General features: G+C 46.8%; 2 protein-coding genes across 2 annotated transcripts; both read right to left on the bottom strand.

The window, feature by feature from the left end:
- Positions 1-2,582: 2,582 nt before the first annotated feature.
- Positions 2,583-4,879, bottom strand: LOC123166312 (tyrosine-sulfated glycopeptide receptor 1-like). Its single transcript, XM_044584094.1, has one exon. The coding sequence runs from the start codon at positions 4,790-4,792 to the stop codon at positions 2,651-2,653; it is 2,142 nt and encodes a 713-aa protein (XP_044440029.1). The 5' UTR covers positions 4,793-4,879; the 3' UTR covers positions 2,583-2,650.
- Positions 4,880-42,020: 37,141 nt separating this feature from the next.
- Positions 42,021-46,642, bottom strand: LOC123166397 (uncharacterized). Its single transcript, XM_044584195.1, has 12 exons — positions 46,231-46,642; positions 45,961-46,120; positions 45,433-45,516; positions 45,011-45,127; positions 44,741-44,917; positions 44,447-44,650; positions 43,873-44,357; positions 43,457-43,556; positions 43,105-43,164; positions 42,926-43,018; positions 42,724-42,843; positions 42,021-42,614 (listed from the first exon to the last, which is right to left on the bottom strand). The coding sequence occupies exons 1-12, from the start codon at positions 46,314-46,316 to the stop codon at positions 42,300-42,302; spliced, it is 2,001 nt and encodes a 666-aa protein (XP_044440130.1). The 5' UTR covers positions 46,317-46,642; the 3' UTR covers positions 42,021-42,299.
- Positions 46,643-72,089: the final 25,447 nt, after the last annotated feature.

The raw sequence follows: 72,089 nt of genomic DNA, 5'->3' as shown, positions 1-72,089 counted from the left end.
TTCTGGCTCATTGGTACGACCCTGACGCTCAGGAAAACCAAACTGTAAACTATCAACAACTTACTGTCAGTATTTGCATGTCACCGGCGAAAATCGACAGCCATTGGTGAAGAGCAGCAGCACGACAGCGAGGCCAAGAAAAGGCATGGCTTTCTCACGAATCTTGCCTGAAAACCACATGGCCAAGAGGCATGAGCATACAGGAGATAGGAAAAAGTTTGGCGGCGCCGTGGCGCAAGAGCAGGTTGCGGGATTACCTACTCCGGCGAGGAGCTTGTGAATGAAGGTTGGGTATAATTTCTTTTTGTCTTATCAGGAAGCTATACATTTTTAGTTACATGTCTCCTTTAATAGTAGTAGTCCGTCCTTGGAAGAAGAAAAATCAGCAGTTGCCAGTAGTCACTGCTGAAAAATAAACAGCCCTGACCATGGATTAGTCAGGTCACCCGGAAGACTAGCTGGGGAAAAACATGATACTTTCTTCACTTGAGTTGCTGGGTCCAAGTACACGGCTGTACAGACGAAGGCAGTTTTGTCTGCAGATGGTGCCTCCATGTCATCGTAAGGATGTCCATAGGATGCTGAACATCTGGGACGAGTTGTGGTCAGGTGAACGCCGCGACCACCGTCCACAAGGGTGGGAAGGAGGATAATTGACAACACAAATAGAAGATGTATAATTTAGAAGTGTATCTTTCATTGCAACACACATGCAACCTTTCTACTAGTTCAACATAAAGTCACATTTCTCCCCCTGAAAGTTGTCTTTTGCTCTCAAAACAGTACTGTCCGTTCTGGCCTCCAACATGTCCAGATCTAAGAGAACGCCTTCAACCCAGGAAAATTGTATCTGCCACATTTTGCACTAGAATGGACAAGCCAATCTGAGCGTGCGAGAACACAAGTTTTGTGACCCTTCTGGAAGGTTCCTGACCATTTCTAGGAACCTTCTAGAGGTTCCTAAACCATTTTCTTTCCTTTTCTGGTATTTCCGTTTTGGTTTGGTTTCTTTTTTAGTTTTTCTGTTTATTTTCTTTTCTCTTTTTCAAGTTTATTTTTTTAAGATTTCAAAAACCTCAAAATTTGTTCAGATTTTCAAAAATGTTCCTGTTTTATTTATTTTTCGAAATTTAAAAAATGTTTGAGTTTCAAAACAATACAGGAATTTCAAAAAATTCATGTTTTTAAAATTTGTTACAAATTCAAAAAATGACACGTTTTAAAAAATGTTCAGGAATTTCAAAAATGTTTGTGGTTTCAAAATTTGCTCACAAATTTAAAAAACGTTCCTGATTCAAAAAATGTTTGTGGTTTCAATTTTTTGTTTGGAATTTCATGAAATGTTCCTTTTTCAAATATTTAAAGCTAGCTATGGACAGGGGTGCGTGGAAGCTTGCTATCCATGTGCCAGAGTCATGAGTTGGTTGCGAGATCTTATAGGTTTCACCTCTAGCCTATCCCAACTTGTTTGGGACTATTTGTTGTTGTTGTTCCTTTTTCAAATATTTGGTCACAAGTTCGAAAAATGTTCACAGTTTTCTAATTTATTTAGAAATGCATAATTTGTTGAAATCTTCACAAAATGTTTCACATTTCCAAATAATTTGATTTTTTCAGAAAAACCACATATTCATAAAATGTTCCTGATTTAGAAATTGTCTTCAGAAATTTTAAAAAAATGTCTGCATTTTTTGAAAATATACACTTTCATAAAAATGTAAACTTTCTAAAGAATTGTTCTCAATTTGTTTTAAAAAAAAATGTTCGCTGCAATAACTGATCCGGTTTGCTACAGTAGAGTTGTCAGGTTCTACGGCTACGGTCAGTTCTATAAGTTACGCGCTGCTCTAAAATCAACAATGCTAGTTAGCTGGAGTGGCAGCGAGCACGGAATCACCAGCGGCTGGTCGCCAGTTCCGAACCTCTCATCCCGCCGGCTCGCTTTTTGCTATCTTTTTCGCCTGGGGTACAGGTCGATGGGCCGGCCCAGTCAGGCTCCCTTCAATCGACCCCACACGGCCCGATCCCCTTGTCCCTCCCACATGAGATGTCCTCCATAGCCCATAGCCCGTTTCCCCTCTCGCCGCCACACGTCCGCGCCGGCCGACGGGGACGCCACCGCTCGGGCCGCCCTTGCGGCGCCGCCTCGGTACGGCGTCGGAATCAAGTTCTCGAGCTCAAGCTTCTGAGTCGGAGCACTCTATCCTCATTTGTTACATTAGGCTCCTAGTGTAGGCGTGTAGCCAAACCCCCCACTATAAAGTTTTTGGTCAGACTCATTTCTGTGGAAAAACGTTGAGGGCACTAGAGGATTTATACATTTATCTTCTTTAGAATATTTGATGACATGCGTGGAGAAACTACATTACACCCTAGATCTTTTTTTTTTGCGGGAGAAACTACATTACACCCTAGATCGAGGCCCATGAAATCTAATATCTTCTATATTTGCATAGCAGAGGCAAACTCGGAATGATGTGCGTAAAGTCCTGGCAAACAATGTAGACTTAAGCCATGTCTTAGTACAGGAGGGAAGAAAAGCACAATGTTCAAAGCATCAGATCTTCAGCACCACGTCTGCTGAGAACTTAAGATCTCCATCACCGCCTGCTGCGAAGGGGAACCACATTTTCAGTGTGGTCATCATATGCTAACCTTGCAATAAGGAAGCATGCAAGCAAAATAAGAGCAATGAATCCCCCACGGTGATTCCAATAACTAATGCATGACGCAAGTTGTTCCGTCGCTTCCCAGAGGCTGAAAATGTTCTTGAGTTGCAGTCATTGCTGATCATAGGTCCGCATAGCTTTGGATTCCCACTGTAGCTACAATTTGAAAAAGAATCAAACTGTCCTCCACTTGGAACTTCCCCTTCTAGTTTGTTGTTAGAAACATTAAATCTAGAAAGGAAGTGCAGTCCATTCAGTGCAGATGGTATTGCACCTGTGAGCTGGTTGTTCGACAGATCAAGCATTTGCAGGTTTGTGAGGTTGCAGATTTCTTGTGGTATTTCACCAGTTAAGCTGTTGGAGCTTAAATTCAGGATGTCAAGCATTTTTAGCTCACCAATCTCAGGGGGAATTACACCAGTGAAATTATTGTTGTCCAGACACAATTTGCCGGGAAAAGCACCGACCGTCCAGTATTGACGTGATGGCGTAAAAAATACAGGCAACTCAAGGAACCTTGTGTCCAACTTGGCAGCATTTCTCTCTGATAGTAACATCGGCATCTTTGTCAATGCAGCTGGTATATCCCCTGTAAGTTTGTTGCTTGATATATCTAGAAAGAACAGGAAGCCTAGTCCATCAATCCAGGATGGTATTTGTCCAGTGAGTTGATTTAATGATAAATCTAGCACCTCCAATTTTGCAAGCTTTGATATCCAAAGAGGGATTTGCCCGGTCAATGGGCAATCATCTATGGTCAATACCTGAAGATCCTCAAAACCATCAAATGTTTCATCATGTGGTATGGTTTCACCCTTGAAATTGGTTCCCATCATCAGGGAGGTGAGATTCTTGCAGCTATTGAGCATCTTAAGTGCATTTGTGATATTTGTAAAAGAGTTGCCGGTAATTGAAAAGAAGGAGAGGGACCTGAGATTTCCAATGCTTGGTGAGAACTGGCCATGAAATTTATTGAAAGCCAAGCGCAACACAACTAGGTTGCTGTATGAGTAGATACTTTCAGGAATTGTACCAGTGAAGTTGTTCATTGAAAAATCAGCTGTCCTCAGATCCAACATGGTGAAATTCACTTTGCTAGGATCCCCGGTAAAACTGTTGTTTCTGAGGGTAATGTATCCGAGATTTGAACAGTTACCAAGGGCCAATGGCAGTTCACCAGACATACTGTTATTATCCAAGTAGAGTTTCTTTAATCTTCTTTGCTGGCCGACAGAATCTGAAATCTTGCCACTGAGACCAGTCGATCCAAGATCAAGGACAGTCAGACTGCTTAATTTGACTATGTTGGAACCATCAAGAACTCCTGGCAAACCATTGTTGGCTAAAGAGAGGTGGTCCAGTGAGGTAGCATTGAAGAGTCCGTCAGGGAGAGCTCCAGTAAGGTTGTTGTGGCCAGCTTTGAGCACTCTCGGCATAGAGCAACTTCCAAGCCCCAGAGAAATATTGCCGCTGAATTGGTTATATGACAGGTCGAGCATGGCAAATGATGGGGCATTGATGCAGAGAAAGGATGGTATTTGTCCTGTAAAGCTGTTATTGCTTGCATTAAGAGCAACCAGGTTCTTCATTACCTCCCATGCTGTTTTTGGGAACTGTCCCATGAAGAAATTGCTTGAGATGTTCAGTACCTGGAGAGGAAAGCTGGGATTTGAGGATTGCATCTCTTGTAGATGACCTTCGAGGCGGTTGAAGCTGATGTCGAGGCCAATAATGCTTCTGGAGAAAACTAATTCTGTTGGTAGACTGCCTTCGAGCGAATTCTGGGACAGGTTGAGGTGCAACAGGCCTGTAAGATTGACGAGGGATGGCGAGATGCCCCCTTTGAGACCTCTGGTGGCCAGCAAGACATCTGTGACTGTCCCATCGCTGCTGCAGATTATGCCTTCCCATTTGCAGCAGTCTGTGCCATTCACCCATGAATCGTTGAGACCACCGTTGCCATCTGGCATGAGCCCATCTAGGAAGTTGATGAGAGAGCTACTCTCCTGCTCCGTGCAGGAGCTGGTATGAGAGGCAAAGAAGAGCAGGAGGACAGCAGCAAGCCCAAGGAAAGGCATGGATAAACTTTTGCTGTTTCTGGGCGAGGAAGGGAGTTCTTGCATGGTGTTCTCAAGAATCTCGCCTGAAAACCATCTGGCTAGTTGTACTGCTCTGAACACTACTAAAAGCCGCCTGAGATTTTTAGTACTGAAGCCATGAGGAAAACAGGAATTGGATGGTGGTGCGGTACTCGATGGCTCGTCGCCTTATGTAAACTGGATGAACATGTGCAAATAGGTAGCTAAGATTTCCTCTTATTATGAGGAAAGCTATATTTTTGGAAGCTGAAGACTGAAGAGGAGCAGTGACTTAGTCAGAAGGCATGCAAATGGGTGCAATCAGCTAATTTGAAGTTTCTGCAATTAGTTGAAACTGGATGTGTACTGCAAATGATAAAATTATAAGTCAACTCTTGAGAGAAGGATACCTACAAGAATACGCGGGTTGCTGGGTAAGTATGGTTGGTCATGTTGAACTTATTTTATCCTACTACCAATATGTATTCAAGTACAAGTCTCTCTGCTGTTATAGCAGTCACTGTCAGAAAATAAACAACTTTAGCTATTTTGATTGGAACCACATGTGGAGAGAGCCCTGGTAATACAGACACACTGAAGGAAAGTACTAGCAGTTAACAGTTCATCATACAGGTAATGTAAAAGATGTAAAAACTTTATAAGGAGATACCCGCACATATTGTATTAATGGTACTTGTATGTAACTTACTGCTGCTTCAGCCTAGGTGCTCCTTGTCAGCAGGCGAACAAGGAGTCGAATACTTGTCAGTGATGCCCTTGCTAGGGTACTGCCGACCAGGGTTTGGGCTATCAAAAGAAGGACTAACCATCCTTTGCCATACTGAGTGCCTGCTGTCTGTTGACTGCTTGAGCATGGTGAAATGATATTATGGTCCAAAACTCCAAGTGGAGCTCCTCCAGTCTCCCGAGCTGGCCTACAAAACCGGCGATCTTGCCGCAAGCTGAAATTCTCCTATAAAGTTGCTGTGCCAGGCTCTGACCGTGACCGGATTGTTCATCACCTCCCACGTTGTACAGGGAAGGTACTCCATTAGCCTCTAAAAAAGGTACTCCAGGTTTGGCGTGCAGTGTGTAGGCTGTCGTAGGGTAGGTACTCTTGTCAGTAGCGTCACACCGACTGCGATGGCTAGTATTCTGAATGTCTTGCTGGAAGTTTTGAAGTATTGATAATGGCATGGATAAAAACCATGGGTAAGCCCTTTCTCTTTTGTTTCAATTATTGATTCTTCTCCTCCTTGCTACTTTGAAGTATTGATTATTCTCCTCCTTGGTCATGTCATTTCCCAGCGTGGCAAAATGGGCACTCCTGATTTCTCTGCAGGAGGAAGGGAGCCGAGAAGCTGCGATGACGCTTGAAGGTGCAGAGGAAGAGGAAGAACTGCAATTCCCCGTTGTAATTGATTGAAGTTGTTACTATGAATTCAGATTATATGTCAGGCATTGTAAATTCCCTTGTAATCCAGTGAGTTTATGTCAGTGAATATGTGAATTCAGATATTCAATGAAGTAAACACCATTGTCGTCAAGTATGTATTTTCTCTGCGACGTGACATGTGGTTGATTTGATACTGGCACCATTTGAATGGAACGAAATTTGCAACAGTTGCCAAATTTGGCAAGTACGCATGAGTTGCGGCAATTGTACTGAATATGTTAACTCAGCGGATCCATGTTAATTAAATGAAAGTGGTCTGCATATACAACAATTGTACTGAACAAAATTTGCAGCAGTTGCAAAATTCAGACAGCAGCTGTTGGTAACAATGATGCATGTATCAGGATTCAGGAAACGTGCTTTTTGGCAACTTCTTGATGCGGCAAATAAATTCTGCATTGTTGAGGTGTAAATTTTTCTCAAGGGAGTAGAGCACAACATATCTGTTCCTCTCCTGAAATTCAGTCACTTGGAATAGTTCGCAAAAGAAATATTCTTGGTGCCTGTTATTATTCATGGTAATGTTAATTGGAGGAATATACTACATCAGATGAAAACATAGAAAGAGATCCAACGGCAGATGCTTGCATACATCAGACTGATCAGATCCAATGTTTTTACATGAAACAAAACCCTTGCATTAATTGATCAATTGTGATCATAGTGCACACTAGTTAATGGCCAAATTAATAAGAATCTCACTGGCACTACTGGAAAACATGCCAGTGAAATACTCCTACACACTTGCAACCAAGACTACTACTACCACCAACAAGGCTCCACTGCTGATGATTTCCTCCTCTGCTTCGATCACTTGATCGGCACGAGGGTAGGATCTATTGTCAGTAGCGTCAATGGCTAGTATTCTGAATGTTTGCTGGAAGTTTTGCCTTGAGAATTGGAGATAAATGACTGGTGAGGGCCAAATGGAGGCAAAGATGGATGATGGTGTCGTTGGCCAAGTTTTGACCGTTGAAGTTGATCTCCAAATATTAACTGGTAGTGCGTTTATTGATGACAAGTTATATTTAGGGAAGGAAACATCAATATTAACCCTGAAGTTCAGAGCTGCTACAAGGCAGACAACCAGAAACAGGACTGTTTTGTGTCTACAAATCATCTTGACGTTGCAAGCTATGATAAAAGTAGAGGAAAAGGAATCGTTCACCCCAGGGTCTACAAAACATATAGAGAGCAGTGCTAATCTTTCCATTTCCCAGGAGAAAGCCGAGAAACTGCGGATGACGCTGAAGGTACAGGAGAGAAGGAAAAACTGCAATACCTGTGGGCCTTGCCAACGTTTCTCATTGTAGTTGAGTTGATTTTGAATGAAGCTGTGTACTAGCTTGAATTCAGATGATGTACCATGCACTGTAATTCCCTTAACTCAGTGGATCCATGTCAATGAATATGTTAATTAAATGAAGTAAACACCATTGCCGACAACTTCAAGTATTGCTTTTCTCTGCGGTGTGACATGAAACTGGTCTGTCATATACACAAATTGTACTGAACGAAATTTGCAGCAGTCGCAAAATTCAGACAAGTACACTTGAGCTATTTGGCAACAATGATGCATGTATGCATCAGGATTCAGGAGTTCAGTAAACATGCTTTTTGGCGCCTTCTTGATGCGACAAATAAATTCTGCATTGTTGTGGTGTAAACTTTTCTTGACCAAGCACACATATCTGTTCTTCTCCAGGAAAATAGAAGTCATATGGAACAGTAGTTCAAGCACAGAAGTGATCTTCTTGGTGGGATCATCACATCCAATGCTTTCACATAAAACATACTACTACAGCAGATTGAAAACATAGAAAGAGACCTGGTGCTACTTGCATACATCAGATCCAATGCTTTTACATAGAACAATCCCTTGCATTAATTGATCAATTGTGATCATAATGCACACTAATTGATGGCCAAATTATGAATCTCTGCTTGCAACCAAGACTACCACTGACGACTCTGCTTTGCTCTGCTATGTTAGACCACCACCAACAAGGCTGCACTGTTCATGATTTCTTCCTCTGCTTCGATCACTTGAGCACACATCCGTGGACCTGCATCATGTCCCGTCGACGAGCCATCTCGATGCGGTGAGCTTGATAACGCCAAGCTTGCTGTCTTGCTTGGAGCAGCTCCTCAGGGGACTTGGTCACGTCGGAGTGATGGATCCAGGGGTCGTTGAACTGCACGGTATCCGCCATCTGCTCCACCTTTCGCCGGGCCTCCGCTCGGCTGCGCTCGATGTCGCGCCGACGGCTTGCCTCTTCTTCGGAGGCAGAGCGAGCCTTGTCGAGGAGAGCCATGGTGAGGCGAGCTTTCTCGATCAGTTCGCGCATGCTCATCTGCGGCTTCGATTGCGTCGCGCTCGCCGGAGATTCGGCGAGCTGGTTCTTGATGACGGCGAGCTTGGTTCTTGGATCCTTGCCGCTGCTGGGACACGGAAGGCTCTTGCTGTTGATCTTGGCGGCGACCGCGACATGGAGCTCGCCCCCGGAGCAGGCACCGCGTACGCGCTTCGGCGCCGGCGGTTGGACGTCGCGCACGGATCCGGGACGCTTGGGCCTCTTGGCAGCTGCGGGGTTCGCCATCAAGGCGGGGTTTACGCGCACCCGGGAGGAGCAGGAGTGCAGGTCGGCGGCGGCGGCGGCGCTACGGCGCGGGAGCAGAGACGACGGGAGCACCGTGGTGCCGCCCATGATCGCGGCCGTGGAATCGCGAGAGCAACGATCCGGCGTTGGGAGAGAGAGGAAGATGGATCGAGGGAGGCTGGTCGGAGGACGGGGTGAGATGGATCGGGGATTCGGGAAACGCGGCGAGCAAGAAAATAAAGGACGCGGGAGAAAGATAAGTGGCGGCAAGCAATTTGAATCCGAGTCGGGCCAGGCATAGCTAAACGCGCATAGCACTAATGAATCCGAGTATAAGATGAATCTTTCCATCTTTCCAACTACTAGCACTAATGAATCCGAGTACAAGAAATCTAAACGCGCACTAATGGCTTCTGATTACTATGTGTCGTTGCTTACGTCTCTCTGCTTCAGTTCAGAGTTCAGAGTTCTATGGCACACAAAGAGGACCACCTTCAGTTCAGAGTTGTTATATTGTACACTACCTGAGCATGGAGATCTTGAGGTGCGTCAAGGTCTTTTTTCAATCCAGAAGAGCGCTTATTTGGAGATCCTCCACCTACTGCATGCTGCACAACCGCCATGGATCATTGGGGAGGCCATCGCTCTTGAGCACTACCACGGCGGCATTGTCGAGGGACCTGAACCGGCCAAATTCACTGTTCTGACCCTTATGCGATGATTTATCAAGCTTGATGGTTTATATAAGACACGCTTCAATCATACAACCGATTATTACAGATCGCCCATCAAACTATTTCAATTAAAACGGTTCCAGTGTATACTAGTATTTGCAGATGTTCAATATGCCAGTTTATGCACGTATAATAATACAGTCCAGATGGCAGATAATATAACTTTATTGTCCACTCAGAGTTCAGTTTCTCTGATAGATTCAAAGAAACGAACAAATGGCCTTTACTATTACAGAGTACTTAAAAAGAACAACAAAAACATGTACAGAGCTAACCTTTCCATTTGAGTGTCAAAGTGCCTACTCTGCTTCATGATCTATCTCACCGAATATGTGAATTCATCAACTAAAACAATAATATGTGAATTCAATGAAGTCAACACCATTGTTGTCAAGTATTGATTGTCTCTGCAACGTGGCATGAAATTGGCACCAATTATATTGAACGAAAATTGCAGCAGTTGCAAAATTCAGAGAGCAAGTGCATCATGTGCTTTTTGGTGCTCTCCTGATATGACAAACAAATTCTGCATTGTTGAGGTGTAAAATTTTTCTTCTGAAAAACAACAGTCTCTTGGATCAGTTCGAGGGCAAAAGCAATCATCTAGGTGTAATCGTGTGCCTGATATTATTCATGAAAAAAAAAATGTTAATTGGAGGGAGCATACATCAGATGAAAACATAGAAAGAGATCTAGTGGCAGATGTTTGCATTAATCAGATCCAACGCAATTGCATTTACCAAAATCCCTTGCATTAATGCATCAATTGTGATCATAAGCACCTAATAGTTCGTAGGGTAGGAACTATTGTCAGTAGGGTCACACCAACCGCGATGGCTAATATTTTGAATGTCTTGCTGGAAGTTTTGCCTTGAGAATTGGAGATAAATGACTGGTGATGGCCAAATGGAGGCAAAGATGGATGATGGTGTCGCTGGCCAAGTTTTGACCGTTGAAGTTGATCGTACTATCTTTCTAACCTGAAGGAAACATCAATATTAACTCTGAATTTCAGAGCTGCTACAAGTGACAACAAGAAACAAGATTGTTTTGTGTCTACAATCATCCTGACATTGCAAGCTATGCTAAAAGTAGCACACAAGATGCAAACAAATTAATGGCCTTTACAGAGGAAAAGGAATCGGTCTCCCCAGGATCTACAAAACATGTACCGAGCGTGTCAAAATGTGCACTCCTAATTTCTCTTCAGGAGAAAGGCGAAAAGCTGCAGATGATACCGAAGGTACAGATGAGGAAGAAGAATTGCAATACTTCATTGTAGTTCCAACGTTTCTCATTGTAGTTGACTTGATTTTGGATGAAGCTGTGTACTAGTTTGAAACTTTGAATTCAGATGAAGCTGTGTACTAGTTTTGATTTTGAATGCACTGTAGTAATTCCCTTAACTCAGTGGATCCATGTCAATGAATATGTTAATTAAATGTAGTAAACACCATTCCCATCAAGTATGGATTTTTTTCTCCGATGTGACATTGAACTGGTCTGGCATATACACCAATTGTACTGAATGAAATTTGCAGCAGTTGCAAAATTCAGACAACATATCTGTTCTTCTCCGGGAAAATAACATATACACCAATTCTACTGAATGAAACAGGCTTTTTGGCACCTTCCTGATGCGACAAGTAAATTCTGCATCAGGATTCAGGAGTTCAGCAAGCACACATATCTGTTCTTCTCCAGGAAAATAGAAGTCATATGGAACAGTAGTTCAAGCACAGAAGTGATCTTCTTGGTGGGATCATCACATCCAATGCTTTTACATAAAACTATACTACAACAGATTGAAAACATACAAAGAGATCTGGTGCTACTTGCATAGTACATCAGATCCAATGCTTTTACGTAGAACAATCCCTTGCATTAATTGATCAATTGTGATCATAATGCACACTAATTGATGGCCAAATTAAGAATCTCACTCGCACTACTGAAAAACATGCCAGTGAAATACTCCTACACACTTGCGACCTTTGCTGACTTTGCTTCCTCTACTTTGCTCAGCTAAGCAACACTAGCACTGCAGATTGCCGACTCTGCTTCCTCTGCTTTGCTCAGCTAAGCAAGACTACCACCAACAAGGCTGCGCTGCTGATGATTTCTTCCTCTGCTTCGACCACTTGAGCACTCATCCGTGGATTTGCATCGCTTGAGCATAGTCCCGTCGACGAGCCATCTCGATGAGTCGAGCTTGATAACGCCATGCGTTTTGCCTTGCTTTGAGCAGCTCCTCAGGGGACTTGGTCACGTCGGAGGGATCGATCCAGGGGTCGTTGAACTGCACGGTGTCCGCCATCAGCTCCACCTTTCGCCGGGCCTCCGCTCGGCTGTGCTCGATGTCGCGCCGACGGCTGGCCTCTTCTTCGGAGGCAGAGCGAGCCTTGTCGAGGAGAGCCATGGTGAGGCGAGCTTTCTCGATCAGTTCGCGCATGCTCATCTGCGGCCTCGATTCCGTCGCGCTCTCCGGAGATTCGGCGAGCTGGTTCTTGATGACGGCGAGCTTGGTTCTTGGATCCTTGCTGCTGCTGGAACACGGAAGCTTGCTGCTGTTGATGTTGGTGGCGACCGCGACATGGAGCTCGTCCCCGGAGCAGACACCGCGTACACGCTTCGGCGCCGGCGGTTGCACGTCTTGCACGGATCTGGGACGCTTTGGCTTCTTGGCAGCCGCGGGGTTCGCCATCAAGGCGGGGTTTACGCGCACGCGGGAGGAGCAGGAGTGCAGGTCGGCGGCGGCGGCGCTACGGCGCGGGAGGAGAGACGACGGGAGCACCGTGGTGCCGGCCATGGCCGCGGACGTGGAATCGCGAGAGCAACGATGAGACCAACGCGATCCGGCGGCGGTAGGGAGGAAGAGGATGCGGTGGAGTCAGATTCAGATGGATTGGGAATTGGGGAGACGGGGCGAGCAAGAAAGAAGAGACGCGGCAACCAGGAGTATATCAATTGGTTTGATTTGAATCCGAGTATAGCTCGAAAGCGCGGGGATTTGGACATTTGACGCTATCTTTCCAACTTGTTTCAGGAAGAAAACAACGACAACAACACTGAGTACCCACATTACTCAGCGTTAGAATTATACATTCGGGAGCCATCAGCTCATGCAGACTTTCAAGAACAGTGCAACAGACACTTGGTTTCCTTGTGATTTGGCCGCTGCCGCGAGGCCATCAGCTCGTTGCTCTGTCGGCTTAAAGCAGCCACTTGATGGGAATTGGAACGAATGTCATGAATCAGAGGAGAGCTAGCAGTAGCATTTGAGGATCACGGCTGCAGGTTCAGTCTCCACAATGATTCTTCCTCTGAAAACCACAGATAAGGCAGACAGGCCAAGCCAGGATGGCTGTTGCTTCACCGTCTTCCACACTTCTGCAAGCCTCAATCTGCCTGCAAATGATCTCTGAGATGCCAAGCCCTCCACAATAACAGTAAGATTTTCGCCCTCATTTCGCCGGGGCAGGTGTCAAGCAGAACCTGCAACCAATCAACCCCTGTATATCTGAACTTTGACTCACTTGGCAACATCCAAACTTCTCTCAACTCTCATGGACTGTCTCAAAGCTTTACCTTCTCTTTGGTGCAGACTACAACCGCATGGACTGCATCATCTCTGAGATGCCAAGCCCTCCACAATAACAGCAAGAAGCGCCCTTTAACAGAAAAAAAATATATAGTGCTCCAGTTTGTCCAAGGAATTGTCACTCCAGTTCATCTAAATTCAGTTTGATTATTATTCATGTAAGAAGACATGCAAATAGCTCATTATTGTTACTTTCTTCTCTTTAGACAAGGGTTCAACATGACACATGTTTTTGGAGCCATCCGGATGCGACATAGAAAATTCTGCATTGTTGAGATGTAAATTTTCTCTAGGGAGCATACATATTTGTACTTCTCTTGAAAATAGTAGTCATTTGGGATAGTTCAAGCACAGAAGCAATCTTTTTTGGTGGAATCGTGTGCCTTTCAGGGCATGTTCAAAGTGGAGCCTCAAATCGCCCGTAGACGTCTGGACCGAGCTGTTCGGACACACTTTGTCATCCAACATCATCTCGCATCGGTACGCAAAGCAATCCGCGCATTCGTTCACGCAAACCGGAATCAAACCAGGAGGGTTTTACAAAACGGACATCCGCCCCGTCCCACCCAAAACCACACCTGCACCCGCGTCTCCATCTCTTCCCCCTTTCTCTGCATCCGCTTCCTCCCGGAGACTCCACCGCTCTACCACCCCGGCTGCCCGCAAGCCCTTGCCGGACCTCCACGACCTCTTCCACTCCACCCGGTCACGCCACCATTCCACACATCTCGGCCGTCCACTGCGCAGGTACTATCCGCCCCTGCGGATGCCATCAGTGGGGGTCACCATGTCAGACAAGTGTTTGGTCAAGTGCTTGTGCTAAAATTTTGACATTTGTTGTCCTTTCTTTGAAGCAATAGATTCGTACATGGAGTACATCTACTAGCACTACGTTGAGTCGTCCGACGACTCGTCAGGCAAGGAGGATTATACAGTTGAGACAACGATAGTGCAGGCAGTCCTTGTAGCCGCAGAGCGTGCAGAAGAGCACGTTCTCAATTTTAAAGGACCGATCAAGGGTCAACGTGTTGAATAGGAACAGGGCATGAGGGCATTTGACATTGATGAACGACTACTTTGCCCCCGATGCCCTATTTGCGGATAATTTCGCCAGCACTTTCGGATGCGAAAAAATGTGTTTGATCGCCTCTACAATGGCATCCGGGCATGCGATGGCTACTTCATCTTGAAGAAGGACGTTGTAGGAAGAACTGGATTCTCTAGTTACCAAAAGTGCACGATTGAACTGCGGATGCTTGCCTATGGCACAACCACAGGTGGAACTAGTATCTTCGGATGTCCGAGAGCACATGTGGAGGCGCCATGGTGAAGTTTTTTATTATGGTGGTAGGGATGTTTGGAACTCAGTACCTGAGAGAACCAACTGTCGTAGACACCGAAAAGCTCATGACAATGTCTGAAGCAAGAGGGTGGCCATCATGCTCCGGTCTCTTGATTGCATGCACTAGAGATGGAAGAACTGACCAAAAGCTCTACAAGGGCAATATCAGGCCATGCTAAGAAGCCCACCATCATTCTTGAAATAGTTGCATCACATGACCTCTGGATTTGGCACGCTTTCTTTGCCATGCCCGGGTCTCACAATGACATCAATGTGCTCCAGCTGTCTCGATTGTTTGATAGATTGACTGAAGGACAAGCACATCTATACAACTATACTCTCAATAATCTGACTGCAACATGGTCTAGTATCTAGTTGACGGTATCTATCCTCCATGGGCGACGTTCATCAAGGTCATCTCTGAGCCAATTGGTCAGAAAAGAGCTCACTTTCCCTAAAGACAAGGAAATAGAGAGGATGTGGAGAGGGCATTTGGAATGCTCCAAGCCAGCTTTGCAGTTGTTCTTGGACCTGCTAAAATAATGAGAGCCGAAAACCATGTGGGAGGTGATGGCATGTTGTGTGATCATGCACAACATGATTGTGGAGGATGAGCGTGAAGATGCTGTCAGGAAGATCTGATTGAGCATCTGTGTGTTGTTAAAGGGACAACTAGAAAATATGTGTGAGTTGAATTCATGTTTGAACTATTTCACATTTGGACTACTGTCGCATTTAAATATTTTCACTCATAGTAGATTTCATATGCTTTTTGAGTGTTGTGAATTTAAAAACAAAATAAGGGCAGACGCTTAGCCGGCTTCCGTATCATTGTCCGTGGATGAGTCTGGACCAGTCCTCGAACAAATGGTGTGTCCGTTTTGAGGGCTGGTGTTGGAGACGCCCTTATTATCCATCGAAATACTAATAACAGGGAACATATATCAGATGAAAACATAGAAAGGAGTCACTATTACATAAGATGCCAGTGAAATATTCCTAGACACCTGCAACTAAGATGAAAACATAGAAAGGAGTCACTATCACTCGATCTCCATTGATAGAAACCATCAGAGATCGATCTTACATGCAGGAAAGCTACTTCAGCACACTGTCACAACAACCAACAGCAAGAACCTGGGACGCAGCTCCCACCCATTTCCAACATCCAGCGCAATCCAGATATATACATAACCAGGAACAGCATCGTCTGACTCCATATTACATAAGTTTCAAGTTTAAATGGGGACCCGAGTCAACACAACAAAGGTTGAATCACCATACCGACCAAAAGCTGAAGATCATCAGAACAATCTTTAGCAGCACCCCTTGGTAGCTTCTTTTCCGTTTCCTTCAGCCATCATCAGCGATTTGAAGAGTTCCGGGGCGCCATCCTCTAGCAGCATTGAAAACCTCACCTGTTACCCGCTCGAGCAACCTGAATTTTCTGAAAAACCGACCAAGAATTGTTTGTTCAGCTAACTAAGCAAGACTCCAACATTTCACCGGCAATCAAGGCCACACCGCGGACGTGTTCATCCCCTCCTTGGAACAGTTCAGCACACGGCCGTCGGCGCATCGCTTCGGCGCAGCAGCGTCCGTTTCACGTCGACGACCACTACGAGCCATGGCGATGAGCTGAGCCTGAGCGCGCCATGCTTCCTGCCTTGCTTGGAGCAGCTCCTCCGGGGACCTGGTCACGTCGGCAGGATCGACGTACGGGTCGTTGAACTCCACGGTGCCCACCATCCGGTCCACCTTCCGCCGGGCCTCCGCTCTGCGGCGCTCGATGTCGCGCCGACGGATGGCCTCCTCTTCTTCGGCGGCAGGGCGCGCCTTGGCGACGCGGGCCTCCTCTACGAGCTCGCGCATGCTGCCGCTGCTGACCGTGGGTGGGTGGGCTGGTTCTTGATCACGATGGCCCTGTCGCTACTGGGACACGGAAGGTTGTTGCTCTTGATGCTGCCGGCGGCCGCGACATGGAGCTCGCCCACGGAGCAAGCACCGGCGGCAAACGGAAGTGCGCTCCACGAGAAGTCCAAACGGAAGAAGGCGAGGCGGCTGGATCGGGAATCCGGGAAAAAAGAGGCGAAGAGACGCGGGAGACAGAGCAGGGGCGGGTTTTTGATTTGATATTGGGATCCAATCCGAGTGAGTTCAGAGTCCCCGTGCGTCGAACCGACGCGCTGGGATCAGAGCATTTACCTCGATGACGTCATATTTCCTTCTCTCTTTTTTGGGGCGACGACGTCATATTTCCAACTACCGAACCCTCGAGTCCAAAGCAGCTGCCTGCCTGATTTTTTTTTATATTTTTTTTGCGGGGGGCTGCCTGATTTGTTCCTAAGAAAATCTTATCGATATTACAAGCTCAAGTAGTAGTACAACATAGTAGTACTCCCTCTTTTTTCGCATATTAGCTCTGTCTCGTGTTAAACCTTTTAAAATTTGATTGAGTTCATACAAAACAATATTAACATCTACAATACCAAATCAATATCATTATAATTAAATCAAAGCTTTCGCCTAAGTCAAACTTTATAAAGTTTGACCAAATTTATCGAAATCAACCTAAACTTGGTATGGGTTACACCAGACTTGTTTGGTACATACGAAGGAGTGAGGAGTCCAATTTAGATTGTTTCGATAAACTTCGTCAAACTTTATAAATTTTGACTTAGGCCAAGTCTAATATGCAACAGTAATAAAAATAGAATGGGTATATGCTAAAGGGAAGCCAAACAATTACATGCAACTCCCTTTATTAGACCAACTCCAATAGCTTCCTTAAGAAACTTCTCGCAAAATTGGTTTGTTGGGATGCCCGTAAAATTTAGGGGAAGTTGTCCGAGAGCAACTTTTGTCCCGTAAACTTCTTCCCCTATTTCCATTTTTTTTAATTGAAAAATAGATAATGGCGTAGGACCCGCCAGTTAGTGACAACGTGATGCCGCCGGCAAGGGGCGGTTGTTGGGAATCATAGTAGAAAAAAAATCATCTTATACAAAACTAAAGCAATATCACTATAGAGGCGTGCATACAAGGTTAGATCTGATCTTACCAACAACGAGTTGCAGCGGAAGAAGAGTTGGTGAAGAACGTTCTTAAAGTCCCTCGAACAAGAATCAAACGCACGATCCCTCTACTTATTGCAGCAGAGCTTCGCTGTCCAAAGCTAAGAACCAGTGAGAAAACTAGAGGGAGAAGTAGCCTAACGTCGTCGACGTCTAGATCAACTAGACGTGAGAGAGAAACTGGGTGCAGGGCAGCAACCGGGCAACCTCCAAGGGTTTTGGTGTGCTCTATGGGTTGTCCCTACCCCTGTATGTATATGTTGAAGCCCGGGGTCACAATTTAGGGAGGGGGCCTCCCCAAAGTCGGTTTGGATCACGAGGAAGAATATGTTTCCATAAATGTCACGCACTCTGGCGTCTGGCCCAGAGGTAGCCCCTGCCCCCAAGCAATCCCTTGGTGCACCGACTTAAGTCCTCATGGACCTTACTCCCTTGGCCTAGTCAAGGTGTTATCACGCTGATACGTTTATTTTGCATCATACTTTTATATCGATATTTATTGCATCATGGGTTGTTATTACACATTATGTCACTATACTTATGCCTATTCTCTCCTATTTTACAAGGTTTACATAAAGAGGGAGAATGCCGGCAGCTGGAATTCTGGGCTGGAAAAGAAGCAAATATTAGAGACCTATTCTGCACAACTCCAAAAGTTCTGAAACTCCACGGAAGTTATTTTTGGAAATAATAAAAAATATTGAGCGGAAGAAATACCAGAGGGGGGCACCCACCAGGCACGAGGGTGGGGGGCGCGCCCTACCCCCCTGGGCGCGCCCCCTGCCTCGTGAGCCCCCTGGCGGCCCTCCGGTGGCCATCTTCTGCTATATGAAGTCTTTCGTCCGAAGAAAAATCAGAAGCAAGCTTTCGGGACGAGACTCCGCCGCCACAAGGCGGAACCAATCTAGGGCTCTGGCGGAGCTGTTCTGCCGGGGACACTTCCCTCCGGGAGAGGGAAATCATCGCCATCGTCATCACCAACGCTCCTCTCATTGGGAGGGGGCCAATCTCCATCAACATCTTCACCAGCACCATCTCCTCTCAAACCCTAGTTCATCTCTTGTATCTAATTCTTGTCTCTAAGTCTGGGATTGGTACCTGTAGGTTGCTAGTAGTGTTGATTACTCCTTGTAGTTGATGCTAGTTGGTTTATTTGGTGGAAGATCATATGTTCAGATCCATTATGCATATTAATACTCCTCTGATTATGAACATGAATATGCTTTGTGAGTAGTTACGTTTGTTCCTGAGGACATGGGAGAAGTCTTGCTATTAGTAGTCATGTGAATTTGGTATTCGTTCGATATTTTGATGAGATGTATGTTGTCTCTCCTCTAGTGGTGTCATGTGAACGTCGACTACATGACACTTCACCATTATTTGGGCCTAGAGAAAGGCATTGGGAAGTAATAAGTAGATGATGGGTTGCTAGAGTGACAAAAGCTTAAACCCTAGTTTATGCGTTGCTTCGTAAGGGGCTGATTTGGATCCATATGTTTCATGCTATGGTTAGGTTTACCTTAATACTTATTTTGTGATTGCGGATGCTTGCAATAGGGGTTAATCATAAGTGGGATTCTTGTTCAATTAAGAACAGCACCCAAGCACCGGTCCACCCACATATCAAATTATCAAAGTACCGAATGTGAATCATATGAACGTGATGAGAACTAGCTTGACGATAATTCCCATGTGTTCTCGGGAGCGCTTTTCTCTATATAAGAGTTTGTCCAGGCTTGTCCTTTGCTACAAAAAGGATTGGGCCACCTTGCTGCACTTTATTTACTTTTGTTACTTGTTGCTCGTTACAAATTATATTATCACAAAACGATCTGCTACCTATAATTTCAGTGCTTGCAGAGAATACCTTGCTGAAAACCGCTTATCATTTCCTTCTGCTCCTCGTTGGGTTTGACATTTTTACTTATCGAAAGGACTACGATAGATCCCCTATACTTGTGGGTCATCAAGACTCTTTTCTGGCGCCGTTGCCGGGGAGTGAAGCGCCTTTGGTAGGTGGAATTTGGTAAGGAAAATTTTATATAGTGTGCTGAAATTTACTGTCACTTGTTACTATGGAAAGTAATCCTATGAGGGGCTTGTTCGGGGTATCTTCACCCCGACCAGTAGAGCAAAGAGTTGCTCCTCAACCTACTGAAAATGAAAATGTCTACTTTGAAATTCCTTCGGGTATGATAGAAAAACTGCTAGCTAATTCTTTTGCAGGAGACGGAACATTACATCCTGATGAGCACCTAATCTATGTGGATGAAGTTTGTGGATTATTTAAGCTTGCAGGTCTGCCCGATGATGTTATCAAGAAGAAGGTCTTCCCTTTTATCTTTGAAGGGAGATGCATTGACATGGTATAGGCTATGTGATGATATGGGATCATGGAACTACAAGCGATTGAAATTGGAATTTCATCAGAAGTTTTATCCTATGCATCTTGTTCATCGTGATCGTAATTATATATATAATTTTTGGCCTCACGAAGGAGAAAGCATCGCTCAAGCTTGGGGGAGGCTTAAGTCAATGTTATATTCATGCCCCAATCATGAGCTCTCAAGAGAAATGATTATTCAAATTTTTTATGCTCGGCTTTCTGACAACAATCGCACCATGCTCGATACTTCTTATACTGGTTCTTTTATGATGAAGACTATTGAATTCAAATGGGATTTATTGGAGAGAATTAAACGCAACTCTGAATATTGGGACCTCGACGAAGGTAAGGAGTCAGGTATAACACCTAAGTTTGATTGTGTTAAATCTTTTATGGATACCGAAGTTTTCCGTAAATTTAGCACTAAATATGGACTTGACTCTGAGATAGTAGCTTCTTTCTGTGAATCTTTTGCTGCTCATGTTGATCTCCCTAAGGAGAAGTGGTTTAAATATCATCCTCCCATAGAGGTAAAAGTAGTTGCACCTATTAAAGTTGAAGAAAAAACTATCACTTATAATGATCCTATTGTTTCTACTGCTTATGTTGAGAAACCACCTTTCCCTATTAGGATAAAGGATCATGCTAAAGCTTTAACTGTGGTTCGTAAAAGTAATATTAGAACTTATACACCTCCTAAGCAAGTTAAAGTTGAACCTAATATTGCTATTGTTAAAGATCTCTTGGCTGATAATATTGATGGACATGTTATTTACTTCTGCAATGAAACTGCTAGAATTGCTAAACCTAGTGCTAAAGATAAACATAGACCTGTGGTAGGCATGCCTGTTATTTCTGTTAAAATAGGAGATCATTGTTATCATGGATTATGTGACATGGGTGCTAGTGCTAGTGCAATACCTCATTCCTTATACAAAGAAATTATGCATGACATTGCACCCGCTGAGTTAGAAGAAATTGATGTCACTATTAAGCTTGCCAATAGAGATACTATTTCACCAATTAGGATTGTTAGAGATGTTGAAGTCTTGTGTGGGAAAACTAAATATCCTGCTGATTTTCTTGTTCTTGGTTCCCCACAAGATAGCTTTTGTCCCATTATATTTGGTAGACCCTTCTTGAACAATGTTAATGCTAAGATAGACTGCGAAAAGGATGTTGTCACTATTGGTCTAGGTGATATGACTCATGAATTTAATTTTTCTAAATTTCGTAGACAACACCGTGAAGAGGAATTGCCTAGTAAGGATGAAATTATTGGTCTTGCTTCTATTGCTGTGCCTCCTAGTGACCCTTTAGAACAATATTTGCTAAACCATGAAAATGATATATTTATGAATGAAAGAAGGGAAATAGATGAAGTATTCTTTAAACAGGGACCTATTCTGAAACACAACTTGCCTGTTGAAATCCTAGGGGGTCCTCCTCCACCCAAGGGTGATCCCGTGTTTGAGCTTAAACCATTGCCTGATACTCTTAAATCTGCTTATCTTGATGAAAAGAAGATATATCCTGTTATTATTAGTGCTAACCTTTCAGAGAAGGAGGAAGAAAAATTATTGAAAACTCTGAAGAAGCACCGTGCTGCTATTGGGTATACTCTTGATGATCTAAAGGGCATTAGTCCCACTCTATGTCAACATAAAATAAATTTGGAGAAAGATGCCAAACCAGTTATTGATCATCAACGGCGGCTGAATCCTAAGATGAAAGAAGTGGTAAGAAAGGAGATACTAAAGCTCCTCGAGGCAGGTATAATTTATCCCGTTGCTGATAGTCAGTGGGTAAGTCCTGTCCATTGTGTCCCTAAGAAGGGAGGTATTACTGTCGTTCCAAATGATAAAGATGAATTGATTCCGCAAAGAATTATTACAGGTTATAGGATGGTAATTGATTTCCGCAAATTAAATAAAGCTACTAAAAAAGATCATTACCCCTTACCTTTTATTGATCAATGCTAGAAAGATTATCCAAACATACACATTTTTGCTTTCTAGATGGTTATTCTGGTTTCTCTCAAATACCTGTGTCAGCTGATGATCAATCAAAGACCACGTTTACTTGCCCTTTCGGTACTTTTGCCTATAGACGTATGCCTTTTGGTTTATGTAATGCACCTGCTACCTTTCAAAGATGCATGATGGCTATATTCTCTGATTTTTGTGAAAAGATTTGTGAGGTTTTCATGGACGATTTCTCCGTCTATGGATCCTCTTTTGATGATTGCTTAAGCAACCATGATCGAGTTTTGCAGAGATGTGAAGAAACTAACCTTGTCTTGAATTGGGAAAAGTGCCACTTTATGGTTAATGAAGGTATTGTCTTGGGGCATAAAATTTCTGAAAGAGGCATTGAAGTTGATAAAGCTAAAGTTGATGCTATTGAAAAGATGCCGTGTCTCAAGGACATCAAAGGTATAAGAAGTTTTCTCGGTCATGCCGGTTTTTATAGGAGGTTCATTAAGGACTTCTCAAAAATTTCTCGTCCTCTGACTAATCTATTACAAAAAGATATACCTTTTGTCTTTGATGATGATTGTGTAGAAGCATTCGAAACACTTAAGAAAGCATTGATTTCTGCACCTATTGTTCAGCCACCTGATTGGAATTTACCCTTTGAAATTATGTGTGATGCTAGTGATTATGCTGTAGGTGTTGTTCTAGGGCAAAGAGTTGATAAGAAATTAAATGTTATTCAATATGCTAGTAAAACTCTAGACAGTGCTCAGAGAAATTATGCTACTACTGAAAAAGAATTCTTAGCAGTTGTATTTGTATGATAAGTTCAGACCTTATATTGTTGATTCTAAAGTAACTATTCACACCGATCATACTGCTATTAAATACCTTATGGAAAAGAAAGATGCTAAACCTAGACTTATTAGATGGGTTCTCTTGCTACAAGAATTTGATTTGCATATTATTGATAGAAAGGGAGCTGAGAACCCCGTTGCAGACAACTTGTCTAGGTTAGAAAATGTTCTTGATGACCCACTACCTATTGATGATAGCTTTCCTGATGAACAATTAAATGTCATAAATGCTTCTCGTACTACTCCATGGTATACTGATTATGTTAATTACATTGTTGCTAAATTTATACCACCTAGTTTCACATACCAGCAAAAGAAAAAGTTTTTCTATGATTTGAGGCATTACTTTTGGGATGACCCACATCTTTATAAAGAAGGAGTAGATGGTGTTATTAGGCGTTGTGTACCAAAGCATGAACAGGAACAGATCCTACGCAAGTGTCACTCCGAGGCTTATGGAGGGCACCATGCTGGAGATAGAACTGCGCATAAGGTATTGCAATCCGGTTTTTTATTGGCCTACTCTCTTCAAGGATGCCCGTAAGTTTGTCTTATCTTGTGATGAATGTCAAAGAATTGGTAATATTAGTAGACGTCAGGAAATGCCTATGAATTATTCACTTGTTATTGAACCATTTGATGTTTGGGGCTTTGATTATATGGGACCGTTTCCTGCCTCTAATGGATATACACATATTTTAGTTGCTGTTGATTACGTTACTAAGTGGGTAGAAGCTATTCCAACTAGTAGTGCTGATCATAATACCTCTATTAAGATGCTTAAAGAAGTTATTTTTCCGAGGTTTGGAGTCCCTAGATATTTAATGACCGATGGTGGTTCACATTTTATTCATGGTGCTTTTCGTAAAATGCTTGCCAAGTATGATGTTAATCATAGAATTGCATCTCCTTATCACCCACAGTCTAGTGGTCAGGTAGAATTGAGTAATAGAGAACTCAAATTAATTTTGCAAAAGATTGTTAATAGATCTAGAAAGAATTGGTCCAAGAAACTTGATGATGCATTATGGGCCTATAGAACTGCATATAAAAATCCTATGGGTATGTCTCCGTATAAAATGCTTTATGGAAAAGCATGTCACTTACCCCTCGAACTAGAACATAAGGCATATTGGGCTATTAAAGAGCTCAATTATGACTTCAAACTTGCCGGTGAGAAGAGGTTATTTGACATTAGCTCACTTGATGAATGGAGAACCCAAGCCTATGAGAATGCCAAGTTGTTTAAAGAAAAGGTTAAAACATGGCATGACAAAAGAATACAAAAGCGCGAGTTTAATGTAGGTGATTATGTATTATTATACAACTCTCGTTTGAGACTTTTTGCAGGAAAACTTCTCTCTAAATGGGAAGGTCCTTACGTTATCGAGGAGGTCTATCGTTCCGGTGCAATAAAAATCAACAACTTCGAAGGCACGAATCCGAAGGTGGTGAACGGTCAAAGAATCAAATATTATATCTCAGGTAACCCTATAAATGTTGAAACCAATGTTATTGAAACCGTAACCCTGGAGGAATACATAAGGGACACTTTCCAGAACGTTTCAGACTCCGAAAAGGAATAGGTATGTGGTACGGTAAGTAAACCGACTCCAAAACACTTCTAATGGCAATTTTTCTCCGTTTTAAAATATTTAGAAAATAGAAAAATAAGAAGCAGTCCGGGAAGGACACCAGGGATCCACGAGGGTGGAGGGCGCGCCCTACCCCCTGGGCGCGCCCCCTGCCTCGTGGGCACCTCATGCGCTCTCCGGTCTCCGTTTTCTTGCACGATATGTATTTTGGTCGGTAAAAATTCATTATATAATCTCCCGGAGGTTTTGACCACCGTATCACGCAAATATCCTTTGTTTTCATTTCGAGCTGTTTTTTTGACAGATCTAGATCATCATGACGTCTTCAAGCACCCCCAAGGACAAGTTCTTCGAGAAGGTCATCAACCCTTACCTCGCGGAGGTGCTGCGACACCCTCAACCATTGAGATGCATGATGGGTTGCTGCACATCCGCGATGTTGAGGGACCGAAGGGGACCGGAAGCGTGGAGACGAGGCTCGAAGCGATGGAGCAACAAGTTTTCAAGTGCCAGGGGATGATGGAATGTGGACTCAACTCCAACCACACGATGATCGCGGAGTTCACCAACAACCACAAGCTGGATGCCAAGAACATTGGGGATACCATCTTCAAGCTTCACGAGAAGATCGAGCACCTCCAAGCCCAAATCTATGACCTGCAAAACCAAAACTGTGAGTATGAATATAGATTCAAGAGGATGAGTTTGGCTGCAGATTTGAGGATCCCAGAGACTCGATCATCCTTCTATGATGGTGAGCCTATGCCTTGGAAGATGGACGACAAGCCCACATCATCAACAACTCCACCACCTTCTTCACCAGCAAAGGAGACATAATCACATGGGTATGGGCACTCCCCTTGGCAGCTGCCAAGCTTGGGGGAGGTGCCCCGGTATCGTATCCCCATCACACTCCTATCTTTACCGTTTTTCTTAGTTCGATCCTTTTAGTAATATCTTGATCTAGTAGAATAAAGTTTTGGTACGACTTAGTTTTGAGTTTTGCTTTATGATCCCTTTATGTAATCGAGTCCGTGAGCTATATAATAAAGATTAGTATTGAGTCAAGGGCTTGATTATTTTGCTATGATCTTGGGGGAATAAAGAAAAGAAAAGAATAAAAAGAAATAAAGAGATCATATTGATCTTATGAAGAGTAATGGCTTCACATAGAAAGAGTATGATGATTAAAAATAGTTGAGAGTTGACAAACATAGCTTTGGTCATCGTTGCAATTAATAGGAAGTAATAAAGAAAGAGAGGCTTCACATATAAATATACTATCTTGGACATCTTTTATGATTGTGAGCACTCATTAAAATATGACATGCTAAAGAGTTGATGTTGGACAAGGAAGACAACGTAATGGGTTATGTTTTCTTATATCTGAGATAAAGTATATTGTCATGGATCATCCAACATGTTGAGCTTGCCTTTCCCCCTCATGCTAGCCAAATTCTTTGCACCAAGTAGAGATACTACTTGTGCTTCCAAATATCCTTAAACCTAGTCTTGCCATGAGAGTCCACCATATCTACCTATGGATTGAGTAAGATCCTTCAAGTAAGTTGTCATTGGTGCAAGCAATAAAAATTGCTCTTTAAATATGTATGACTTATTAGTGTGAGAGAAAATAAGCTTTATACGATCTTGTGATGTGAAAGAAATAAAAGCGACGGACTGCATAATAAAGATCCATATCACAAGTGGCAATATAAAGTGACATTCTTTCGCATTAAGATTTCGTGCATCCAACCCTGAAAGCGCATGACAACCTCTGCTTCCCTCTGCGAAGGGCCTATCTTTTACTATTATCTTCTACCTTATGCAAGAGTCGTGGTGATCTTCACCTTTCCTTTTTACATTTTATCCTTTGGCAAGCACAGTGTGTTGGGAAGATCCTGATATATATATATATATATATATATATATATATATATATATATATATATATATATATATATATATATATATATCTAATTGGATGTAAGTTAGCATGAACTATTATTGTTGACATTACCCTTGAGGTAAAGGTTGGGAGGCGAAACTATAAGCCCCTATCTTTCTCTGTGTCCGATTAAAACTCCGTAACCATAGTATTGCGTGAGTGTTAGCAATTGTGAAAGACTAAATGATAGTTGAGTATGTGAACTTGCTGAAAAGCTCTTACATAGACTCTTTCCGATGTTATGATAAATTGCAATTGCTTCAATGACTGAGATTATAGTTTGTTAGTTCTCAATAAAGTTTCTGATTCATACTTGACATTGTGGATAGATTATTACTCGAGCATAACAAATCATATGACAATATATATATATATATATATATATATATATATATATATATGTTGGGGAACGTAGTAATTTCAAAAAAAAATCCTACACACACGCAAGATCATGGTGATGCATATCAATGAGAGGGGAGAGTGTTGTCCACGTACCCTCGTAGACCGACAGCGGAAGCGTTATCACAATGCGGTTGATGTAGTCGTACGTCTTCACGATCCGACCGATCAAGTACCGAACGTACGGCACCTCCGAGTTCTACACACGTTCAGCTCGATGACGTCCCTCGAACTCCGATCCAGCCGAGTGTTGAGGGAGAGTTTCGTCAGCACGACGGCGTGGTGACGATGATGATGTTCCACCGACGCAGGGCTTCGCCTAAGCTCCGCAACGGTATTATCGAGGTGTAATTTGGTGGAGGGGGCACCGCACACGGCTAAGAGATCTCAAGGATCAATTGTTGTGTCTCTGGGGTGCCCCCCTGCCCCCGTATATAAAGGAGCAAGGGAGGAGGAGGCCGGCCCTAGGAGGGGGCGCACCAAGTGTGGAGTCCTATTAGGACTCCCTAGTCCTAGTAGGATTCCACCTCCCATATGGAATAGGAAAAGAGGAAGGGAAAAAGAGAAGGAAGGAAGGGGGCGCCCCCCTTCCCTAGTCCAATTCGGACCAGACCAAGGGGAGGGGTGCGGCCACCCTTGAGGCCCTTTTCCTTCTTTCCCGTATGGCCCAATAAGGCCCAATACGTATTCCCGTAACTCTCTGGTATTCCGAAAAATACCCGAATCACTCAGAACCTTTCCGAAGTCCGAATATAGTCGTCCAATATATCGATCTTTACGTCTCGGCCATTTTGAGACTCCTCGTCATGTCCCCGATCTCATCCGGGACTCCGAACTCCTTCGGTACATCAAAACTCAATAATACTGTCATCATAACGTTAAGCGTGCGGACCCTACGGGTTCGAGAACTATGTAGACATGACCGAGACACATCTCCGGTCAATAACCAATAGCGGGACCTGGATGCCCATATTGGCTCCCACATATTCTACGAAGATCTTTATCGGTCAGACCGCATAACAACATACGTTGTTCCCTTTGTCACCGGTATGTTACTTGCCCGAGATTTGATCGTCGGTATCTCGATACCTAGTTCAATCTCGTTACCGGCAAGTCTCTTTACTCGTTCCGTAAAACATCATCCCGCAACTAACTCATTAGTCACAATGCTTGCAAGGCTTATAGTGATGTGCATTACCGAGTGGGCCCAGAGATACCTCTCCGACAATTGGAGTGACAAATCCTAATCTCGAAATACGCCAACCCAACAAGTACCTTTGGAGACACCTGTAGAGCACCTTTATAATCACCCATTTACGTTGTGACATTTGGTAGCACACAAAGTGTTCCTCCGGTAAACGGGAGTTGCATAATCTCATAGTCAGAGGAACATGTATAAGTCATGAAGAAAGCAATAGCAACATACTAAACGATCGGGTGCTAAGCTAACGGAATGGGTCAACTCAATCACATCATTCTCCTAATGAGGTGATCTCGTTAATCAAATGACAACTCATGTCTATGGCTAGGAAACATAACCATCTTTGATTAACGAGCTAGTCAAGTAGAGGCATACTAGTGACACTCTGTTTGTCTATGTATTCACACATGTATTATGTTTCCGGTTAATACAATTCTAGCATGAATAATAAACATTTATCATGATATAAGGAAATATATAATACTTTATTATTGCCTCTAGGGCATATTTCCTTCAGTTTCCCACTTGCACTAGAGTCAATAATCTAGTTCACATCGCCATGTGATTTAACATCAATAACTCACATCACCATGTGATTAACACCCATAGTTCACATCTCTATGTGACCAACACTCAAAGGGTTTACTAGAGTCAGTAATCTAGTTCACATCGCTATGTGATTAACACCCAAAGAGTACTAAGGTGTGATCATGTTTTGATTGTGAGATAATTTTAGTCAACGGGTCTGTCACATTCAGATCCGTAAGTATTTTGCAAATTTCTATGTTTACAATGCTCTGCACGGAGCTACTCTTATCTAATTGCTCCCACTTTCAATATGTATCTAGACCGAGACTTAGAGTCATCTAGATTAGTGTCAAAACTTGCATCGACGTAACCCTTTACGACGAACCTTTTGTCACTTACATAATCGAGAAACATATCCTTATTCCACTAAGGATAATTTTGACCGCTGTCCAGTGATCTACTCCTAGATCACTATTGTACTCCCTTGCCAAAATCAGTGTAGGGTATACAATAGATCTGGTACACAGCATGGCATACTTTATAGAACCTATGGCCAAGGCATAGGGAATGACTTTCATTCTTTTTCTATCTTCTGTCGTGGTCGGGTTTTGAGTCTTACTCAATTTCACACCTTGTAATATAGGCAAGAAACTCTTTCTTTGACTGTTCCATTTTGAACTACTTCAAATCTTATTAAGGTATGTACTCATTGAAAAAACTTATCAAGCGTCTTGATCTATCTCTATAGATCTTGATGCTCAATATGTAAGCAGCTTCACCGAGGTCTTTCTTTGAAAAAATTCCTTTCAAACACTCCTTTATGCTTTGCAGAATAATTCTACATTATTTACGATCAACAATATGTCATTCACATATACTTATCAGAAATGCTGTAGTGCTCCCACTCACTTTCTTGTAAATACAGGCTTCATCGCAAGTCTGTATAAAACTATATCCTTTGATCAACTTATCAAAGCGTATATTCCAACTCTGAGATGCTTGCACCAGTCCATAGATGGATCGCTGGAGCTTGCATATTTTGTTAGCACTTTTAGGATTGACAAAACCTTCTGGTTGCATCATATACAACTCTTCTTTAATAAATCCATTAAGGAAGCAGTTTTGTTTATCCCTTTGCCAGATTTCATAAAATGCGGCAATTGCTAAGATGATTCGGACAGACTTAAGCATAGATACGAGTGAGAAACTCTCATCGTAGTCAACATCTTGAACTTGTCGAAAACCTTTTTGCGACAATTCTAGCTTTGTAGATAGTGATACTACTATCAGCGTCCGTCTTCCTCTTGAAGATCAATTTAATCTCAATGGCTCGCCGACCATTGGGCAAGTCAATCAAAGTCCATACTTTGTTCTCATACATGGATCCCATCTCAGATTTCATGGCCTCAAGCCATTTTGCGGAATCTGGGCTCACCATCGCTTCTTCATAGTTTGTAGGTTCGTCATGGTCAAATAACATGACCTCCAGAACAGGATTACCGTACCACTCTGGTGTGGATCTCACTCTGGTTTACCTACGAGTTTTGGTAGTAACTTGATCTGAAGTTACATGATCATCATCATTAACTTCCTCACTAATTGGTGTAGAAGTCACAGGAACAGATTTCTGTGATGAACTACTTTCCAATAAGGGAGCAGGTACAGTTACCTCATCAAGTTCTACTTTCCTCCCACTCACTTCTTTCGAGAGAAACTCCTTCTCTAGAAAGGATCCATTCTTAGCAACGAATGTCTTGCCTTCGGATCTGTGATAGAAGGTGTACCCAACTGTCTCCTTTGGGTATCCTATGAAGACACATTTCTCCGATTTGGGTTTGAGCTTATCAGGATGAAACTTTTTCACATAAGCATCGCAACCCCAAACTTTAAGAAACGACAACTTTGGTTTCTTGCCAAACCATAGTTCATAAGGCGTCGTCTCAACGGATTTTGATGGTGCCCTATTTAACGTGAATGTAGCTGTCTCTAATGCATAACCCCAAAACAATAGTGGTAAATTGGTAAGAGACATCATAGATTGCACTATATCCAATAAAGTACGGTTATGACGTTCGGACACACCATTACACTGTGGTGTTCCAGGTGGCGTGAGTAGTGAAACTATTTCACATTGTTTTAACTGAAGGCCAAACTCGTAACTCAAATATTTTACCTCTGCGATCATATCGTAGAAACTTTTATTTTCTTGTTACGATGATTCTCCACTTCACTCTGAAATTCTTTGAACTTTTCAAATGTTTCACACTTTGTGTTTCATCAAGTAGATATACCCATATCTGCTCAAATCATCTGTGAAGGTGAGAAAATAACGATATCCGCCACGAGCCTCAATATTCATCGGACCACATACATCTGTATGTATGATTTCCAACAAATATGTTGCTCTCTCCATAGTTCCGGAGAACGGCGTTTTAGTCATCTTGCCCATGAGGCACGGTTCGCAAGCATCAAGTGATTCATAATCAAGTGATTCCAAAATCCCATCAGTATGGAGTTTCTTCATGCGCTTTACACCAATATGACCTAAACGGCAGTGCCACAAATAAGTTGCACTATCATTATTAACTTTGCATCTTTTGGCTTCAATATTATGATTATGTGTATCACTACGATCGAGATCCAACAAACTATTTTCGTTGGTGTGTATGACCATAGAAGGTTTTTATTCATGTAAACAGAACAACAATTGTTCTCTAACTTAAATGAATAACCGAATTGCAAAAAACATGATCAAATCATATTCATGCTCAACGCAAACACCAAATAACACTTATTTAGTTTCAACACTAATCTCGAAAGTATAGGGAGTGTGCGATGATGATCATATCAATCTTGGAACTACTTCCAACATACATCCTCACCTCGCCTTTTACTAGTCTCTGTTTATTCTGCAACTCCCATTTCAAGTTACTACTCTTTAGCAACTGAACCAGTATCAAATACTGAGGGGTTGCTATAAACACTAGTAAGTACACATCAATAACATGTATATCCAATATACCTTTGTTCACTTTGCCATCTTTCTTATCCACCAAATACTTGGGGTAGTTCCCCTTCTAGTGACCAGTCCCTTTGCAGTAGAAGCACTTAGTCTCAGGCTTAGGTACAGACTTGGGCTTCTTCACTTGAGTAGCAACTTGCTTGTCGTTCTTTTGAAGTTCCCCTTCTTCCCTTTGCCCTTTTCTTGAAACTAGTGGTCTTGTCAACCATCAACACTTGAAGTGGTCTCGTCAACCATCAACACTTGATGTTTTTCTTGATTTCTACCTTCGTCGATTTCAGCATCACGAAGAGCTCGGGAATTACTTTCGTCATCCCTTGCATACTATAGTTCATCACGAAGTTCTACTAACTTGGTGATGGTGACTAGAGAATTCTGTCAATCACTATTTTATCTGGAAGATTAACTCCCACTTGATTCAAGCGATTGTAGTACCCAGACAATCTGAGCACATGCTCACTAGTTGAGCGATTCTCCTCCATCTTTTAGCTATAGAACTTGTTGGAGACTTCATATCTCTCAACTCGGGTATTTGCTTGAAATATTAACTTCAACTCCTGGAACATCTTATATGGTCCATGACGTTACAAACGTCTTTGAAGTCCCGATTCTAAGCCGTTAAGCATGGTGCACTAAACTATCAAGTAGTCATCATATTGAGCTAGCAAAACGTTCATAACGTCTGCATCTGCTCCTGCAATAGGTCTGTCACCTAGCGGTGCATCAAGGACATAATTTTTTCTGTGCAGCAATGAGTATAATCCTCAGATCACGGATCCAATCCGCATCTTTGCTACTAACATCTTTCAACATAATTTTTCTCTAGGAACATATCAAAATAAACAGGGAAGCAACAACGCGAGCTATTGATCTACAACATAATTTGCAAAATACTATCAGGACTAAGTTCATGATAAATTTAAGTTCAATTAATCATATTACTTAAGAACTCCCACTTAGATAGACATCTCTCTAATCATCTAAGTGATTACGTGATCCAAAGCAACTAAACCATGTCCGATTAACACGTGAGATGGAGTAGTTTCAATGGTGAACATCACTATGTTGATCATATCTACTATATGATTCACGCTCGACCTTTCGGTCTCTGTGTTCCGAGGCCATATCTGTATATGCTAGGCTCGTCAAGTTTAACCTGAGTATTCCGCGTGTGCAACTGTTTTGCACCCGTTGTATTTGAACGTAGAGCCTATCACACCCGATTAACACGTGGTGTCTCAGCACGAAGAACTTTTGCAACGGTGCATACTCAGGGAGAACACTTTTATCTTGAAATTTTAGTGAGGGATCATCTTATAATGCTACCGTCAATCAAAGCAAGATAAGATGCATAAAGGATTAACATCACATGCAATCAATATAAGTGATATGATATGGCCATCATCATCTTGTGCTTGTGATCTCCATCTCCGAAGCACCGTGCTTGTGATCTCCATCTCCGAAGCACCGTCATGATCACCATCGTCACCGGCGCGACACCTTGATCTCGATCGTAGCATCGTTGTCGTCTCGCCAACTTATTGCTTTTACGACTATCGCTACCGCTTAGTGATAAAGTAAAACTATTACATGGCGATTGCATCTCATACAATAAAGCGACAACCATATGGCTCCTGCCAGTTGCCTATAACTCGGTTACAAAACATGATCATCTCATACAACACATTATATCACATCATGTCTTGACCATATCACATCACAACATGCCCTGCAAAAACAAGTTAGACGTCCTCTACTTTGTTGTTGCAAGTTTTACGTGGCTGCTACGGGCTTAGCAAGAACCGTTTTTACCTACGCATCAAAACCACAACGATAGTTTGTCAAGTTGGTGTTGTTTTAACCTTCGCAAGGACCGGGCGTAGCCACACTCGGTTCAACTAAAGTGAGAGAGACAGACACCCGCCAGTCACCTTTAAGCAACGAGTGCTCCGAACGGTGAAACCAGTCTCGCGTAAGCGTACGCGTAATGTCGGTCCGGGCCGCTTCATCTCACAATACCGCTGAACCAAAGTATGACATGCTGGTAAGCAGTATGACTTATATCGCCCACAACTCACTTGTGTTCTACTCGTGCATAGCATCAACGCATGAAACCAGGCTCGGATGCCACTGTTGGGGAACGTAGTAATTTTAAAAAAATTCCTACGCACACGCAAGATCATGGTGATGCATAGCAACGAGAGGGGAGAGTGTTGTCCACGTACCCTCGTAGACCGACAGCGGAAGCGTTATCACAACGCGGTTGATGTAGTCGTACGTCTTCACGATCCGACCGATCAAGTACCGAACGCACGGCACCTCCGAGTTCTACACACGTTCAGCTCGATGACGTCCCTCGAACTCCGATCCAGCCGGGTGTTGAGGGAGAGTTTCGTCAGCACGACGGCGTGGTGACGATGATGATGTTCTACCGACGCAGGGCTTCGCCTAAGCTCCGCAATGATATTATCGAGGTGTAATTCGGTGGAGGGGGGCACCGCACACGGCTAAAAGATCTCAAGGATCAATTGTTGTGTCTCTGGGGTGCCCCCCTGCCCCCGTATATAAAGGAGCAAGGGAGGAGGAGGCCGGCCCTAGGAGGGGGCGCACCAAGTGTGGAGTCCTACTAGGACTCCCTAGTCCTAGTAGGATTCCACCTCCCATATGAAATAGGAAAAGAGGAAGGGAAAAAGAGAAGGAAGGAAGGGGGCGCCCCCCTTCCCTAGTCCAATTCGGACCAGACCAAGGGGAGGGGTGCGGCCACCCTTGAGGCCCGTTTTCTTCTTTCCCGTATGGCCCAATAAGGCCCAATACGTATTCCCGTAACTCTCCGGTACTCCGAAAAATACCCGAATCACTCGGAACCTTTCCGAAGTCCGAATATAGTCGTCCAATATATCGATCTTTACGTCTCAACCATTTCGAGACTCCTCGTCATGTCCCCGATCTCATCCGGGACTCCGAACTCCTTCGGTACATCAACATACATAAACTCATAATAAAACTGTCATCGTAACTTTAAGCGTGTGCACCCTACGGGTTCGAGAACTATGTAGACATGACCGAGACACGTCTCCGGTCAATAACCAATAGCGGGACCTGGATGCCCATATTGGCTCCCACATATTCTACGAAGATCTTTATCGGTCAGACCGCATAACAACATACGTTGTTCCCTTTGTCATCAGTATGTTACTTGCCCGAGATTCGATCGTCGGTATCTCGATACCTAGTTCAATCTCGTTACCGGCAAGTCTCTTTACTCGTTCCATAACACATCATCCCGCAGCTAACTTATTAGTCACAATGCTTGCAAGGCTTATAGTGATGTGCATTACCGAGTGGGCCCAGAGATACCTCTCCGACAATCGGAGTGACAAATCCTAATCTCGAAATACGCCAACCCAACAAGTACCTTTGGAGACACCTGTAGAGCACCTTTATAATCACCCATTTACGTTGTGACGTTTGGTAGCACACAAAGTGTTCCTCCGGTAAACGGGAGTTGCATAATCTCATAGTCAGAGGAACATGTATAAGTCATGAAGAAAGCAATAGCAACATACTAAACGATCGGGTGCTAAGCTAACGGAATGGGTCAAGTCAATCACGTCATTCTCCTAATGAGGTGATCTCGTTAATCAAATGACAACTTATGTCTATGGCTAGGAAACATAACCATCTTTGATTAACGAGCTAGTCAAGTAGAGGCATACTAGTGACACTCTGTTTGTCTATGTATTCACACATGTATTATGTTTCCGGTTAATACAATTCTAGCATGAATAATAAACATTTATCATGATATAAGGAAATAAATAATAACTTTATTATTGCCTCTAGGGCATATTTCCTTCAACTTCATCATCAGGTCTGACACTTTCAGATCCATGTGAATCTTGAGTACTTTCAGAAATCCTTTATCTACATGATTTTGGACAACGTGATCTTCGGGCCTACAAAAAAGTTACCCGTTGTGAGAACTTATAGTTCAGCTACATCTTTCTTATGTTACTCTAAGTTGAGTTCTAGATGACGGAAAATGGATTTGCTATTTTTTTTTATCTTGCAAAGCATATTTATTTCTATGTTTACTGAGTTAGGACTCTTAAAATGTGTAACCATAATTAGTGCCAGTTGACAAAGAAAAATTTGCATATCAACTTAAAAATAGACACTCCCAACACTAATGCCAAGTAAAAAAAAAGCACAATGTTAAGTTTTGGATGAACTAGCATATTGTGAATTTTTGACTATTAAGTTTTGGTGGATCTGCTGCATAAAGAAAATTTTAATCCCTAGCTTTTCAGAGGATAGAGGTAAATTTTGGAGGATATGCTAAAGATACTCTTGGTTTGTATTTTCAAGAGATTGCCTCCAAGCTTATACACTTGTAGGAAGAAATTTAAAGCTCAAATGGATTCTCTACAGTGAACCATGGGTCAAATCTTTCAGATGAGGGACGCTTGGGCCATTGTTGTATATGTATTTGTTGTTTATTCTTTGGAAAATGATTAGAATCATCCCGTTAATTCAACACTTCGCGTCCGCCGCGTCGAGAGCCGACCATATGTCGGTCCAGTCCCAACGTACCGCAAGTCTTACGATTTTGTAACATCGTCCATGTTTCTAAACATGGGGAATGTTGTAGTGGCAACTAGATGGTGGAGATGGATTTTTTTAGTAGCATAACCGCTGTTGCAAAAAAAAATTGCAACATAACCTCTGTTGAAAAAAAAATCTAAACATAACCTCGGTTGAAAAAAAAAATCTAAACATAACCTCGGTTGAAAAAATAACTGCAACATAACCTCTGTTGCAAAAGAAAATCTACAACACAATCTTTCTTACAAATATTTTCTACAACATGACCTCTGTTGCAAAAAAACTCTATAACACAACGTATGTTGCAAAAGTGAAGAACGGCTCAGCTCGTGAGGCGGCGGATATTTGGCCGACGTGTAGCACTCCCCTTATTCTTTTGCCTCTCTCTGTTTTTATTTAGATTTTAACTTGTATAGCTTTTTTTCCTTTTGGACCCCTTGTATAGTATTTTTTTTCCTTTTGGACCTCTTGCACTATTCATTTTTGAAAATCAATTAAAAACATAACAGAGTTCTGCTTTTTTCCTAAAAAAGGATACTCTTAGTTTGTTTGTACTGCCTTTTGTACTGATATAAAGGTTAAAGGGGTTTGTGTGTAATTGCTTGACCTCCTTTTAGCGTATAAAAAAATGAAATCGAGATGATTAAGGCACAAAAACAGTTTTGTTTCAGGACGTAGAAGCGTTGTTGTCGTTGTTTTCTTTCCGAAATGGTGCTTGCCGGTAGGACTACGCGTACAGTACTCCTACTGCCAGTTGGAAAGATGGCGTCATCAGGTTAGTAAATGTTCAAATCCAGAGCCGACTCGGATTCAAACCATCGATAGATATTGCCGCCAGTTCCACCCCTGCCCTGCCGCCCGCGTCCCCTCTTTCTTGCTCGCCCCGCCTCCCCAATTCCCGATCTGTCTGATCGGCCTCCACCGCATCCTCTTCCTCCCTCCCGCCGCCGGATCCGTGATCTCGCGATCGTCGTTTGATCGTTGCTCACGCGACTCCGCGGCCGCGACCATGGCCGGCACCACGGTGCTTCCGCCTGCTCTGCTCCCGCGCCGTAGCGCCGCCGCCGCCGCTGACCTGCACTCGAGTTGCTCCCGCGTGCGCCTAAACCCTACCTTGATGGCCAACCCCGCGGCTTCCAAGACGCCGAAGCGACCCGTGTCCGTGCGCGACGAGCAGCCGCCGGCGCCGAAGCGCGTACGCGGTGCCAGCTCCGGGGACGAGCTCCATGTCGCAGCCCCCGCCAACATCAAGAACAGCAGCAAGCTTCCGTGTTCCAGCAGCAGCAAGGATCCAAGAACCAAGCTCGCCGTCATCAAGAACCAGGTCGCCGAATCTCCGGAGAGCGCGTCGGAATCGAGGCCGCAGATGAGCATGCGCGAACTGATCGCGAAAGCTCGCCTCACCATGGCTCGCCTCGACAAGGCTCGCTCTGCCTCCGAAGAAGAGGCCAGCCGTCGGCGCGACATCGAGCGCAGCAGAGCGGAGGCCCGGCGAAAGGTGGAGCAGATGGTGGACACCGTGCAGTTCAACGACCCCTGGATCGATCCCTCCGACGTGACCAAGTCCCCTGAGGAGCTGCTCAAAGCAAGACAAAACGCATGGCGCTATCAAGCTCACCTCCTCGAGATGGCTCGTCGACGGGACATGCATCAGCAGTGATCGAAGATGGCTCAAGCGATCGAAGCAGAGGAAGAAATCATCAGCAGTGCAGCCTTGTTGGTGGCAGTCTTGCTTAGCTGAGGAAAGCAGAGGAAGCTGAGTCTGCACTCTGCAGTGCTAGTGTTGCTTAGCTGAGCTGAGGAAGCAGAGTCACTAGTGTAGTCTTGGTTGCAAGTGTGAGTATTTCACTGGCATGTTTTTCAGTAGTGCGAGTGAGATTCTTAATTAGTGTGCATTATGATCACAATTGATCACTTAATGCAAGGAATTGTTCTATGTAAAAGCATTGGATCTGATGTATGCAAGTAGCACCAGATCTCTTTCTATGTTTTCAGTCTGTTGTAGTATGTTTTATGTGAAAGCATTGGATGTGATGATCCCACCAAGAAGATCACTTCTGTGCTTTAACTACTATTTCAGATTACTTTTATTTTCCTGGAGAAGAACAGATATGTGTGCTTCGCCCAGAGAAGTTTACACCTCAACAACGCAGAATTTAGTTGTCGCGTCAGGAAGGCGCCAAAAAGCATGTTTCATTCAGTACAATTGGTGTGTATGCTATTTTCCTGGAGAAGAACAGATATGTTGTCTGAATTTTGCAACTGCTGCAAATTTCATTCAGTGCAATTGGTGCATATATGCCAGAGTGCCAGACCAGTTTCATGTCACACTCCAGAGAAAGTCAATACTTGACGGCAGTGGTGTTTACTACATTTAATTAACATATTCATTGACATGGATCAACAGGGGTAAGGCAATTACATCATCTGAATTAGCTTCATTCAAAATCAAGTCAATTACAATGAGAAACGTTGGCAACATCCACAGGTACCTTCAGCGTCATCCGCAGCTTCTCGGCTTCCTACTGAAAAAAGAAATTAGGAACGCACATTTTGACACGCTGGGAAATGGAAAGATCAGCACTGCTCTGTATATGTTTTGTAGATCCTGGGGTGACGGATTACTTCCCCCCTGTAAAGGCCATTAGTGTGTAAGAGCTAGACCTACTTTTAGCATAGCTTGCAACGTCAAGATGATGCAGACACAAAACAGTCCCGTTCCTGTTTGTCTGGCTTGCAGCAGCTCTGAACTTCAGGGTTAATGTTGTTCTTTCCTTCCCTGAATAGCATTTGTCATCAGCAGTTAAACGAACCACATGTTAAAAGGATAGTACGTATGATCATCTTGAATGGTCAAAACTTAGGCAGCGACACCATCCATATGTGCCTCCATTTGACCTTCACCTACATCTTTCTTATGTTGCTCTAAGTTGAGTTCTAGATGATGGAAAATGGAGTTGCTATCTTTCGATCTTGCAACGAATATTTATTTCTATGTTTACCAAGTTAGGACTCTTAAAATGTGTAACTACAATTAGTGCCAGTTGAGAGAAAGAAAAAATCTGCATATCAACTTTTTAAAAATTAAACATTCCCAACACTAATGCCAAGTAAAAAAAGCACAATGTTAAGTTTTGGATGAACTAGTGTACCGTGAATTTTCTTACGATTAAGTTTCGGTGGATCTGCTGCATGAATAAAAGTTTAATCCCTGTCTTTTTAAAGGATGGAGGATTAAATTTTGGTAACATCATACTCTTTAGTTTGTCTGTACTGCCTTGTGTTCTGATGAAGGTTAAAGGGGTTTGTGTGTAATTGCTTGACCTCCTTTTTTATTGACGGAAGCTTGACCTTCTTTTAGCATATACCTATCTGAAATCGATATGAAAACAGTTTTTTGTTTTTTCTTAGACTGAAAACAGTTTTGTTTCAGGACGCAGAAGTGTTGTTGGTAAAACAAGTTGAGGACTACGAGTAGTACTACCAGTTGGAAAGATAGCGTCATCACGTTAGTAAATGTTCAAATCCTGGGCCAACTCGGATTCAGACTGTAGGTTGATATAGTGGTTGCCGCCAGTTCCACCCCTGCCCCGTCTCCCGCGTCTCTTCTTTCTTGCTCGCCCCGTCTCCCCCAATTCCCAATCTACGCATCGCTTCCTCCCTCCTGCCGCCGGATCCGTGCTCTCGCGACTCCGCGGCCGCGACCATGGCCGGCACCACGGTGCTTCCGCCGTCTCTGCTCCCGCGCCGTAGCGCCGCCGCAGCTGACCTGCACTCCTGCTCCTCCCGCGTGCGCCTAAACCCTGCCTTGATGGCCAACCCCGCGGCTGCCAAGACGCCGAAGCGGCCCGTGTCCGTGCGCGACGGGCAGCCGCCGGCGAAGCGCGCGCGCGGTGCCTGCTCCGGGGGCGACCTCCATGCCGCGGTCGCCGCAAACATCAAGGGCACAAAGCTGCCGTGTCCCAGCAGCGACAGGGATCCGCTCCACTCCTCCGCGATCAAGAACCAGATCGCGGAATCTCCGGAGAGCGCGACGCAGTCGAAGCCGCCGATCAGCATGCGCCAACTGATCGAGAAAGCTCGCCTCACCATGGCTCTCCTCGACAAGGCTCGCTCTGCCTCCGAAGAAGAGGCCGGCCGTCGGCGCGACATCGAGCGCATCCGAGCGGAGGCCCGGCGAAAGGTGGAGCAGAGGGTGGACACGGTGCAGTTCAACGACCCCTGGATCCATCACTCCGACGTGACCAAGTCCCCTGAGGAGCTGCTCCAAGCAAGACAAAACGCATGGCGTTATCAAGCTCACCGCGTTGAGATGGCTCGTCGACGGGACTTTGCTCAAGCGATGCAAATCCACGAATGTGTGGTCGAGTGATCGAACCTGATTAGGAAGAAACCATCAGCAGTGCAGCCTTGTTGAGCTGAGCAAAGCAGGGGAAGCAGAGTCGGCAGTAGTCTGTAGGAGTATTTCACTGGCATGTGTTTTCAGTAGTGCGAGTGAGATTCTAAATTTGGCCATTAATTAGTGTGCATTGTGATCACAATTGATCAATTAATGCAAGGAATTGTTCTATGTAGTAAAAGCATTGGACCTGATGTATGCAAGAAGCACCAGATCTGTTCCTATGTTTTCAATCTGTTGTAGTATGTTTTATGTGATAGCATTGGATGTGATGATCCCACCAAGAAGATCACTTTTGTGCTTGAACTACTATTCCAGATGACTGCTATTTTCCGGGAGAAGAACAGATATATTGTCTGAATTTTACACCTCAACAATGCAGAATTTATTAGTCACATCACGAAGGCGCCAAAAAGCATGTTTCATTCAGTACAAGTAGTGTATATGCTATTCCTGGAGAAGAACAGATATGTTGTCTGAATTTTGCAACTGCTGCAGATTTCATTCAGTAGAATTGGTGTATATGCCAGACAAGATTCATGTCACACTGCAGAGGAAATCAATACTTGACGGCAATGGTGTTTTACTTCACTTAATTAGCATATTCATTGACATGACATGGATCAGCAGGGGTAAGGGGACTGTATCATCTGAATTAGCTTCATTCAAAATCAAGTCAATTACAATGAGAAACGCGGGCAACATCCACAGGTACCTTCCGCGCCATCTGCAGCTTCTCGGCTTCCTCCTGAAGAGAAATTAGGAGTTGCACATTTTGACACGCTGGGAAATGGAAAGATTAGCTCTGCACTGTACATGCTTGTAGATCCTCTGGGATGCCCGATTCTTCTTCCTCTGTAAAAGCCATTAGTTTGTTTGCATCTTGTGTGCTAATAAAGGGGCTTGTGTGTCAGAGCAGACCTCCTTTAGCATAGCTTTGCAAGTTTGCAACGTCAAGAGGATGCAGACACAAGACAGTTCTGTTCCTGGTTGTCTGACTTGCAGCAGCTCTGAACTTCTGGGTTAATGTTGTTGTTTCCTTCCCTAAACAGAACTTGTCATCAGCAGTTAAACGAACCACCAGTTAAAAAGATACTGTAGTAAGTACGTAGTATGGTCATCTTGAATGGTCAAAACTTAGGCAGCGACACCATCCATCTTTTGCCACCATTTGGCCATGCCCAGTCATCGGTCTCCAGTTCTCAAGGCAAAACTTGCAGCAAGACATTCAGGAACACTAGCCACCGGGGTCGGTGTAACGCTACTGACTATAGTTCTTACCCTTATACGGCGTGTACACTCTACGGAGTACAAGCGCAATCCTATTCCAGGGAGCACACCACAGGTTCAGAGCCCAGTTCCAGACAGTCAGTGGCGTTGGAAATGATGCCATGAGAATCGGAGACAAAAGGCACCGGTGGTGGCTTATCATGCTCGCGCGTGCTGCCGGCCTCACCCTCACCATGGAAAAGCCGGCAGTCAGGTAACATGATGTTGCCATCCTCTCTTTCCAACCAGCAGTAAAACTTGTAAAACAGGATCAGCAACACTTGTAAAAGTTTATCCTTCCATGTTTTGTTATCCAATCTATATATTCTACCACTCCGTGCTAAAGGGAGCTCAAGCAAAATTACACGCAGCTCCCTTTATTACTACACATACACAGGACGCAAGCAAACCAACCAATCAATGGCCTTTACAGAGAGCAACAAACAAAAAGAATCAGCCTCCCCCGGAGTCTACACAACATGTACAGAGCAACATGTACAGAGTCTGTCAAAATGCTCACTCTTGGTCTCTCTCCATTGCCGAGATCGATCTGCGTCTGCCTAGCGCTGGTCGTCGGGCAGGAAGAGGTACCGGAACGTGGAGTCGAACGGGACGACGGTGAAGCTGCGGAAGCCGAGGAGCCGCTGCTTGCGCGACGACGTGGTGTCCTGCACCGCCGCGACCTGGGCCGGCGTCAGCTGCCGGCAGATCCAGTCGGCCAGCAGCGAGTCCTCCACCGTGCCCTTGCCGTAGCTCTGCAGCAGCGCCGGGACCGTCAGCTTCCCCTTGTCGTTGATCCCGACCGACGCCCGGATGTAGTCCCTCATCGACTCTTGCAGCTGCTGCCGAACGTTCTCGGCCGAGAAAATCCTCACCTGTTACATAACAAGTTGTCTCATCATTTTTCAAAATAATACTTATGGTAACGGTCAGTATTGGTTTATTTTAACACGTTGACAGCGTATACACGCTGACAACACTTACAGCAGGTGAGGAGAACATCCCGCTGCTCAGTGCAAACAACGCCAGGGGCTCCGTGTCGTCGACCGAATACCTCTCGTGCTCCTCGGTGACCCTGAACTTGTGAAGGGCTAACATCAAAGACTGAAAAGGAGGAAAAACCGTAAGATGAATCATTACTTGTATGACAAAGAAATGAAATCGACAAATGAGGAACGGATAGTACGATTTGTGGCCGGTGTGCTGGGTTCTTCATCTTCAGGATCATAAACTCTATCTCAGCTGCACTCAAGGACTGCCCACCAACCTTGTAACAGGCCTGCAACATTAGCTTAGGTTGGTTAATGATATGTTCTCAAATAAACATTGGTTATAACCACCAAATAAGTGCTCCATTAGACAAACCTTCTGCATTAGCGAGAAAAGCTTAATGTCGTTTGCGGGGACTCCATATGCTAAATATGCCTGCAAGAGAACATGCACATAATTTGGTATGTGAGCGGCCAAGAATAACAGCAACACATGGCCCGTGAATAATTGACAGTGGGGCATAAAGCAGCAACTTGTTTTCCAACACATAATTCAATGGAACTACCAAATATTTAAAATCACCACAACAACTATTTTGACACAACACTAACTATTGCCTTCAAAGCTCCTACTGATAAAAACATGAACACGATTTGCGAACCAAGAAGAAATACTTTTCGTCTTTCCATGTATGCTAAGCAATCACTAAGCAATGGATGTTACTTACATGCATTATTAAGGCATTGTAAAGGTTGATCCAAAACGCTAGCCGCTCGTCGCAGTTCATACGGGTAGGATCAACCTTTGATAGTTGCTCCACAAGGGACCTGCGGACAAAGAATAGTTAAACAGTTACATCATGCCATCGCATGAACAACATCCTTTGTTCACATAACCAACACCATGTGGTGCTCTATTGGGCTATAAGGTAAAAACAAACACTTTTGAGACCTTCATTTACAAATGTAGCTTTTGTGGTTACATTTTTTCAGTAAGTAGTACTACTACATCATGTCATGTGCTCCATTGTTACTCCAGGCTGTCTCAAATAGTTTTCCCTCCAGTTCATCTAAATTCTGTTTATGTAAACATGCAATTAGTTCATTGGTATTAATTTCTTTAGGCAAGTGTTCAACAAAAAACCTGAATTTTTGGAGAGCATCAGATGCATATTCAAGCTGTTCCTTGCATACATTCATCCAAGATACTTCGGCTACTGAACAGTACTTCCCAATGTCTCTTCGAGCTTCCTTCCCATTAACACTGTACGGATCAAAGTTCCCCACTTCATTTATAATATCATCATCGTGATCTGAATCAACTGAAGGGCTTCGCAACACTGAGGCCATTAAAGATGAATCTGACACAGACGTAAATGTAGAGCCAGATAAACATCCCGCTGATGAAGACGAATTATCAGAAGACAACTTTGGTGATATCTTCGATGATCGAGATAAATGTAGGAAGATATCTCTCATGCAGCGCACCATCTCTCCAGAGAGCTGATTCGGATTGTTGCACATGTTTCCATTCATGCCGTGTTTCTTTGGATCAGATTCGTTAAATGACAATGCATCTATTCCAAGATACTCTTTGCCATCCTTCTCTGTAGAGCTTGGTTCTTGCATCTGCAGGAACAGGAAAATTTTACTTGACTGACAACTCCAAATATTTTGCATAAAACATAAACTACTGGTAAATGGGCATGAAATAGGACCTCTTCATCTTGGTGTTCTTCTAGAAATATATTTAGAGTGACATCTTGGTGCTCTTCTAGCTGCCCACTTGTAGACACCTTCTCCCTATTTTCACTCTCTTTTTCAACATCGTGCCGTTCTTCAAGTTCAGGGTATCGATATTCTTCCATTGACTGAACTGACTCATATTCCTCCAACTTAAAATCTCTTAAGGCCGATGTGTGCTTTGAAAGCAAAACAAACAAACCGTCAGAAACTCCATACAGAAATAAGAGCTTCATCCCAATGAGACTATTGCTACAAAGAGAACTTACTTCATCCCATGTGCATTTACTAGTTGATGGTGTCGATAGTAAGCATTCTGGATTACTTTCTACAAGTAACCTTTCAGTCCTTACATGACACAGTTGGTAGCGTAAATCGCTTAGATCCGTCTCGAGCTTTGAGATAGTGATTTCTAAAGAGGATATGCTATCTACGAGCTCCTGCGCCTGGAAATAAAATGTTAAAAATAGTATTCAATGGTGGCCGTCTACAATCACATGAAGTAAATTACAAATATATGTGCATTGATGTGTGCACACCTTGTTTGGTAGTTTTGTGGAAGATTTAAGTATCAGCTCGGCATCGTGTGCGACGGCATCTGTCAACGCCAGATGCATGTCGATCTCTTCCTGGAGTTGCCTCTGCAAATTCCTGACCTGTGGTATGTAATCACATCTGAGAATACTAGATCTCATTCCTTTGAACTTGCTCAATATATGCCATAAAACCCAAGTCATGCATATATGTATAAATTCTACAAAACTGCTTAAGAAAATGGCGAGCATAAGCAGCCTATTCAGAGGATCATCCCCAGAAGGAATTTTCAGCCAAACAGAGGAACACAACAAGCTGTCACAACTCACAACCCAAATGGAAGCAGAACTATTTCAACTGTAGACAGCAGCACAGCAGCACAAGCATCTAAATTTCAGAGAAGATGAAGCAATTGGAAGGCACTCACTTCCTGCTCGAGCTGCGATCTGTCCCGCCGCATGCCGCCCCTCCGGACCCCTTGCCTCTTGCCGCCACCATTGCTGCTATCATCCTGCAATGGGAACGCCACATCACTTAATCAGGTTCATGGATCACCTGAAACATTCCAGTGAACAGGATTGCCGCCGGGTGAAACCAATCGGCCGGGGAGGAGAATGCAGACAGTTGACGCGGCGAACAGAGTGGAAAACGCCCAAATTTCTCAGTGAGAGCAGGTGAAAAACTACTGGAGCACTAGCAAGCAAAGGGGAAAGTGGCATCTCGTCCACTCTGGTGGCCCTCGAATTCAGCACGCGAGCAGACAGCTTGTCTGAAGCTGATGATTCGCGCTGCTGCTGCCAATGGCGGGGAATTCACAAAAACAGCACCGTGTTTGGAGAATTCCCGGAGCGGAAATTCTCGTGCGGCGAAGCAAGAAATCGGACGTTGACTGTACGGACGCGACGCATTGATTCACCAGAGAAGAAAGGAGTGGGGTAGAAGACGAGAAACCAACCGCGGAGCAACTCGCCGACGACGACGCCTCCCCGCTCCCCGCCGCGAGACGCAGCGGGCGCTGCTGCTCCGGCGGCGGCGTGGGGCCCGCGTCGCCGCCGCGCGCCCGCCGGGCCCCGCCGCCGCCCATCCGCCGCATCGCCCTCTGGATCGAGCCGCCCCTGCGCGCGCGGGCCAAGAAAAGAAGCAGCAGCAGCAGCTTTGGTGAGCAAACCAACACCCAAATCAAGAGCGCGGAAGCAGACGAAGAGAGGGAGAGGCAGGGGCTGACAGGGTCACGGAGGAGCGCATCTTGTCGGACGCCACGGCCACGGCCGCCGCTGCCGCCAGCGCGTCCTCCGCGCGGACGCACAGCATCCACCGCTCTCTCAGAGACTCCTCCCAGCGCGGCGCGGTACGTACTGGTCGTGGCACTAAACTAAGCGCCTCCGGAGAGCCGGACACCGGGAAGGGAACGGGGCAAACGACAACGGTGGCAGCAAAGTCTATCTACCCGTCGGTAATGACATGCGTTTTGTGCTGGCGATCATGGCGACTGCCGATCGAGCGTGACGACCAGCTTAGCTCACGCACGCTCGCCCACACTATGACACTAGTGAGCTCGTAGTGAGTGAGCCCACGACGCTGCGCCGCAATAATCGTCTCGGGGACGAGACATGGCGCCGCAGGCCAGGGGCGTCTCGTCGATCGATCGATCGATCGACCAGGTTCCCAGATTTTGGCCGCGGCGAGTGCGCGACCGGCGGGCGGGGCCCGCGGCATAGTGACCGAGAGAGGGACGGTTTGTTGGTGGAGTTGGTGAGAGGGATGGATCGAGTCTTTGGCTGGTTGCGCTTCGGCCGGTCCGGTCCGGAAAGGAGACGCAGCTCGTGCCATGTCGCGTTGAGTGCTGGCTGATTGATTGTGTTGGACTGTTGGTGGTACGTACTACTACTAGGAGGAGTAGAGTAGGTGTGCGGTTTATGTTTGTGTCCATGGGCGAGCGATGGTGGCCAGGTCGGGGGGTCACGCCCTTCTGATCTGAGCTCAACTCGTGAAAATTGCACCTTTGCCAGGTGGTGGAGCTCCTTTTCCTCCGCTGCTGCTGCTGCGTAACTTCGTTCTGGGCCGGTGAAATGAGCTTGAGCTACTGCAGACTGCAGTAATAGTAGTAGCTGTAGATGGTGATCTTATCGCTTTGGTGAAAGAGAGAAGGATCCGTTCGTTGACGTCGCGCGCGCGCGCGCGTGAAACTTCTTGCCTCCGTACCACTCGAACAGCGGCAGCGGCATCGGATCGGGATCTCCGCCGGGAGGGTGGCCGAGCGCGCGCGCGGAGCGGCCGGCAGCAGCCTTTTCGCAAGCGCGCTTTGCTCTTTTGCCCCGCTGCTGCTGGTGCTGGGCGACTCCGTGTCCATCCATCAAAAGCAGAGCCCTTTTCTACTCCACGGTGACGACTGGTCATGGCTCGGAGAATTGATCTACCCGCGCGTGTTGCTTCGTCCGTCGGTATAGGCCCTGTTTGGATTATGGGATTAGAGCTAGTTTGGGTTAGTTGGGGGCTTAAATAACCCAAAAGTATCCAAACAGGTAGGGTTAGAGTGGGTTAGTTCCATCTAACCCAACTATCCCGATGGAGAGGTGCTTATTTGAGTTAGAGTGGGTTAGAAAATAACTTTAACTCTAACTGTGTTAGAGTATCCAAACAGGGCCATAAGAGCATCTCCGACCGACGTCGACTCTCAAACCTCACGGTTCAAATCATGAAAGTCATCCAATACAGACCTGTATCGGTCCGCCCAAAGGTCCGGACGTACTTTCTTCTATAAACCGAAGACAAACATGGGGCTTTACGGACGTTCGGACCGCTCCCAAGACCACGTCTGACCGCCGTGGCCCACCGAAAACCCCTCAACCGCATCTTCCGCGCTTTTCGTCGAACGCCCACGGCATTCATGTCAGCCCAGAGCATGCAGCGGCTGGCATTGATACCGCGATTTGACCGGATGGGAGGGCGGCGCTAACAGACGTGACCACTGGGGCGTCGCTGATTCGATGCGGACGCCGCGTCCCGAGGAACCAACTCCGGCCGCTGCGCTGCATTGAAGCAGGCTGACCACCCCTTGGCCTGGTCTGGCCGCGACTATTTAAGCCATGCGTCGGCGACGCACAGAGGCACACTCCCCCTCTTCAAGCACCGGCCCCTTCCCTCCCCCGTCTTCGTGCCCAAGCCCCTCCTCCTCTCTGAGCCCAGCAGCGATGCCGAAGTCATGGTGCTTCGCGTCGGCAGGTGGATTCGGTGAAAGCTCCTCATCCAGTGGTTTCCTTTAAATAGCTCGTAAGGCTTGATTGTATTACCGTTATGCAAAAGTAATGGAAAGTGGTTATGCCCAGTTCAAAAAAAAATCCTCGTCAGGTGGTTCTCGGTGCCGCCGCCCACGCTCTCTGGGCCCTTCGGCGTCCACGGCAGCAGACAGAGTCTGTGGAAGCTCCTCATTAGATGGTTCTTGGCACCGCCGCCCACGCTCTCCCGCCCTTCGGCGTCCACGGCGGCCGACTCCTCCGCCAAGGAGGATATGACAACGAGGAAGACTAGACGCCACAAAAGCTGCCCGACTCCCCTCGGAGAGCGCTGTGACGAACGAAGATTTCGCCCGTCAGATCGAGATAACATTCGCTCCGTCACATGGGCCTGTGGCCACCATCGCTTGCGCGCGTCAAGGAGGAGCTGTCATCCCCTAACGCAACATCGCATGAAGCGCGAGCTGATGTCCCTGCTTCGGTCGGTCAAGGACGAGCTCGCCTCGCCCAAATGCAACTGCGGCGTCCAGATCGGATGCTGCGTCAAGGACGAGCCGTCGTCGCCCGCACCACCAGGGCCAAGGACAAGCTGGTACGGGCGCATGGATGCGCCCTCGTCATCTCGCCATCAAGGAGGAGCTGCCGCCCGTGATGAAGAAGGCGTGGGGCCGCCTCCTCCACTACCTCAGAGGAGGCGGTTATGGCGGTGCCTCGGGCTCAAGGGCCGTTGTATCTGAGGCGGAGCACGCGCCGAGGCAGTAGGCGAGGTATGACGGGCGCAATGCCACTCGCTGCTCCGCATTTGCCAAGAGCGACGTTGCGCCGGATTGGGTCCGCAATGCCCCTGACCTCGCCGCCACGTGGGTGTTTGACCGCTCCGTGACCACCACACCAGGCGTCGACGACGCCTTGACGGCGAGCTCGCCAAGATTGGCGAGGAGGGGTCGGTTAGCGACTGCTCCGCCAACGCCATCGCGGCAAGGCCGCCGCCAGGACTTCGAAGGCAACGTTGGCAGTGGTCGCGGCAGCACTCCGCACCACGCAGCAGGAGGCGAAGTGGCTCCTCCGGGAGCAGCAAGCAGCCGTCGGACAAGGCTGCTGCGGCCCTCCGGCGTCGTACCGCCGCTGGAGGGACCACGACGACGGCACCGACGATGACGCCGGTGCAGCAAGGTAGGGCGGCCACGCGTACGAGGTGGTCGTCCGATATAGGGATCAGGTTTTTTCCTAAATTTTTTGTTAAACGATCGAAATATCGGCCTTTTTATGTAAATTATAACTAACTTGAATGAATTTCGCCGTGTTTGAATGAATTTTGCCCGGTCAATTCGAATTGTTGTTGAAATATACGCGAGCAACATTGGATGGCGGCATGCGGCGTCAGTGTCTACGTACTGGTCCCCGTTCGCGGATGGATGCCGAAGAAAATTTGCGAGTCGGCGTTGGTGATGCCCTAAAGCCAACTCCAACACGCGACCCCAAATGGTTCGGCCGCGTCCGTTTGGGGGTAAACGGACAGAACAAGCCGCGCAATGCGCGGGAACAAACAAACCGTTGTCTGTTTTTGGTCCGCTTTCGACCCATTCCCGGCCCAAAGTTGGGCCACGTTTGCAGCCGAACGGACACGCGCAGACGGACGCGACGCGCACCCTAGTCCTCCCTGACCCGCCCGTCAAGGACACAACCACTTTTCTCTTCCCTCTGGCCTCCGCCCTCCGCCGCCACCGTCGCCACCGCCACCCCAGTTCCCGTCCGCGTCGTCCGATATAGGGTTTAGGTATTTTCCTAATTTTTGTGTTAAACGGTCGAAATATCGACCTTCTTATGTAAATTATAACTAAACTTGAATGAATTCCACCGTATTTAAACAAATTTTGTCCGATTAGTTTAAATTGTTGTTGAAATGTATGCAGACAACATTGGATGGCGGTCTTCGGCATGAGTGTCTACGGACTGGCCCCCTATTCACGGACGGATGCCGAAGAAAATTTGTGGGTAGGTCTTCGAGATGCCTTAAACAAAGCGAAGAGGGGGAGGGTCGGAGGCTAGAGCGGATTATTAATCCGATTCAGTGTGGTCGGCACGCCGCACGGCACGGAATGCGATGGGGTCTACTGCCAAGTTCGGTCGACTCTGCTCGTGCGTGGTCCACGGTTTCCACTGTGGTGGTAGCATACTGTTCACGCATGTCCGGCAACAGCTGCTGGGTAGTACTGCTGCTTTTTTTCTTTCTGTCGTCGTGTAAATGCTTGCTGCTTTCGCACGGCTAGAGTTTTCCGGCCGGGCCGTACTAGTTCGTTTAAGCCCTGGAGGATCGACCGACCGACCGAGCGAGCACGGGGTTTACAGTGGCGTGTTTAATTTGCTTGTCATCATTTACTGTGTACAGTAAAAAAATACTCAAGTCAGCCACGGACTTGGGGTGGTTTCGAGTTGAGAAAAAACTTGATAATGAGCGAACGATCGCTAGGAGGGAAGGCAACTGCAAACATTTTGCTGATAACTTCAGTTGTTGCGGGAATGACAATGATGACGAATTTCGCTTGTAAGCACAGCAATTTTCTAGCGAAAAACAGGATTGGAACGGGGTTGCCATTGCTCGACCAACACAAATTGTCATCAAAATCGTTCGCAAATGACACCCACTTCTAGCGAACATTCTTTGGGTATTGAGGAACAAAAAAAAACTGGGACAGTCCTTACATACATAAATGTAAAAGTTCAGTGCATCTTCTGAATATATAGACAAAAGTCTATGGCAGCTTAGGAATTTGAGTGGGAGCCTAGGGCCCCTTACTCTTTTATTACTCGGCGTAACATGTGTTCACTACTGAATTTAGTGTCCTTCAAACTTACTCCCTCTGTAAACTAATATAAGAGTGTTTAGATCACTACTTTAGTGATCTAAACGCTCTTATATTAGTTTACGGAGGGAGTATGTTTTTCTTTTCTTTTTGTTCCATGTACCCCTCTTCCTTCCCAACCAGATTCGACACCCAAGTGGCTGGAGGTCTAGAGCATAGGTGAAGGCTATGGACCAAACTCCGATGCATAACTTTTTTCGAACACTTTCGAGTTCGTTTGATCGGATTCTGAACGAGACTCTCAGCACAGGTCCAAAACTTCCAATCAATACTCCAATTGTACCTCTAAGCGTGACTTGAACTTTTATGCAAGGTTTCTAGTTTATAACATCTTTGTCGTCCATGGTACTTTCAAGAAACTGGTTCAGTGCATCTGATATGTCTTATATGTATCTATAATGTTAGTATTGTTCATGCCATATCATCATTATATTAGGCAATTTTTTGCGTTTTACTTGGACTAACATATTAATAAAGTTCTTAGAGCCAACTCATGGTTTTGGTTTTAAGAAGTACTTGCAGTTATGGAAAAAAATCCTAAAAATTGTAGAAGTCATTTTTATGTTGAGAAGGACCTACAGAACTAGACCGGGGTACCCGGGGTGGATGCCCAGGGGTCGAGGTGCCCCAACATGATGCTTGGTTTGCCGTGGGGTAAAATATAACAATAAGATAGGGGAGGAAACGAGGCTTGATCTAGCGACGCGAGGTGAGTGACACAAGGATTATACAGGTTCAGGCCCCTCTGCGGTGGAGGTCAAAGCCCTAGTCCCGTTCTCAGGAAGGTGTTTCTTGTGTATGTTTTTTTGTTACAAAGGTTCCGAATCTGTAACCAGATGTCAAGGGTATGCTTATATGAAGTTCGCCACCCTTGGGGTGCCACTACATTACATGTGAGTTCAAGAGAGTTCAATGCACATCCACTACTATAGGTAACGGATGTTCTAATGACTAGTAGTAACGCCAGGTTTCAAGGCGAAAGAAGTCCACATAACCTCCTCAGGTTTCAAGAATCAGCCATTGAATCCCCTCAATTGTAACACCGGGTATTTCACCCCCTGTTGTTTAGAAAACCAGACAAAGCACCCCCTACAAGCGGTTTCACTAGGCAATTTTGCAGTGTGGCACGAGTCAACGGGAGGAAAACGCTAAGGTGGACATAGGGCCTACCTGTCAGAGTCTCAAATCACTGCCCTGCTATGAAGCAACTCATAGTGCCGGATGGTGCTTCTCCTGCTACTTTGTCCAACGTTCGTGCCAAGGATGAGTACTTGTTGGAGTTGTTCAAGGCGACAATACGAAGGCTTGTCCAGAACTGGTCGCTGCAGGCCACAGGGCAAGAAGAGAGCCATGTCGCCAGGCACCACCCGAGGCAGATGGGAAGTACGTGAGCACAAGGGCCATGCATGGGCGCCTGGGCAAAGGTGCATCACAGACACAGAGGAGTGGGCAGCAACTGTGGTAGGACTACTTGCGGCGATTCGATCACTTCGAGTGTCGCGTGTGTTACAATGTCAGTGGTGACCAACTGTAACTGAGACCGGTCTTGTGTGGAGGTATAGAATCGATCAACACTGAGATGCTTCAACAAATCAATCAACCATTTGAAGCCAACAAATCGATAATGTTGACATGATTCTCTAACTAATAAATTAGCCTGAGAAACATCTGGGCAACAAATCAATGGGTTAGGTCGAGTGCCACGTAGCTCTTCTCCAGGGCCAAGTCGACAAGTGTTAGGATCAAAGCGGCGGCCCTCGATTGGGCCAGTTTGGACGTGAGCGACGGGGTGGGAGCTACATGATCTGGTGGCAACGTGGATTTTGATGGCAAGGAAACACGACCAAAGCAGCGGCGGGCATTCCATGGGAAAGCATGTGATTGCATGCTTGGTGGACAAAAACCCTATCAAAACCACCTCCAAAGCTCTCAGGGGGTGTTTGAGTGGTTTCATAAAGCTTAGAGGGTGGCATACCCGGTTTTACAATTGAGGGGGCTAAGTGGTCGATTTGGGAAATCTAAGGGAGTTATGTGGACTTCTTTTGCAAGGCTTGGAAATGCCTCAATTAATGCTTTTGACCATTGAATTGCGTTGAGCCGAGTGAAGTCCATCTGAGTGAGGATATGTCATTTTTTAATCTGAACCCATTGACATAATTCTTCACACAGGTATCCCATATCCAGTGACAAAAACCTTTATGCTACTGATGTTATCTTGGCACATAGAGTGTGTTTGGTTGCAACTCTGGGGCATATTTGCCTGTCCTGAGATATCCCTGAGATGTGCCTGGACATTGTTTGGTTGGCTACCTGGATTCACAGGCACATCCCTGGCCTGGAGCTCGTGGCAACTTGATTAGCTTGGCTAGCTCCCAGGCAGGTTGCTTAGCTTGTTCCAGGCTCACGGGAGAGGACGCCTGGGTTCCAGGCGGATGTCATTTTTGGCTCATTAGCACATGTTGTTGGGAAACGTAGCATGCAATTTCAAAAAAATCCTAAGCTCACGCAAGATCTATCTAGGAGATGCATAACAACGAGAGGGGGAGAGTGTGTCCACGTACCCACGTAGACCGAAAGAGGAAGCCTTTGCTCAACGCGGTTGATGTAGTCGAACGTCTTCTCGTTCCGACCGATCGAGTACCGAACATACGGCACCTCCGAGTTCTGCACACGTTCAGCGCGATGACGTCCCTCGAGATCTTGATCCAACAGAGGGTCGATGGAGTAGATGAGTTCCGTCAGCACGACGGCATGGTGACGGTGATGGTGATGTGATCCGCGCAGGGCTTCGCCTAAGCACCGCGAGAATATGACCAGAGGCGTAAACTGTGGAGGGGGGCGCCGCACATGGCTAAGAGAAATTGTTGTGTCTCCTAGGGGTGCCCCCGTATATAAAGGAGGGAGGGAGAGGAGGCCGGCCTAGGGCGCGCCAAGTGGGGAGGAATCCCACTTGGACTCCTAGTCCTATTCGCCCCCCATTCCTTCTATCGGAGGGGGAAAGGGGGAAGGAGAGGGAGAAGGAAAGGGGGGCCGCGCCCCCTCCCCTTGTCCAATCCGGACTCCCCATGGGGGGGGGCGCCATGTCGTGGTACTAAGTCTGACAGTAAGAATAGGGGGTACGTATGGAGAGGCAAGGTCCTAGCTACGGCAAGGTTGTACGCAAGCGTTTACGAGTTTAGGCCCCTCTCGGAGGAGGTAAAAGCCCTACGTCTCGGTGCCCGGAGGCGGTCGACTGGATTATGAGTATGTGTGTGTGTTACCGGGGGTGCGAACCCTTGTCCCAGAGGAGGGGGTGGCTTATATAGAGTTCGCCAGGACCCCATCCATCTCCCGTTACAAAGGGTTGAATGTACATAAAGATTGAGGTGTTACTGGTAACGCCAGCCTTAAGTGCCTTTAATGACCTTAAAGACTACGGAGTGAATGCTCGCCCATTGCTGTTCTGAGTGACTTCTGGTCTTTAGTAGGTCGAGTGGTTTCTTGTATGGTCGATTGGTTGACTGGTCGTGTGACTTCGGGAAGGAGGGGTATCCGAGTGGTTCGTTGGTCGAGTGGATTTCACTTGACACCTTTACTGGGTACCCTTAGTTGTCTCTTGAGCTTCTTTGCTTCTAGGGTAGTGACCTTAGGTAGGGCATACAGGTCAGGCCTGTGACCCTACCCTAGGTCCGTATCCTCATCATTAGCCCCCGAATGGATTAAGGTCCGAGTGGAAAGAAGATTGAAGTTGGTCTTGCTCCGACCCTTGCGCTTCACGAGTATTTACGCAGGACGGAAGACTCATGTTAGAACTTCAGCTTCGCTTCACTCGCCTTGATCGATTCAGAAAGTTGCCGAGTGAATTTGCAACATCATCTGTCGAGTGTTGTTTCTGGGCGCAGAATCTTTGGCGCGATTGGTTGCGGCGTATCCCGGATCTCACGGGATTTGAAATTTCGGGGAAGCGCGCGGGACGGAGCGTGCCGAGGTAAGTGGGATAGATAGACAGGAGTGCCTCGATCTCCGTGCCACCTTTTTCGCCACGTACCCAGCGCGCGACTGTTGCGGGATTTGACGGGATCGCCTGGGCCCACGCGTCAGCCACTCGGAAGTGGGCCTTTATAAGGCGACGGAGCCGAGGCGTCTGCACTGTGCGCGTCTATTTTCTCCCCTTTTCCTCTGCTTCTCCACTGCATCCGGCTCCTCGGCTCTCGACGCCGCCACTCCGCCACCATGGTGAAGGACAAGACAGCGGCGCTGGAACACGCGAAGAAGGCGACGGGGGCGGCAAAAGGCAAGAAGCAGAATCACGGGTCGTCGTCGCGCTCGGCGCTGCCGCCGGGTTGGATCCAAGGCGATTGGATCCGGTCTTCGCTCCGGCAGGAAGATCTGGATGAGCTGGTGGAGTCTGGGCTGATTGCCAAGGGTGCTGCGAGGTTTCCAGAGGGGGAGACGGAGCCGCAGCAGCGACCGGGTGAGTGTGTTCTGCTCGCCACCCATGTCGATCGGGGCTTCTCGCTTCCTCCGCACCCCTTTTTCCGTGGTTTCTTGAACTTCTTCGACGCCCAACTCCATCACTTTTCTTCCAATACCATCACATATCTTGCTGCATTCGTGTCCATGTGCGAGAATTTTCTGGGGTGTCGACCGCACTGGGGTCTTTTTAAGCATATTTTCACCATTCGTTCTCAGTCGGTGAAGAAAGCAAACATGAGTGACGAGAAAACACATGTCATTCAGATGTGTGGGGGTTTGGGTATCCAGAAGAGGCAGAGGAGCTCTTTCCCTTCCATGACTCTTCCTGAATCGGTCAGGGGTTGGCAGTCGACCTGGTTCTACTGCCAGGACCTCGCAACTCCAGGCCAGTCGACCGGACTTCCCCACTTCACCTTTGATCGTGTTCAGACTCCTTCCTCGCTGAAAGTGACTGCTGCTGAGAGCATGGAGACGAACATGCTAGTTGAGAGGGTGGTCCAACTGATCAATCAGGGCGTCACTGGCATGGATCTGCGGGAGGTATTCCTCAGTCGACGCATCCAGCCTCTCCAGGCCGATGACCATCCTATGTGGATGTACTCTGGGGTCGACGACACCGCTCGGGTTCATCCAGAGGAAGTACCAGCTAAGACGGTGGCCCTGTGGTTGAAGAGCATTACAGGCAACAAGGACAACCCCAGAGGAGCCAGGAGAGTCGACCCCTTCAGAGACAGCAATCAGCCAGACAAGGTGTGTCTTCCACCGCCGACTGTTTTTGGGTACATATTCCGACTGCCCTTGAATCCGACTGACTTTTACTCGACTTCTTGTCTTGTAGGTTTTTACTGAGATGTACTCGATGCCCAATGGTGAACAAGTTCTGGAGCAAGGCCAGGAGGGAGAGGACAGTGTGGAGGAGAGCGGTGATTGGGAATCTCCTGACGATGATGACGAAGAGGAAAGCGACGAGTCGGACGACGAAGAAGCGGTCGACTCGCCGCCTCGCTCGGAACGTCGATCCAAGCAACACCATGACCCAGCGGGCGGGCGCGGTAAGAACGTGGCCCCAAGCACCCAAACGCAAAAGCGCACTCGGACGTTGACTCCGGAGCCAACAGAAAAAGTCGCCAAGCAGCCCAAGGTTGCTCCTCCAAAAGCTCGGAAGACTCCGCCCAGGATCAAGATGGATGTTCCTGTTGCCTCTGGGTGAGTATCCTTTCTGTGTTTACCTCTATCGACTGATTCTTCTGTTCTGACAGAATGGATCGTGCATCTTTCTATCCCAACCTCTGCCGCGACTGACGTGGACGTTGACAAGGCCCCAGGAGATGAGGAAACCGATGACGCGGCCACCTCCAGAGCTGGTAAGTCCGCTCGGCTAAAACTTATTTTGTCAATTGAGTTGTCGGTCAGTTGAATTTCTGATGTTTTCTTTTTGCTGTAGCTCCACGAGACATTGTCGTGCTTCCAGATGATGAAGAAGAAGAAGTGCCTCTGAAAGAGAGGAGGAAGAGAGGCAAGGGCTCGAGCGGGAGAGCGCTTGAGGTTCAAGCCCCTCGGTCGACGCCGGTGCTTGAGACAGTGGTCGAGCGATCCGGAGATCCGGTTCGGACCAACGTCACATTCACCGACCCGCTGACGACTGATCGCCCATTAGGGTCGACTACTCCGACTTCTGCTGCTCCAGTGCAACTTCATGCGTCCGACCCAGTGGCTGCTTCGACTGCCTTGGCGCCATCACTCTTTGCTACATACCAAACTCCAGACGACTCGCCAAGTGCCGCCAGGGAGGCTCTTCGCCAGGTGAATCTTGTTATGGAGCAAGTGAAGGTGATGCACGAGGCCAATCAAGTGGCCTATAATGCCAGCACCGCTCTGCAAACCAACGTTAAGGTCAATTAACTCCCGACTGAACTTTTGAATCATGAAAAATTGCCGCTGTTGCTTCGCTGCCCATATGTGCATCTACTATCATGGGTCTGTGTTTCATATTCGACCACCCACTGGGGTGTGCCTGCCTTAGAGTTTAATAGGTCTTCTACTCCACTCGACTTATGCTGAGTCGAGTGTTTGTCCGAACTAGTGGGGGCACGCAGAGTGCACCCACTGGGTGTAGTCCCCGAGACCACAGTCGACTGCTGGCAGTCGGTTGGGGTCTGAGAATCTACGCCCTTTTTTTGACTCATGCTGGGCAGACCATGCTGAGTGTTGATCCAAACCAGTGGGGGCACGCTAAGTGCACCCACTGGGTGTAGTCCCCGAGACTACTGTTGAATGTTTGATTCGGCAGTAGTCTTAGAGTAACTTTCACTGCGATTGTCTTTTGTTTCTGTCGACTGATATATCTCTCTCGCTGACTGCAGAGGTCTTGTGATCTTGGGGCTCAACTTTCTGAGTTGAACAAGAAGCAAATCAGCCTCAATCTTGAACTGGCGAAGAAGAACCTCAAGACTGCTCAGGAAGAAACAGCCATCATGGGAGGTAACCAATCGTCCACTGTCCACCTTCTCAGTGTTTTTTCTTTCAGTCTCTTTGAACCGAGTGACTTCACACGAACAAATGTGCGTAGTGAAAACCGTCAACTTCAAGCTCGTCTGAAGAGTGTTGTTTCTTTAGAGAAAATGAAGGAGGCTCTGGAGAAGAAGGATCTGGATCTTGCTGCTGCTCAGAAGGAGGCGCGAGAGAAGACAGTGCTTGCGGACAAGAGCTGGCTTCGGTCAGCAAGTTGGAAGAGGAGAACTCGAAGCTGAAGACCGCCATCTCTGAGGCTAATCGGGAGGTCGAGCAACTGAAGAAGGACAAGGATAACTTGACCAATGAAGTCGGAAGCCTCAAAGCCAAGACGGGCGAGCTGGAGTCCTATCTTGGACAACTTGCAGCAAAACTGGTCCTGAAGCTTGAAGGTATCATCGTTCGACTAATTAGTTGCTGTCGATTGGAACATCTTGTCATACTGTTGACTCACCATTTTTTCCGATTGTGCAGAACTTTGTCAGGACTTTGTGGCTGAGACTGGGCGGGTCGAGATGGGTCTCGACCCCATCAATTGTCTTGTTAAAGATGATGTTGCGATGAACTTGCTGTGGTTGGAATCACGTATGGACAGTGTCGTTGCTTATCTTGCCCGACTGAAGGCGGCGATGACTCGGGTTGATGCTGAACTCTGGCCCCAGGCGGAACTTTCACAAGATCTCAAGTCACTGATGGCTCGACTGAATCAGATCCCTGGCTGAGTGCAAGAATGGAAGAAATCATCTGCTCGCTGTGGCACCGACGTTGCCCTGTCATTGGTCCGAGTGCATTGCAAAGACGCCAGAGAAGACAAGCTGGCGGCCCTCAAGGTTGTGAACACCAAGAAGCATACTTTCCAGTCCTTCATGGACACTTTTGTTGAAGCTGCCACTCGCATTGCAGACAACAGTGATCTTGACAGTTTCTGTGATCCAGCCAGCCCTTCTCCTGACGAGTGACTGAAAAACATTATGCCCCACACTTATTTGCCTCGGAATGCCGAGTGATCGTGTAATCGTTAAACTCTTTCAGGCTTGATGCCTGAGTACTCTTGTCCACTGTAGTTCTGAACTTTTGTAGGGTTTATCCGAACTTGGATTTCTTTGAATATCGTGGCTTTTGCTCTATTTCTTAAACTGTTTCTGATTGTCCCTCGGTTCCGTGTGGACTTGATCTTCTCACCCTTTGCCGAATGAAAGTACATTGTACTTGTGATGGAGCTCAATCGTGGTGTTCAGTCGACACCTCGTCGTCCTTGTGAATAGGGACGGAACATTGTATTTGTGGCGTAGCTCAGAGGTGGTGCTCAGTCGACGCCTTGTCGCCCTTGCGGATAAGGACGGAACATTGTACTTGTGGCGTAGCTCAGAGGTAGAACTCAGTCGACACCTCGTCGTCCTTACGGATAGGGACAGAACATTGTACTTGTGGCGTCGCTCAGAGGTAATGCTCAGTCAACGCCTTTGTGACTTAGGCGATTACAGGGTCACAGCTAAGCCTCCGAGTGGGAGGATTGCTCTCCACTCGGAGTGTTTTTTAACTTAGGCGATTACGGGGTCGCAGCTCAGTGCCCGAGTGGGAGGATTGCTGTCCACTCGGAGTGTTTTTTAACTTAGGCGATTACGGGGTCGCAGCTAAGCCCCCGAGTGAGAGGATTACTCTCCACTCGGAGTGTTTTTAACTTAGGCGATCGCGGGGTCGCAGCTCAGCCCCCGAGTGGGAGGATTGCTCTCCACTCGGAGTGTTTTTAACTTAGGCGATTACAGGGTCGCAGCTAAGCCCCCGAGTGGGAGGATTGCTCTCCACTCAGAGTGTTTTTAACTTAGGCGATCGCGGGGTCGCAGCTAAGCCCCCGAGTGGGAGGATTGCTCTCCACTCGGAGTGTTTTTAACTTAGGCGATTACGGGGTCGCAGCTAAGCCCCCGAGTGGGAGCATCGCTCTCCACTCGGAGTGTTTTTAACTTAGGCGATTACGGGGTCGCAGCTAAGCCCCCGAGTGGGAGGATTGCTCTCCACTCGGAGTGTTTTTTAACTTAGGCGATCATGGGGTCGTAGCTAAGCCCCCGAGTGCGAGGATTGCTCTCCACTCGGAGTGTTTTTTAACTTAGGCGATTACGGGGTCGCAGCTAAGCCCCCGAGTGGGAGGATTGCTCTCCACTCGGAGTGTTTTTAACTTAGGCGATCACGGGGTCGCAGCTAAGCCCCTGAGTGGGAGGATTGCTCTCCACTCGGAGTGTTTTTAACTTAGGCGATTACGGGGTCGCAGCTAAGCCCCCGAGTGGGAGGATTGCTCTCCACTCGGAGTGTTTTTAACTTAGGCGATCACGGGGTCGCAGCTAAGCCCCCGAGTGGGAGGATTGCTCTCCACTCGGAGTTTTTTAACTTAGGCGATTACAGGGTCGCAGCAAAGCCCCTGAGTGGGAGGATTGCTCTCCACTCAGAGTGTTTTTAACTTAGGCGATTACGGGGTCGCAGCTAAGCCCCCGAGTGGGAGGATTGCTCTCCACTCGGAGTGTTTTTTAACTTAGGAGATCACGGGGTCGCAGCTAGCCCCCGAGTGGGAGGATTGCTCTCCACTCGGAGTGTTTTTTAACTTAGGCGATTACGGGGTCGCAGCTAAGCCCCCGAGTGGGAGGATTGCTCTCCACTCGGAGTGTTTTTAACTTAGGCGATCACGGGGTCGCAGCTAAGCCCCCGAGTGGGAGGATTGCTCTCCACTCGGAGTGTTTTTAACTTAGGCGATTACGGGGTCGTAGCTAAGCCCCCGAGTGGGAGGATTGCTCTCCACTCGGAGTGTTTTTTAACTTAGACGATTACGGGGTCGCAGCTAAGCCCCCGAGTGGGAGGATTGCTCTCCACTCAGAGTGTTTTTAACTTAGGCGATTACAGGGTCGCAGCTAAGCCCCCGAGTGGGAGGATTGCTCTCCACTCGGAGTGTTTTTAACTTAGGCGATCGCGGGGTCGCAGCTAAGCCCCCGAGTGGGAGGATTGCTCTCCACTCGGAGTGTTTTTAACTTAGGCGATTACGGGGTCGCAGCTAAGCCCCCGAGTGGGAGCATCGCTCTCCACTCGGAGTGTTTTTAACTTAGGCGATTACGGGGTCGCAGCTAAGCCCCCGAGTGGGAGGATTGCTCTCCACTCGGAGTGTTTTTTAACTTAGGCGATCATGGGGTCGTAGCTAAGCCCCCGAGTGCGAGGATTGCTCTCCACTCGGAGTGTTTTTAACTTAGGCGATTACGGGTTCGCAGCTAAGCCCCCGAGTGGGAGGATTGCTCTCCACTCAGAGTGTTTTTAACTTAGGCGATCACGGGGTCGCAGCTAAGCCCCTGAGTGGGAGGATTGCTCTCCACTCGGAGTGTTTTTAACTTAGGCGATTACAGGGTCGCAGCTAAGCCCCCGAGTGGGAGGATTGCTCTCCACTCGGAGTGTTTTTAACTTAGGCGATCACGGGGTCGCAGCTAAGCCCCCGAGTGGGAGGATTGCTCTCCACTCAGAGTTTTTTAACTTAGGCGATTACAGGGTCGCAGCAAAGCCCCTGAGTGGGAGGATTGCTCTCCACTCAGAGTGTTTTTTACTTAGGCGATTACGGGGTCGCAGCTAAGCCCCCGAGTGGGAGGATTGCTCTCCACTCGGAGTGTTTTTTAACTTAGGCGATCACGGGGTCGCAGCTAGCCCCCGAGTGGGAGGATTGCTCTCCACTCGGAGTGTTTTTTAACTTAGGCGATGACGGGGTCGCAGCTAAGCCCCCGAGTAGGAGGATTGCTCTCCACTCGGAGTGTTTTTAACTTAGGCGATCACGGGGTCGCAGCTAAGCCCCCGAGTGGGAGGATTGCTCTCCACTCGGAGTGTTTTTAACTTAGGCGATTACGGGGTCGTAGCTAAGCCCCCGAGTGGGAGGATTGCTCTCCACTCGGAGTGTTTTTTAACTTAGACGATTACGGGGTCGCAGCTAAGCCCCCGAGTGGGAGGATTGCTCTCCACTCGGAGTGTTTTTTAACTTAGGCGAATCGGGTTCGTGGCTAAGCCACCCACTGGGGGATTTGGACACAAGTGATTACGGGAAGCCAATCATTAAGATATTGTAACGATCTTGTCTTTGTAAAAGAATCTGAAATGCTTTTATTGCAACTCGACGGGTTGAGTGATTCTAGGTGTAGAAAGGACGAAGCAGCTCCGCGTTCCATGCACGTGGCTCGTCTATTTTCTTGGCTACATTGTAGATGTGATACGCTCCATTGTGAAGCACCTTGGTGATGATGAAGGGACCTTCCCAGGCCGGAGCGAGCTTGTGAGGTCGTTTCTGAACCACTCGGAGCACAAGGTCTCCCTCCTGAAACGCTCGACCTCTGACATTGCGGGCGTGGAATCGACGCAGATCTTGCTGATAAATGGTCGACCGGACCAAAGCCATCTCACATTCTTCCTCCAAGAGATCGACTGCGTCTTCGCGTGCTTGCTCTGCTTCGGTTTCTGAGAACAGTTCAACTCTGGGAGAATTGTGCAGCAAGTCACTCGGAAGCACAGCCTCGGCGCCGTACACCAGGAAGAAGGGGGTTCGTTCAGTCGACCGGTTGGGTGTTGTCCTCAGCCCCCATAGGACTAATGGTAGTTCATTCACCCAGGCTGCAGCAGCATGCTTAAGATCACGCATCAGACGAGGTTTTAACCCTTGAAGGATCAAACAATTCGCCCTTTTAGCCTGTCCATTCGACTGCGGGTGCGCGACGGACGCATAGTCGACTCGAGTGCCTTGAGATGCACAGAATGCCTTGAACTCATCAGAATCAAAGTTGGATCCGTTATCTGTGATGATGCTGTGAGGAACTCCATATCTGAATATCAACTCTATGATGAAACTGACGGTAGTGCCTGCTCCAAGGTTCTTGATGGGCTTGGCTTCGATCCACTTGGTAAACTTGTCGACTGCTACGAGCAAATGGGTGAAGCCACTCGCGCCGGTTTTGAAGGGTCCGACCATATCCAATCCCCAGACCGCAAATGGCCAAATGAGCGGAATAGTCTTCAGGGTAGATGCGGGCTTGTAAGACATGTTGGAGTAAAACTGGCAACCTGCGCACTTGTCGACTATATCCTTTGCCATCTCATTTGCTCGAGGCCAATAAAACCCCGCTCGGTATGCTTTGGCCACGATGGTCCAAGAGGACGCATGGTGACCACAGGTCCCCGAGTGGACATCATTTAGGATCATCTGACCTTCTTCTGGGGTGATGCAGCGTTGTGCAACTCCTGTGGCACTCTCTCTGTAAAGCTGCCCTTTTATCACGGTGAAAGCTTTGGATTGACGGACTATCTGGCGAGCCTCGTCTTCGTCCTCTGGGAGCTCTTTTCTGAGAATGTACGCGATGTATGGGACCGTCCAATCGGGAGTGATCACTAAGACTTCCATGATCAGGTCGACCACGGCTGGAATCTCTACCTCAGTCGGGTCAGTTGGACTTATCGGTTGCGGGGGCTCTTCCTTGAAGGGATCTTCTTGTACTGACGGGGCATGGAGATGCTCCAAGAACACATTGCTGGGGATAGGCTTCTGAGTGGAACCTATCTTCGCCAGATCATCAGCAGCTTGATTTTTGATTCGCGGTATGTGGTGGAGCTCCAATCCCTCAAACTTCTTTTCCAGCTTCCTCACTGCGTTGCAGTAACCTGTCATTGCGGGACTCCTGACATCCCATTCCTTCATCACTTGGTTAACCACCAAATCTGAGTCGCCGTAAACCATTAGGCGTCGGACGCCGAGTGAAATGGCCATACGCAACCCATATAAAAGTGCTTCATACTCTGCTTCATTGTTTGAAGAGTCAAAGTGAATCTGAAGGACATAACTGAGCTTGTCTCCTCGTGGGGACACTAAAACCACTCCTGCACCAGAGCCATTCAACATCTTGGACCCATCAAAGAACATGGTCCAATGTTCCGACTGAATTTGAATCGGCTGTTGCTGTTCAGTCCACTCTGCGAGGAAGTCTGCAATTGCTTGAGACTTAATGGCCTTCTTTGCCTCAAATTTGATATCCAAAGGAAGAAGTTCAATCGCCCACTTTGCCACTCGACCAGTTGCATCTCTGTTATTCAGGATCTCTGACAAAGGAGCGTCGCTGACGACTGATATTGAATGATCAGAGAAATAATGTGCAACTTTCTTCATGGTCAGGTAAATCCCATAAACAAGCTTCTGATAATGAGGATATCTCTGCTTGGACGGGGTTAAGACTTCTGAGATGTAATACACGGGGCGCTGAACTTTGAAGGCCTTGCCTTCTTCTTCCCGCTCGACCGTGAGCACTGTGCTAACAACTTGTCCTGTGGCTGCGATGTAAAGCAACAGAGGCTCCTTGCTAACCGGAGCAGCAAGCACCGGCTGGGTGGAAAGCAGGGCTTTGAGCTCTTTAAACGCTGCTTCAGCTTCGTCACTCCACTCGAATTTGTCAGACTTCTTCATCAGTCGGTAAAGAGGCAGTGCCTTTTCACCGAGGCGTGAGATGAATCGGCTCAAAGCGGCCAAGCAACCAGTAAGCTTCTGAACGTCATGCAGGCGCACTGGGCGCTTCATTCGGAGGATTGTGCCAATCTTCTCTGGGTTTGCGTCGATCCCTCGTTCGGAAACAAGGAAACCGAGTAACTTTCCACCTGGGACTCCAAATGTGCACTTAGATGGGTTAAGCTTGATATCGTACCTTCTCAGGTTGGCAAAGGTTTCAGCTAGGTCAGTCAGCAGGTCGGAACCTTTGCGTGACTTAACCACTATGTCATCCATATATGCTTCCACATTCCGACTGATTTGAGTGAGCAGGCACTTCTGAATCATGCGCATGAATGTGGCACCAGCATTCTTGAGGCCGAAGGGCATAGTAACATAGCAAAAACACCCGAACGGGGTGATGAAAGCCATTTTTATCTCATCGGGTCCATACAGTCGGATCTGATGGTACCCGGAATAAGCGTCCAGGAAGGACAGTCGCTCACATCCCGCAGTTGAGTCGACAATCTGGTCGATGCGGGGTAGAGGGAAATGATCTTTCGGGCAGGCCCGATTGATGTGTTTGAAGTCAATACACATTCGAAGTGAATCGTCTTTCTTGGGAACCATAAAGACATTGGCGAGCCACTCGGAGTGGTATATCTCGCGGATAAACTCAGCAGCCAGGAGCCGAGCCACTTCCTCGCCAATGGCTTTTCTCTTCTCCGTGGCGGACCGACGGAGGTATTCTTTGACGGGTTTTACTTTTGGGTCGACTCGCAAACGGTGCTCAGCCAGTTCCCTGGGCACACCTGGCATGTCAGATGGTTTCCATGCAAAGATGTCCTAGTTCTCACGGAGGAACTGGATGAGCGCTTCTTCCTATTTGCTGCCGAGTGTCGACGAGATATGGGTCGGAGCAGCATTGGGATCAGTCAGGTGAACATGAACTGGCTTTGTCTCTCCGGCCGACTGAAATGCTGACTCTGAAGCAGGCCTCTTAGCACGCAGCAAAGCACTCAGATCTGTCGTCTTCTGATACTCTTGGAACTCCACTGCTGCCATCTGCTCATCTGCTATTTTTGCTCCATCTTGAAGACAATCTTCTGCTCTCTGACGGTTACCGGAAACCGTTATTATGCCTCTGGGGCCAGGCATCTTCATCTTGAGATAAACATAGCACGGTCGAGCCATAAAGCTAGCATAGGCAGGCCTACCCAGAATGGCGTGATATGCACTATGGAAATCCACTACCTCAAACGTCAACTTCTCCTTGCGGAAATTCTTCTCATCGCCGAAAACCACATCGAGAGTGATCTGGCCGAGTGATTCGGCTTTCTTTCCTGGAATGATCCCATGGAACCGCATGTTACTCTCGCTGAGTTTGGACATCGGGATGCCCATTCCTTTGAGAGCTTCAGCATACAGAATATTCAGGCCACTGCCACCATCCATCAGGACCTTAGTCAGTCGGGTGCCCCCCACGACTGGGTCGACCACCAGCGCCTGCCGCCCAGGGCTAGCTACGCGTGCCGGGTGGTCGGACTGGTCGAATGTAATAGGGACCTTTGACCACTTCAGATATCTCGGTGTTGCCGGAGCAACCATGTTTACTTCTCTGTTAATGACCTTCAGTCGACTTTTGCTCTCAATATCGGCAAAAATCACCAAGGTGGCATTGACATTGGGATAACCACCGTCATCGTCCTTATCCTCTTCCTCCTTCTCAGGCTCTTTGTCCTTACCACTAGGTTTACTTTCTTGGAAGCTCTGAATAAGGAGTCAACATTGTCGAGTGGTATGCTTGGGGAGAATCAGATTTCCCTCCTCATCCTTCTTGGTGTGAATGTGACACGGTAAATCCAACGAATCATTTCCTTCCTGATCTTTCACCTTCTTGGGGGTCCAGGGCCCTTTAGGTTTCCCTTTGAACTTTCCTTGATTTAACACTGCTGCCTCGGCAGGTCCTGCTGCCTCAGCCTTTCGCTTCTGCTTCCGACTGGAATTTCCTCCCCCGGTGTCCTGGGCGACTGTTTTGTGCTTGCCACTCCGGAGTCGGTCTTCCTCTTCGCCGTTAGCGTATTTGGTGGCAATCTCCATCATCCGAGTCAAGGACATATCTCCTGTCCGACCGAATTTCAGGACAAGCTCCCTGTAGCGAACGCCTTCCTTGAAGGCACAAACTGCTTGGTGATCAAACACATTTTCCACTGTGTGGTGCAGAGTGATCCATCTCTGGATATAGTCCCTCAGGATTTCATTCGGTTTCTGCACGCAATGCTGTAGCTCTGGTAGACCGGCTGGTCTCTTGCAAGTTCCCTCAAACGTTCTGGTGAACACTCGGGCTAACTCATCCCAACTCAAAATACTCCCAGGGGCCAACTGAGTCAACCAAGCTCTGGCAGACCCTTCAAGCATTAGAGGAAGGTGTTTCATGGCCACCTCATCGCTGCCACCACCGATGTGCACAGCCACTCGGTAATCTTCAAGCCAAGTATCGGGCTTCGACTCGCCCGTGAACTTACTGACGCTAGTCGCCAGTCTGAAGTTATGGGGTATCTCAGTAGCTCTGATGGCCCTTACAAAGCACTCGGGGTCGGAAACGTGGACTCTGCCTCCATTGGGTCTGTCCCGATCCAGCCCTTCTTTGTATGCTCTGTTCCGGTTGACCAGACCCTGCACAAGGACGGACCTTGCATCAAAGCCAGGTTCTCTGGGGTCGACTAGAACTCTACGGTCGTTCCCGTACGGACGCCTGTCGTCATTGCGCCGGGGCGCGTATGACCCGTCCCTCGGAAGGGGCGAAGGCGCACGATGGTAGTTGTTGCGGGTGTACTCACGATCATATTCGCCATGAGCTCTTCCCAAATACCGATCCTGGCGGTGATCACGACCTCCCTGTCGCAAAGGGGACCTAGGACTATGAGCTGACTGAACGGTGTCCGCTCTCACTGATCTGCTATGGATTCTGTTCCGCGGCTGTGAAACAACGGAGTTCTGGTCTCCCGCTGCTCGGAGCAGCGCTCTAATCTGTTCTAGGCCTCTCCCAGCCTCTGATCGGGACGACTGAATAGACTCTACAATACACGCAGCAGCTGCCAAATTCTGAATCGGTGTACGGAATACCTGAGTTTCCGGTGGAAATAACTGTCGTGCACGTCGACTGGATTCGGGAATCAGTCGATGAGCACGTTCATCGAGAGAATGTTGGAGATTCTCCAGACAAGTGCGCTCATCCAGAGTGGCCAGGTGCACCGCCTCCAAGGCCCGGGCCTCGGCGGTTTCCCCGATGATGGTGGTCTGGAGAGCCTCCACGTTGCGGCGGTGCAGCTCCTCCCTCTGCTGCGAACTAAGAGGTTGGGGCTGGTACTCTTCGTGGTCGAGTGACGGGCCGGCGCTCCCGCCGCCGTCGCCGCTGCGATGGAAGACAGGCGGATTGCGATGGGAGTCGACCATGAGGACCTCCACCGCGGGATCACAACTCCCGCTCTCAGAAAGAGTATCTGCGAAGTCAGTCGACAGATCGACCGATCCGCGAGAATACATGTCGGGCTCAATAGCCGCGACTTGGGGGTGAAGGTTTGACGAGCCACTGCGTGCCTCACCCATCGATGGAGTCGCGAACGGCCAGACCGCTTGCGACGGCGTCCAGTGGAGTGAGTCGACAACGCGATGACCGACTGGTATGGTGAAGATGGCTGCCTGAGGAGGACGTCGCACGAACTCGCACGGAAGTGCGCCGAGCCGCGAGCCGGAAGGGCCTCGACATCGAGGGGAGCCTCCTGGAGCCATGCGGAATCGTCGGTGACGAAGATGAGCACGCCGAGCCGGATCTCGCGGCCCATGACCAAATAGCCACCGTAAACCATGCTGATGAAGGCTGAAGAAAATGCAACCTCGCCGGAAGTCGCTAAGACGCTCAGCCCCAAGGTGGGCACCAACTGTCGTGGTACTAAGTCTGACAGTAAGAATAGGGGGTACGTATGGAGAGGCAAGGTCCTAGCTACGACAAGGTTGTACGCAAGCGTTTACGAGTTCAGGCCCCTCTTGGAGGAGGTAAAAGCCCTACGTCTCGGTGCCCAGAGGTGGTCGACTGGATTATGAGTATGTGTGTGTGTTACAGGGGGTGCAAACCCTTGTCCCAGAGGAGGGGGTGGCTTATATAGAGTTCGCCAGGACCCCAGCCATCTCCCGTTACAGAGGGTAGAATGTACATAAAGATTGAGGCGTTACTGGTAACGCCAGCCTTAAGTGCCTTTAATGACCTTAAAGACTACGGAGTGAATGCTCGCCCGTTGCTGTTCTAAGTGACTTCTGGTCTTCAGTAGGTTGAGTGGTTTCTTGTATGGTCGAGTGATTGACTGGTCGTGTGACTTCGGGAAGGAGGGGTATCCAAGTGGTTCGTTGGTCGAGTGGATTTCACTTGACACCTTTACTGGGTACCCTTAGTTGTCTCTTGAGCTTCTTTGCTTCTAGGGTAGTGACCTTAGGTAGGGCGTATAGGTCAGGCATGTGACCCTACCCTAGGTCTGTATCCTCATCACGCCACCCCCTTGTGGGCTGCCTTGCCTCTCCCATATGGCCCATTACTTCCCCCGGGAGGTTCCGGTAACCCCTCGGTACTCCGATAAATACTTGAAACACTTCGGAACAATTCTGGTGTCCGAATACTATTGCCCAATATATCAATCTTTACCTCTCGACTATTTTGAGACTCCTCGTCATGTCCATTGTCCAGGACTCCGAACAATCTTCAGTCACCAAAACACATAACTCATATAATACATATCGTCATCGAATGTTAAGCGTACAGACCCTACGGGTTCGAGAACTATGTAGACATGACCGAGACACTTCTCTGGTCAATAACCAATAGCGGAACCTGGATGCTCATATTGGTTCCCACATATTCTACGAAGATCTTTATCGGTCGAACCGCAATGTCAACATACGTTATTCTCTTTGTCATTGGTATGTTACTTGCCCGAGATTCGATCGTCGGTATCTACATACCTAGTTCAATCTCATTAACGGCAAGTCTCTTTACTCGTTCCATAATGCATCATCCCGCAACTAACTCATTAGTCACATTGCTTGCAAGGCTTCATATGATGTGCATTACCGAGAGGGCCTAGAGATACTTCCCTGGTACTCGGAGTGACAAATCCTAATCTCGATCTATGACAACCCAACAAACACCTTTGGAGATACCTGTAGAGCATCTTTATAATCACCTAGTTACGTTGTGATGTTTGTTAGCACACATGGTATTCCTCCGGTGTCCGGGAGTTGCATAATCTCATAGTCAGAGGAATATGTATTTGACATGAAGAAAGCAGTAGCAATAAAATTGAATGATCATTATGCTAAGCTAACGGATGGGTCTTGTCCATCACATCATTCCACTAATGATGTGATCCCGTTCATCAAATGACAACTCATGTCCATGGCTAGGAAACTTAACCATCTTTGATCGACGAGCTAGTCTAGTAGAGGCATACTAGGGACACGGTGTTTTGTCTATGTATTCACACATGTATCAAGTTTCCGGTTAATAAAATTCTAGCATGAATAATAAACATTTATCATGATATAAGGAAATATAAAATAACAACTTTATTATTGCCTCTAGGGCATATTTCCTTCAGTCTCCCACTTTCACTAGAGTCAATAATCTAGATTACATTTTCATGAATCTAACACCCATGGAGTCTTGGTGCTGATGATGTTTTGCTCGTGGAAGAGGCTTAGTCAACGGGTCTGCCACATTCAGAACCGTATGTATTTTGCAATTCTCTATGTATCCCTCCTCGACCAAATCTCAGATGGAGTTGAAGCGTCTCTTGATGTGTTTAATCTTTTTGTGAAATCTGGATTCCTTCGCCAAGGCAATTGCTCCAGTACTGTCACAAAAGATTTTCATTTGACCCGATGCACTAGGTATTACACCTAGATCGGATATGAACTCCTTCATTTGCTACTTCCGAAGCAGCTATGTACTCCGCTTCACACGTAGATCCCGCCACGACGCTTTCCTTGGAACTGCGCCAACTAACATCTCCACCATTCAATATAAATACGTATCCGGTTTGTGACTTAGAGTCATCCGGATCAGTGTCAAAGCTAGCATCGACGTAACCATTTACCACGAGCTCTTTGTCACCTCCATAAACGAGAAACATATCCTTAGTCCTTTTCAGGTATTGATGTAGCACAGCGGCAGTAGGTATTTCCCTCAGATATGAAACCAAGGTTATCGAACCAGTAGGAGAACCAAGCAACACAACGTAAACAACCCCTGCACACAAAGAACAACACCTCGCAACCCGACGTGTTAAAGGGGTTGTCAATCCCTTTCGGGGTACGACGCCTCAAGATAGGCAAAGGACGTGAGGTAAATTTGTAGTAGATTGATAGATCGAACGTCAAATAAAATAAATAAGAATAAATTGCAGCAAGGTATTTTTGTATTTTTGGTTTAATAGATCTGAAAATAAACGCAAGGAAAAAACTAGATCGCAAGGCAAATATGATGAAAAGAGACCCGGGGGCCGTAGGTTTCACTAGTGGCTTCTCTCGAGAAAAATAGCAAATGGTGGGAAAACAATTACTGTTGGGCATTTGATAGAACTTCAAATAATCATGACGACATCCAGGCAATGATCATTATATAGGCATCACGTCCAAGATTAGTAGACCGACTCCTGCCTACATCTACTACTATTCCTCCACACATCGACTGCTATCCAGCATGCATGTAGTGTATTAAGTTCATGAGAAAATGGAGTAATGCAATAAGAACGATGACATGATGTAGACGAGATCCGTTTATCTATTGCGGCAGATATAGATCTCATCTTGTTATCCTTAGTAGCAACGATACATACATGTCGGTTCCCTTTCTGTCACTGGGATCAAGCACCGTAAGATCGAACCCACTACAAAGCACCTCTTCCCATTGCAAGATAAATAGATCAAGTTGGCCAAACAAAACCCAAATATCGGAGAATAAATACGAGGCTATAAGCAATCATGCATATAAGAGATCAAAGAAGACTCAAATAACTTTCATGGATAAAAACATAGATCTGATCATAAACTCAAAGTTCATCGGATCCCAACAAACACACCGCCAAAAGATTTACATCATATGGATCTCCAAGAGACCATTGTATTGATAATCAAGAGAGAGAGAGAGGAAGCCATCTAGCTACTAACTACGGACCCGTAGGTCTACAAAGAACTACTCACGCATCATCGGAGAGGCACCAATGGAAGTGGTGAACCCCTCCATGATGGTGTCTAGATTGGATCTGGTGGTTCTGGACTCTGCGGCGGCTGGATGAATATTTCGTCGCCTCCCCTAGGGTTTCTGGAATATTGGGGTTTTTATAGAGCAAAGAGGCGGTCCGGGGGGCACCCGAGGTGGGCACAACCCACCAGGGCGCGCCTGGGCCTCCTAGCGTGCCCTGGTGGGTTGTCCCCTCCTCAGGACTCCCCCCCCCCAGGTGCAACCAGGGCCCAACTTCTTCCTTCTGGTCCA

This window comes from Triticum aestivum, chromosome 7D, assembly GCF_018294505.1.
Source record: "Triticum aestivum cultivar Chinese Spring chromosome 7D, IWGSC CS RefSeq v2.1, whole genome shotgun sequence".
NCBI classification, from domain to species: domain Eukaryota; kingdom Viridiplantae; phylum Streptophyta; class Magnoliopsida; order Poales; family Poaceae; genus Triticum; species Triticum aestivum.
Note: the sequence above shows the minus strand (reverse complement) of the source record. Positions and strands in the feature narration are given on the sequence as shown.

What these genes read in the sequence shown, in the direction of transcription:
- LOC123166312 (XM_044584094.1), bottom strand. Translation starts at nt 4,792, where the DNA reads ATGCAAGAACTCCCTTCCTCGCCCAGAAACAGCAAAAGTTTATCCATG.
- LOC123166397 (XM_044584195.1), bottom strand. Translation starts at nt 46,316, where the DNA reads ATGCTGTGCGTCCGCGCGGAGGACGCGCTGGCGGCAGCGGCGGCCGTG. An exon ending in ACAATGCCTTAATAATGCAT is followed by an intron (nt 43,165 to 43,456) that starts GTAAGTAACATC and finishes GTTCTCTTGCAG; the next exon opens with GCATATTTAGCATATGGAGT. An exon ending in GGATGTTCTCCTCACCTGCT is followed by an intron (nt 42,615 to 42,723) that starts GTAAGTGTTGTC and finishes GTTATGTAACAG; the next exon opens with GTGAGGATTTTCTCGGCCGA.